The 71,603-nt window shown below is 40.7% G+C and overlaps 5 protein-coding genes across 6 annotated transcripts; 4 read left to right on the forward strand and 1 right to left on the reverse strand.

The window, feature by feature from the left end:
* Positions 1–3,347: 3,347 nt before the first annotated feature.
* Positions 3,348–6,624, reverse strand: slc5a3b (solute carrier family 5 member 3b). The gene has a single exon (XM_079230874.1). It carries the CDS (start codon positions 6,381–6,383, stop codon positions 4,272–4,274), a length of 2,112 nt encoding a protein of 703 aa, XP_079087000.1. The 5' UTR covers positions 6,384–6,624; the 3' UTR covers positions 3,348–4,271.
* Positions 6,625–12,514: 5,890 nt separating this feature from the next.
* Positions 12,515–33,817, forward strand: dop1b (DOP1 leucine zipper like protein B). Its single transcript, XM_079230692.1, has 38 exons — positions 12,515–12,637; positions 16,019–16,196; positions 16,748–16,929; positions 17,032–17,202; positions 17,905–18,094; positions 18,236–18,334; positions 18,602–18,725; positions 18,812–18,921; positions 19,602–19,713; positions 19,829–19,949; positions 20,089–20,208; positions 20,502–20,610; positions 20,979–21,215; positions 21,308–21,618; positions 21,699–22,105; positions 22,186–22,457; positions 22,553–22,705; positions 22,842–22,942; positions 23,440–23,630; positions 23,746–25,360; positions 25,774–25,873; positions 26,096–26,287; positions 26,477–26,599; positions 26,705–26,839; positions 26,949–27,004; positions 27,087–27,191; positions 27,504–27,570; positions 27,666–27,825; positions 28,388–28,470; positions 28,557–28,666; positions 28,760–28,909; positions 30,294–30,355; positions 30,977–31,105; positions 31,202–31,338; positions 31,444–31,499; positions 31,592–31,735; positions 31,873–32,005; positions 32,608–33,817. Exons 2-38 carry the CDS (start codon positions 16,059–16,061, stop codon positions 32,863–32,865), a joined length of 6,963 nt encoding a protein of 2,320 aa, XP_079086818.1. The 5' UTR covers positions 12,515–12,637; positions 16,019–16,058; the 3' UTR covers positions 32,866–33,817.
* A 2,626-nt stretch (positions 33,818–36,443) lies between these two features.
* morc3a (MORC family CW-type zinc finger 3a) lies at positions 36,444–47,480 on the forward strand. The gene is made up of 19 exons (XM_079231306.1): positions 36,444–36,516; positions 37,693–37,765; positions 38,507–38,639; positions 38,820–39,044; positions 39,413–39,562; positions 39,967–40,111; positions 40,637–40,765; positions 40,866–40,985; positions 42,322–42,419; positions 42,584–42,691; positions 42,771–42,899; positions 43,486–43,560; positions 43,739–43,781; positions 43,969–44,049; positions 44,391–44,490; positions 44,644–44,713; positions 44,800–45,916; positions 46,392–46,582; positions 46,717–47,480. Exons 1-19 carry the CDS (start codon positions 36,478–36,480, stop codon positions 46,889–46,891), a joined length of 3,201 nt encoding a protein of 1,066 aa, XP_079087432.1. The 5' UTR covers positions 36,444–36,477; the 3' UTR covers positions 46,892–47,480.
* A 1,607-nt stretch (positions 47,481–49,087) lies between these two features.
* Positions 49,088–58,725, forward strand: chaf1b (chromatin assembly factor 1, subunit B; the record flags this gene model as incomplete). Its single annotated transcript, XM_079231390.1, has 13 exons — positions 49,088–49,213; positions 50,080–50,212; positions 50,356–50,476; positions 51,422–51,525; positions 51,676–51,772; positions 51,881–51,965; positions 53,053–53,146; positions 53,274–53,343; positions 53,437–53,528; positions 53,630–53,789; positions 54,831–55,430; positions 56,732–56,820; positions 57,805–58,725. 13 exons carry the CDS (start codon positions 49,088–49,090, stop codon positions 57,903–57,905), a joined length of 1,872 nt encoding a protein of 623 aa, XP_079087516.1. The 3' UTR covers positions 57,906–58,725.
* Positions 58,726–63,555: 4,830 nt separating this feature from the next.
* LOC306748060 (uncharacterized protein) lies at positions 63,556–67,665 on the forward strand. 2 transcript variants are annotated; one of them, XM_079231181.1, is made up of 4 exons: positions 63,556–65,168; positions 65,418–65,633; positions 66,417–66,557; positions 66,730–67,665. In XM_079231181.1, the coding sequence occupies exons 1-3, from the start codon at positions 63,591–63,593 to the stop codon at positions 66,519–66,521; spliced, it is 1,899 nt and encodes a 632-aa protein (XP_079087307.1). In that variant the 5' UTR covers positions 63,556–63,590; the 3' UTR covers positions 66,522–66,557; positions 66,730–67,665. The 2 variants fall into 2 exon arrangements, with proteins under 2 accessions (XP_079087307.1, XP_079087308.1); XM_079231182.1 differs by having other exon boundaries at positions 65,421–65,633.
* The last annotated feature ends 3,938 nt before the right edge of the window (positions 67,666–71,603 follow it).

The raw sequence follows: 71,603 nt of genomic DNA on the forward strand, positions 1-71,603 counted from the left end.
CAATATATATATGAATGCAGCAAGGCATGTGGGCCAGCAGGGGCATGTTTACTGGGAGATTTGCTGGCTCAGGCAACCGTAACTAAATGATTTTCCTGAGTTGAACCTCTCGGGCAGACCTAAATCGTACCAGTATAGAAAGGCTTCAACCCAAAACTTTAACAACAAGACTATAACCAAATTTCCCTTTGGGGATGAATACAGTATATATTCTATCCTATCCATTCTATCAACCATCTACATCCAGAACCATTGGATTTGATGCCTCTGCAACTTGCTGGAAGCAGTTGACAGCGTGTTGGGAAGTGTGGCCTTTGACGATCAGTTCAGGGCATCAACACTTCCTGTTACATCCCCTGCCAAAGGATTACCACCGTAAAAATCCCAAACAGCAATAATAAGAAGACAGCGTTTAGGTACAAAGATGAGTCACTGACACAAAAACTGACACGGATTACCAATAGGTTGTAAGTAAAGATTTGTTTAAATTATAATGTTGTTTCAAAGGGGAAAGTCCTGCTTAGTATGCTTCCAGGCAAACAACTGACATCTTATCCATTGTGCTGAAGACAGTATATATTCTAAAATGTGTCACCTTTAATTCTGTGAACATAAAACATTTTTATCATCAATATGTAGATTACCATCAAATTTGCATGTCTGTATAAAAAAAACATACAATATATAATGCCATCAAAATGTCATTTGAAAATGTTTCTTATGTAGGTTACACATAGCCATATTGACACGTAAAACCATCATTATAATGCTGTGAAGTCATTTTGGAGAAATAGACGAAAACACAAATCTAGACAATGAACAAAGCATGGCCTGGATGCCAGTACTTTTCCACAAGGATATCATTAACTTCCTCTAGTAAAGAGGGAGTATGAGTCAGTAGAGTAGTAGGCACAGTGTGTAAAATAAATGTGAATGATAAAGGAAACTCAAATTTGTTTGAATTTGACAGGGATGTCAAACTCAAAGTGTGTGTTGTACCTTTAACAGTAATGTAAAATAACAACAACACAAGAGAGCTGAGCTCCAGACCTACACCAGTAGGCAGAGGTGTCAAGTAACGAAGTACAAATACTTCGTTACCTTACTTAAGTAGAAATTTTGGGTATCTATACTTTACTGGAGTATTTATTTTTCAGACGACTTTTTACTTCTACTCCTTACATTTTCACGCAAATATCTGTACTTTCTACTCCCTACATTTTAAAAATAGCCTCGTTACTATTTAATTTTGGTTTGTTTTCACTTTGGCTTGTCATCGTTCAAAAACACACACACAAAAAAACTCTCCGCCCCGTTGCCCACAGATACGTGCGCGCGCACACAGGTGAGCGCTGAGCACACACACCAGCGGACAGAGAGGGTCGAAAAATATGTCGCGTGAAAAGTAGACCGCTATATCTGCGTTTTAAACGCTCCCAGGGTGAAGATGCAACAGCAGCTCTCCTGTGAGGAGCAGCGGAGTTCTCCTCGCACCCGAGCACTTCACATATTACAAAAGTACAAAGTACACGGATATAAAACTAAGTCATTAATAAATACATGTACAAATGCCTGTACTTTCGGGTAAATGGTTACGGTACGCCGTTAACAGGTTACGCTTGCGCATGCGCGATTTGACGCGACGCCGTGAGCTCGTCTTTTCTTGCTGTTGCGTTTCTCAAAATAAAAAAACAGATCAAAGCTCAATATTTAACATGAATTGAGAGAGGCCGTATCAAATCTACAACCCCGTTTATAACATGTGTGTCGAGGAAAGCAGGTCACTGCAGCCACTAATATGGATACAACCTGATGGCTCACATACCTGCACTCATTCTGTTTTGTTTGGCAAAAAAAATTAAAAGCTTATTGTTTTCCACAATGAGCTATTTAGTAGTAACTAAATATGAGTAATTTTTTGCACAGATAGAACTTACACAAAACATTGTCTGATATGGCAATCTGATTTACTTGAAAGTGATTGCAATTGTCTTTATTCTGTTATTTATAAAAGCACAGATGAGTCACACAATTATGTTATTTACAGAAAAAGTTTGAGAACCACAGCTTTAAGTGTTTGTGTCGGAGTCGCCGCCGCCGCCTATTTTGCACTATTACAATACTTATAGGCAACTAGTTATCATGTCTTCCACTCCATGAAACGCATGTTAATGCTCAGTAGTACACATATGGTACTTTAATGTATTTGCACTGTAATAAAATGTGATCATTTTAAATGGGCATATATGCAGCTGAAACGGGTAGCCTAGTGCATCCCACATTTTTCAACATAACATTTTAAAACATTATAGTCATTTTGGCCTTTATAAAAATGATTGTTTTGGGGGAGGTGGGGTAGTGCACTATAGGACCCTGAGACGCGGCTTAAGAGTTTGTCATTCCCCTTACATTACTTTTACTTTTATACTTTTAAGTAGTTTTTAAACCAGTACTTTTACTTAAATAAAAAGCTTGAGTTGATACTTCAACTTTTACAGAAGTATTTTTAAACCCTAGTATCTATACTTCTACTTGAGTAATGAATGTGAATACTTTTGACACCTCTGGCAGTAGGTCAAAGTTTCTACTAATTCTGTGAAATGATTTTTTTTCTTTCTGGCAACCGTTGTACAAACATTTAGCAAATATCTGATTAACTGACTTATTCAACTGCCTTGGTCAAGGTTGCCAAAGCAGCTGCTGGCAGGAAAAGTATTTCTCAATTTGCTCGCAACTACACACTCCCCTTTAGATGTTCATGCTGCATTTCACTTTGTTGCAATGGGGAGTCATAAGTCAAAGGTCTTTTAATGCAATAACATTGGTTGTGTCACTCTCAAAAAACATTGTACTCGTGAACACATTATCAAACCATTTGAATAATTACGCTATTGCTTAGTTTTTAATTTTGGCCTCTGTGCTTTCTAACAAGTAGCGTGAACGTTTAATGGATTTCAATGTTTGCTTGGAAAGAGGAATGTATGGAGCAAACTGGTAAGAAGTAGAGATTTATAAAGCACTACACCTGGCTTTTTGGTTGGATTAATCTTGTGTTAAGAAATTCCTTCCTACCTCTTTTGAGTTTTGAAGACATCTCAATCATACATGAAGAAGTTGGAGAATATCAACAACAGATAATGCAGTTATAGAAGAGTTGTAATAAGATGTGTCAATACCAACATAACCATGAGACAAATTGTGAATATGGGTCCACTTTATTTAAAATGGATGTTCATGTTGAGCAAAACTGACTTTATGTTAGTGTTTAAATAATGTATATTCTCTAACTATACCTTTTTGTTCCATGACAACATAGACAATGAATACACATTTTTTTGTTGTCTCAACGAGAATTTTATTTTAAGTCATAAAAACAACAATGTATATTCTCTGTGAGAAAGAAAGCAACATAAATCACCTTCCCATAAAGCAATCATCACTTAATCCTCAAAAACATAATAATCAGGAAGTGAAACTGAATTTTCATTTTAGCATTGTATACTAAGACACATTTGGTAAAAGAGGTTTATAGAAAGGTGCACTAGAAACAAGATGAATTGCACAACACTAAAAGGTACATTGACACAGTACAGTCCGCTACATGAGCCCTGAATTACAGTATACACAATGTTAACATAATGCAACAGACTCAACCCCTTTGAACAATGGTAACCATACGATGAGATATTCATAAAGTATAAATGAATACAGAAACATGATCATTGGTAGTGGCTTATTGTTACTATACAAATTAGGATAACAACAAGCGTAACAATTTATAATATTGTGCTTCTTCTCTTCATTTCCTGTGCTACACCAGCAACTAAGCCTACAGTCGCCATCAACTAAAATAGAGGGGAAAAAAAAGCATAAATCACAGAATACATTTCATTTTCACAGAAAAAAACAAGTGCATATGTCAAATAAGGCAAATATTAAATTCATAGAGTACAAAAAACAAAAAACTCTGAGCCTACATATTCCAAATGTAGGATTAATACAAGCGCTATACAAAAAGGACACACACTAGTCAAATAAGCTTCAGTCATTAAGGAGTACAATTGTTTTCATGTGGCAATGATGTCATAATTTAAAACAACGGATTAGATCCTTGTTAGAGCTACAAAATACAATTGTATTACAGAGAGAGCTTCTCAATTCTTTGAAAATTAAATCGTTTGTTTTAAAAACAGCCACCAACCCCCCACACAACTCTCACCTAAATAAAAAAACAGTCACACCAGTCCACATTGGATCCGTGCAGAGTTCAACTAAAGTGAGAAGTAGACATACATGAAGATGGCCAAACAAGAGTTGATAAGCAGACCCACGTTGAGGAGAGTTTTAATTCTAGGTGGCTCGTACAGCCTCTCTGCAATGACTCTTGCATCCTCCCACACAACTTTTTCCTTCGAGCTCTGTGCCCCGTCCTTATAGCCACAAAACCATTTCAGTAAACACATACACCTTCCAGTCTCCCCATTAACATGGCCGCTTTCCTTTCTGATCATCTCTACCCTTGCACTACCAAACTGTTCTGGAGGGGTCGCGACAGGGGATGTTTCCGTACTAGGGGTTTCTGGGTCATAGTCAGCATGTGCCCCATCCAAACACTTCTCCTCTCTGACATCTGGGAGCATTTCTTCATGGAGACTGTTGTCTGCACTACAATGGCTCTTTTCAGTCAACCTGTAAGTGTCCTTTCTGTCCTTGGTGGGAACCGTTTCAACGTTGCGGAGCCCCCAGAATGTGGTGGTACGGACCTGCTCCTCATCTGGTGGAGTGGTGCAGAGGCTGACCACCACCGCCACAAACCCTGAAATCCAGAACAGCCCAGAAGCAAAATACATGTAGTGAATATTAGCAATGAAGACAGGCCTATCATCTGGCTGGTCACAGCGAGGCTGGCGGTAGACAAAAGCTAGGACCAATCGTACGATACCGAGTGCGAGACCTGTCATCCCTCCGCAGAATGCACCCATCTCATTGCACCGCTTCCAGAACACACCTAACAGGAAAAGGGCAGCAATCGGTGGAGTGAGGTAGCCAGCAACCTCCTGGATGTAGAGGTATGTCTGTCCACCTTGCATTTCAATAATAACAGGGACCCAGGCAACGCTGATTACCACCATGAGCACAACAAACAAGCGGCCCGTAATCAGCAGCTCGCGCTGAGAAGCCTTGCTTCGAGCGGTTTTGTATATGTCCAGTGTGAAAATGGTGCTTGCGCTGTTGAAAATCGAGTCTAGATCACTCATCAAGGCAGCGATCATGACTGCCATCATCAAACCCCTGAGTCCCACAGGCATCACCGCCATGACCAGGCGTGGGTAGGCAAGGTTGGAGCAGCCGGCCTGAGAACCACACACAGACATGCAGTGCTCTGGCCCGATGCAGACGAGCTCGTCAGCAAACAAGATGCGGGAGATCATTCCTGGAATGACAATTAGAAACATGGGAAGGACCTTGAGCAATCCAGCCATGAGCGTAGCTCCCTTAGCGTGCACAATGTTCTTTGCTGCAAGTACTCTCTGAACAATGACCTGGTCTGCACACCAGTACCAAATAGATGCAGGGGTCTGGCCAAGAAGGAAGCCTGGCCATGGGATGTCTTCATCCAGGGGACCCCGAAGGACACGTAGAGAATTTGGTTTAGGTTCAATATTGCAGGAAGGTGAATAGGTGAAGTTTCCGCTGGCCATTATTGCAGTAACATTGGGAACTGCCAGCATGTACTTAGTTCTGACGCCCTCTAGTCCACCAACTTTGACTATACTAAGGATGCTTAAGGTTAGGGCTCCACCAATCATCAACACTGCCTGAAGTGAATCTGTGTAGAGTACTGCCACCAATCCGCCAGTGACAGTGAGCAGTGCAGTCATACTAATGAGCAGGAAGATAGAGACATAAATGTTCCAACCCAATGACTCTTGAATGAAGAGAGCTCCAGCAAATAAGTCCACAGACAGCTTGGTAAAAATATATAATAATAAGGACAAGAAAGCAAAGTAAATCTTGAGCCTGTTGCCACCGAAGCGTTTCGACAGGTACTCAGGCATTGTGTAGATTTCCGAGTGTATATACACAGGGACAAACACCCAGCCAAGCAGCTGCAGAAGTAGAAGGGCATTAAATTCCCATGCTGCAACAGCATAGCCACTAGCGGCGCCTGACCCAGCCAGGCCTATGAAATGTTCACTGCCAATGTTGCTGACGAAGAGTGATGCACCTACCACTATCCACGTCATAGAGCGTCCAGCCAGGAAGTAGCCACTCACAGTGCTGCGATTGGATTTCCACATGGCAAAAAACCCAATGGCTAATACCAGGACAAAATACATGGCTACCACAGCGATGTCTACAGACTCCATTCCAGGTGCCATTTTTATAGATTATCTCAAAATAAACGCTTCGAAGTAGAGCTCACAACTATACAAAAGAATAATACAAAAAGTAGTAAATTACCGATTTAATTGTTTAAAACGGAACAATGGAAATGCTTTGTTTTGGTTTGCTGTTGGGAAGCTGTGGTATCCATCGTCAGGTCAAAATCACTAGGTGTGCTTCTGAGGGGTTTATCCAACGGCATTGTGGTCGTTCTAGTTTTGAAAGGACGACGTTGTAGGCCTCTCTCTCTGGTCTACAAAAGCCTAAATTTCAAATTTCTGAAAGACAGCAAAAAGAAAAAGCCATAATTTGAGAAGAGTAATACACCAAACACAAATGCTTGAAAGTTTACAGCCTCTCTGAAAACAGGATAGAAATACAAAGTGAGGTTTAAAAATGACTTTAATGTCTTTTAATTAAAAGTCTTCCAATAATAATAAAAAAAGAGTCACTATGCAGCCAAATGGTCACGTTCGGTGATACTTATAGTATTTATATCGATGTATTAACATGTAAGATGCATTATAATGTTATTGTGGTATTTCATTTACTCAATATAAATGAATGTGGTGAAGAAAGATGTACAACATTTCCCTCTGAAATGTAGTGCAATAGAAAGTAGCATCAAAATTGTACTAAAGTACAGTCTTTGAGTAAATGTACTTGGTTTCTTTCCATTACTTGTTATCACCATGCTGTATCAAAAAAAGATGGCAGTGCCAATGGAAAAGCCCCGCACCAAGTTACAGTTAGTTGAATGCTTTGTAATTCAAATTCAACAAATATGTATAGATCGATCAAATTAAATCCAGGAAAAAATGCCATTTGCATGGTGATAAGGACATCTGTTTTGTAAATCACATTTGTGTGTGCACGCGCGCACACACACACACACACACACACACACACACACACACACACACACACACACACACACACACACACACACACACACACCCCCTGTGGTTGCAGCCGTCCACGCATGGTAGAAAATAAGCGTGCGTTCCTCCTCACAGGCTTCGTGTACCCCTCCCTCTTAATACAAAAAAGTGTCCATCCTACCATGTCACCGTCAGAGGCTGCACGTGTTCACCACAAACTGTCCAGGAAACTCTAAAACACAGCAATGTCAGAATAAAGAATAAGTCGCGTTGCATACGACCGACTCCCTGAAGCGGTTGAGGTCAACATAAGGCTGACCTCAACCATGTGGGAGAGCTCCACAACTTGTGGGTTAACATCACCGTCTAGGCACGAAGGTAAACATAGGCCAGGTATCTCACCAGACATATTTGTATCGACGCTCGTTTGACACAGATAATTATCGTCATTACCGAAAACATAGCTACGCATATGACCACATATTATTTTTAATATATAGCGTTAGGTCAAGTTAGTCGTTATATTCAGACCCGCCGGCTCCATTGTTTTAACACGGACACATACTAAAGACGCACGCTACCTTGTTTGGCTAGCAGAGGCTAAATGTACTACTACGACTCTCCTCGCCCCAGAAGAAGGGAGGTGAAAATGAGGAAGCGACTCCTTCCGGAAGACCCGTCTCCCCGCACGATAGCTGCCTCCTCGTTTTGACGTTCACAGTCCGTTTTCTTAGGAGCGGCTAACAGACGCCAAACAAACGCCATCACTCTCCTTTTGCTACTCATGCGCGCTCGTTCAAGCCACGCCCCCCTGACCCCAAGTGACCCCATGGTGGAACCCACCTCTGTCTTACTGTTTAAAATGTTGTTTAAAATGCTGTTCTTTTGTCAAAAGTCTGGTCAAAATGACTAGACAGTGGAAGGTACTTTCTGATTTATTTTCCTCTTTAACTTTCTTCCTTTAGTCATCAAAAAAACGCCAGAGACACACTTGCGCCCGCTGCTCGAACATTTTTATCATGCTTACGGAAAACAGTGTACAATTCTCTGATTGGTTGTGACGAAATATCACATGTTAAATTTGAAGGAAAGTACCAAAAATACATCACCACATCAGCGAGTAATCTATTTGGCTCCATTAATAAGTTATGTGTTTTGTCTGCTTATCTACTGATTCACTCACACTATTTACACAACTTCATACTTTGTATTATGAAGGTCAACATGTTTTAAAACACCCTGCTCTGCCAGAATGTCATCTGTTCTTCCATCTTATGGCATGAAACAGAATTGAAGCTTTAATTATTCCCTCATATCGTTTATGTGTGTGTGTGTGTGTGTGTGTGTGTGTGTGTGTGTGTGTGTGTGTGTAAAAAACAACAGGCGTCAACATTAGAAAACTTTGCGGTGACAAACGCGATATCATTTTCTCTTACTTCGTAGATGTTTATGAACATTTAAATAATTGTTTTTGCCAAAAAATATATCAATAAATACAATTCTTCTTCTGTGAGTCTTATAATTGAAGAATGAGTCGACAAATTGTGCAATAATCCTTTATTTACCTCATCAAATCATGTTATATAGAAACATTGTGAGCATAAACTTCCCAGTAGGCATTGCATTAAAGTTACAGCTCTCCAGTAATTCGAAAGTTACAAAACTTTTTCTATGGAGTGACATTGTCTTATCTCTGGTCCAAATGAAAACAATGCAAACCATATTTGAGATTGGTGTGCACTTCAGCTACTGCATCTTGCGGTCCATTAATCTAATCTATTGACATGTCAGTTATGAAACATCAAATTTAGTGTGATCAGAAGTGACATGAGGTACAATTATAAGAGGACACATCATAAACAAGTTCAAGATGTTATTTAAGAGTAAATAAACACAAGTAAAACTTCTGAATTAATAAACTTAAAGCCAATTTTTTTATTCAAGTTTGTTGCCTTTTTTTCTGACAGTAATGGCCTTAGGGCCAACTCAAAAGCATATGATTAAATCTGCCTAATATTTAGAAGTAACAAACACAGCAGGCATAAATGTTACTCTATTAGTTTCTAAGCCAAGCAGTTAAGAATCATGGCAGTTTTGGCAAGGAGGAGGTCACTTTAACTAAAAGAAAAAAGGGGAGAAAAACAATCGACCTTTAATTTTGTCCAGAAACACCAGTGAACTGTTATACAGCACTCTCCATGTTCACAGTTCCCATGACGATAGCTTTACTTTTGGTTCACAAAGCACGTTGTTATCACAAGACTTTCTTTGAGTTACCTGAATTCACAAACACAAAACCTGCATTTCCAATTCATATATATAGATATATACATATATATGTATATATATATATATATATATATATATATATATATATATATATATATATATATACATATATATGTATATATATATACATATGTATATATATATATACATATATGTATATATGTATATATATATATATATATATACATATATACATATATGTATATATATATATATATATATATATATATATATATATATATATATATATATATATATATATATATATTTCTCATTTCTCATGGCAAAGCCTTCCAATATTTTACTGGAATCTATCAATCATTTTTTCATGACATTTTACTATGTTTCAGTCAGACAAGACTTAATACATAAACATGGAGGTAAAAATGAATCAATGGAAAGATTAAATAATAGTATTATAAATAATTTTGGAAAGTGATTTAGTAAACATTACACGCCTTTATTACAAGCAGAATCCCAGATTGCAATCTTTAAAATGAATCATTTCTATTGATACTTTGAACATGAAGCACTACGTGGCCACATTATCTTTTGTCAGTTTTTGTACAGGCGGGTTCAAATAATGCAGGAGCTCCACCTAGAGACGTGAACATGTATTTTACAGTGTGTGTGCATACTATGTATTATATAGCTAACAAAGTTATAAACAAACCTCGGGTGAAAAATTACACTTGACATACACATTAATATTGTCATGATGACATTGTTATAAAGAACTAACTGCCAAACAGATCCAGCAGTATTTGACAATGTGAGCATTAATTATAAGATGAAAGTGTCAGATATTGTGACAAATAATGCTTAGTTATTCACAAAAATTAAAAAATAAAATTGATGGCGGTTGTAACTTGACATTTAAAGTTTATTTCAAATTGGTAAGAAAATTACTTTAAAAATGGATAAAATCTGCATTTAATCAAAAGCAGACATGTTGACTTATTGCTTATTTTAGTCTTCTAGGGATAGTCTTCTTTTTCTAAACTGTCAGTGCAATTGTCACAACTGCTTCACTGCAGCTATATTGCATCTCTGCAAATGGCACTAACTCCCCCAAAATATTTCATCCATTCCTCAAAGGTGTCAGTAAATTGACCATTGGCAAAAATAACATTGTAAAAATGTTTAGATTTCCACCATCACAAGCACTGATGCTTACTATATATCGCAAGAGGTTTTACTAGCAGAATGCAATTGTGTATTGCATAGGGAAATGTGCATGTAATATACTATAAACTGAAAATGTATTTTTGATATTTCATGTAAAGTCATAGACATATGCTGCAAAAATGCAACAATAAAAAAAACACCTCCTGACAGTATACGTAACACCAAACAATGAAAGAATGTTGTGAAGTTGTGAAGAGTATACAATTTTACTGAGAATCAACTCATCAGTTTTGATCATTACGCCATGTGCAAGTGGTTATTGTGCAAAATGTGAACAAATACACTTTTGCATACCTAAACCCTTGCATTTTACAACAAACTAACTGCTCAGGAATTTGAAGTTATTTTTTGGAAGAAGATTATTCAAATTCAAAGATTGAGCCGAAGTGAATGAAAAAAAAAAAGTAAAATGTGTAGACTTTGGTGTCAACAGAAAATAAGAACTAACGAGAAAAGCCTTTATCTAGCCTTATAATACCCCAAATTATTCTTCTTGGTAACACTGAATTGGTTTTGAGGACTTTGTGTCTGTCTATCTGTCAGTGGACAGATTTTTGTCAACGTGACCGTGTCACAAACGTGCAGTCAACTTTACAGGTGTGTAGTTGAGATCAATATGAACGCTGAGTTCATATTGATCATAGTTCAAGAGTGGTGTGATCTGAACAATGACACAGGAAGCAGGGGGAGTGGCCACTAACACCCTGGGCCTGATTTTGTTTTGGTGTGGTCACATCTCAAAATCTCAAAATGTGAACTGCACCTAAATTTAAATAAACATTTTACACTCATTATATCTGTTTCAAAACCTACATTATTAGAGAACGAGGCTGGCTAGAACATTGACTTTCACGTTAATTTTTTCCACAAAGTGATGTTGAGAGGGGAGAAAATGTGGGAAACTCTGTGCAAAACAATAAGGCATTAGACAACTTAGAGCAAGCTTTGCTAAGTCCAAGACACATTTAAGCAGACAAAGTAAGAAAGTATCCACAACAGTCTTATCATAGATATATCAATATTTGTAAGCCAGTAAGTGTCAATAATTTGCAGTACATTGTTTGTTCAGAGTATTGAATATTCAAATATTGATAACAGTATCAGCCCCAACATATTGGTGTGTGCTTTACATGTAATGACATGTCAAACGCATGATGTGAAAAAGTCTCATTTAGTACTGACTAAGCCTAATTTCATTGTATATATATATATTTAAATTCAGTGTATATACACAATACAACGTCCAAAAATAGCCCCTTAATTACATATTTCACCACAAAACTGGTCATTAATAAGACTTTTCAAAATAAATCAAGTTAAGGTAAGGTTGTGTTTTGAGGTAGCAGTGTAGTAAATGGACCAGTATGGACACTGTCACGCAAGTATCTGACGGAGAGGTGAGAGGTTTGTAAACATTGCACATCCTGGATTATACCAACGCCTGAGGGGAAGTTCACGGTGACATCAATAGCTCAATTTTAAAGCTGCACGAAAAAAAAACTAGTTTATTTTTGCTACAGGCGAGAAGATAATTTACATTTAGACAGAATTAACTTTCTGGTGACGGTTTAAAGACAAACTTCACATGTATTTGAGATACCTCCCCCCCGCCACACCCCTTCTCTCCGTCAGGAAGTGAACCTTCCGTCCGCGTTCGGCTCTGAATCAGCTGAGTTGAACGATCCCTCCCCGCTGTGGTTGTCGCCCCATGGTACTCTGTGGATGTTTAGTGACACACTCATCCCGAGCACAAACAACGGGGTTAACCACCTCTTTTCTCTGAGCTGTGTGAGCGTGAAGGATGCACCATGATGGCCGGGCTGTCGCTTCTTTGAGTCGGGCTGCTCTGAAGCGAGGGCGCCTCGGCGCATCTTGGGCTTGTTTCGCAATTGGTGAGTCACTGATGCACCTGATAGCTAATGTTAGCTAATTCTGTTTACGGCGGTGCCCTAACGGTATGTGTTGTCTTGTTATAACAGGATACCTTATTATTTATTCTGACACTCTAAAAAGGAAAATATGATGTTTAAATATGTATTTAACGTGACGTTGTTTTATTATAGGTTGTATAGAGATATATCTGATATGTTTCCCCTAGTTTCACTTGAGTATTGACGAAAATGTGCATAAGCTAGCTGCACACTAACGTAACCTAACTGCAAATATATGTACATGTAGCTTCTCGTTTCCTAGTCTTGGAAGCGGTGATGTTAAGATGCAGTTACATAATATACTCAACTCTACTGATGCTACAGTTCCCTCACAGGCCAGAAGCTGCAGCAGCCAACTGTTATTTGGCCACAGTCTATGTGGTCTTCTCTTCATCTGCCATCTCGCAGCGAACAGCGTCATTAAAGTCTGTGGTGGCGCAGGTGTGAGTCAGGTGACGCAGTCTACTGCGGGGCTTGTTGGCGCGTGGGTCCAACCTCAACGCACACATTGCTGCCCAACAGCACAGCTTGTATAAATGCATGATTTTATTGCACTTGCTGTTTTGCTGAGACATACAATGAGGAAGTGAGAAGGTGCATTTAGTTCTGCTTGGCACACGTCAAAACCTACAGCTGTCACCTATGATGAGGCTGGATTGTGAGGATCCTCATTTGCTTGAAGGTTGCAAACAAATAAAATGTCTCTTTGCAGGAAGAGTTATGGTCCATCTAAGGAGAAACATCTGAACAGGGTCTGTGTAGATAAGCACAACCTAATCCGAGGGTAGTAAAACAGAATTTGTGCTTTATCCACTCCTAATTTTATATCATGGCTGTCAATGTGGAAGAAATTGTTGGAAAGGTAAATCCACTGGTGTCAGGGCCGGGCCAGGACTTTACTGATGTCATGAGCACTGCATTAGGGTTTTAGGGATAGAACGTTTTTGATGTCATTCGTCTGTTTTTGTCAGATGTACCTAACCGCTTGGCATGTATTAACGATTTGATTATAAACTTGTATATACTATATTATATTCTTCTTACTGTATTCTTCTTACTGTTTTACTACTGTTTATTTTTTTTTGTTATTTTTATTTATATTACTTTTTTACTATGTGTCTCTATTGTGTGCAAGACTGCTGTATTCCCGCAATTTCCCCACTGAGGGACTAATAAAGGATTATCTTATCTTATCTTATCTTAAAAAGAAAAATGACTACAAGATTATTTCTTGTCTGTAAAATGTGTAACAGCAGGTGGTAATCGGTGCATGTATACAATATACTGAAAAGAGCATGGTAAAAATAATTACCAGATCTAATTTTCACCTAAATGAAAAGTTTCAAATATAACAGTTTGCTTAATCTGCCATATCACCTGAAAGCCAAGGTCATAGGAGAATGCCTCCTTATTAAGGACAGCCTTATCTGTATTATAGACCAGGTTGAGTTAATCTTATTACAAATATAGCATCATCATTTTTAAGAATAATTTAGGAAAAATTATCACTTCCTCTAATATCGCAAATCATATCACAAATGCAATATCGGTGAAACTATTTGCGGTTAGACTTTTTGTTTTAATTGTTCAGCCCTAATTGGGACTAAAGGGATATTGGAGTCCACAAATCCCTAAAAAGGTTAATGAAGGATAAAGTGATACATATGTACATACCTTTTCATGTGATGTTTATTATAGTATTATTATAGGGTTTTTTAGTGTAATAGTAGTGTGTATAGTGTTTTCTGATCTCAACTGTATTTGTGTTGTTTGTAGTTACTAGATCAGTTTCAGCTCAGCTCAGTGGTGCGTTTTTGACAATCAGTCATCAGAACAATATCCTTTTCAAACTTTATTGGTTTGGCTAAAGTACGAGAGTGTTATTAGTACATGAAAGTATTTTGAGAATCACTGACGAGGTGGAGGCCTACTTGCTGACTGTTTGAACCTGATGAGAACTGAAACTATCTTGAGTCTCCACCTCTCTTCATCGCTTGGACATTTCATTTTCACTCTACAAGAAATGTGTCACTTTTTATTTTCATTGTTGACCAACCGTAACGTATTCATTGTGTTACATATATTTATTACCTATATTTTAGTTAGTAAAATGTAAAAAAAATGCCTACTTCCAAGTTAACAGAAACTTAAGTGATGTCTTCACGTTGTACATTATTTTTATTGAGCAACAAATAACACACTGTAATCATTTTTGGGGGAGGGGCACTTTAAACTTAAACCAACAAATGTTGAGTATTTGTATTTCATAAATGACTTAGAAGATTAATCAGTAATTTCATTTTCATTGATTAATATTAGTTTTCTGTCAAGAGGATGATAGTTTTACCCCTAATACAGAGTTGCCCTGCACGTGTTGTTGGTAAAGCTCCTCTCAGCTCAGGCACGGAGTCCAGATGTCTGTGCTCCTCTAATCCTGTCTCTACTCCCCGACCCATCTCTCTTTATAGCTTAATTCAAATCCAACACACACGCACGCACACACACACACACACACACACACACACACACACACACACACACACACACACACACACACACACACACACACACACACACACACACACACCACCGCCTTTGACATGCGCTTGAAAGTGAGAAAGCTACTCCTTCTATGCATTTATTATTGTTGGGCACTTTGTTGTTATTGGTTTTTTTTTGCCTATGTTGCCTAAATTAACATTAATTTTCCAACTTCCACCTGGAATTTTTTTTAAAGCATTAATTAATATTGATGAAAAAAAGATCATATAATAATAAATTTAAAGGGAAAATGGCTGCTCATTGCTACGAGCCCACAGAGCTTCTGAGGTCCCTAACTTTCTGGAAGTTTGCTTTGGTTTTATTGCTTCCAGCTTTACTGTTTGGTTCAGTCTCACCGCTCTAATGAACCAACCTGGCCATCAACCAAACAGCAGACAAAGTTACCATATGCTAGTGGACACAGTGGAGCAATCAGCTGCTAAAGTGCCAGACTGGAGTTGGTGGAGATCAATATAGACTGTGCCCAGTCCATAACTTGTTTTCCTCTGGAAGTGCATGCATGACCACACAGTTTGTGTTAGCAGGACTCCTCCCTCCTCAGCCTGAGAGACAGGTCAGTCAGATAAACACCGGCCAGTCATGAATGAGGACATTTGTCTCCATAGCCTACGAGCCTTTATTCATCAGAAATGAGCTAATTGGCTAATTATATTAGCCAGAAACAAGCCTCAAAGGGACATCCAAGAGGTGGCAGACAGACTGATAATATTGCAGAGAGCTGATTGTTCTTGTGATAAGTATTCTCTCTCTCTCTCTCTCTTTGTGTCCCTTCTCATCCAGAAATAGTGTGCTGAACATGCTGGGATCAGACTGATGCATCATGGATACTGAGGAGTTGGAACTGCAGAGTGACTACCGCTATCGGAGCTATGCAGCGGTCATCGAGAAGGCGCTGCGAAACTTTGAGTCTTCGAGTGAGTGGGCAGATCTGATCTCCTCCTTGGGCAAGCTCAATAAGGTACGTTATGTTGCACCGAGGGGACTTAGGTGCCTTAGAAATACTGTAACTGCTAATATCTTCATCTGGATCTCTCATTTCATGTTATACATGCTCCTAATATAAAACTAAGTTTGTCAAAATGTATCTGAATTTAGTTTACGCATTAGCAGGTTTTTTTTGTCATTATTTTGCGGGTGTCAACTTCACAGCTGCTTCTGGGAGTTTCAGTTCTCGGTACTTATGAGGAAGTTCTTGTTTCTTCTTTAAACTCACTATCTCTGTTATACATCCCTAATGCTCGAGTGTTCTAGCTATTTGTTTAGTGTTTTGTGTTTACTTTGGAGTTTGTGTGTGTTGATGTACTATTAATAATTGTTTCTTAAAGTACAAAGACAATGTGAAGGAAAAAGGTTATGTTATACATTACATTTTAATACAACTATATGTACATCTCTTCCAGTGTGTCTCTGTTGGTACATTTATTTAATTTAAATGTTATGCCAAATTTTAGCTTAATATGTTAACTTTTTGTTCGGTGGCCAACAGTTTTGTTTGTCTCTTTCTTGCAGGCCCTGCAGAGTAACCTTCGCTACTCCCTCCTGCCCAAGAGGCTGATCATAGGGAAGCGTCTCGCCCAGTGCCTGCACCCGGCTCTGCCGAGCGGAGTACATCTCAAGGCTTTGGAGACCTATGAGATCATTTTTAAGATCATTGGAACGAAATGGCTTGCCAAGGATCTCTTTATTTACAGGTGAAGAAACTGGCATGAATCTATTATTGCTTTAAAGGCAGAGTTCGCCTGATTATGTGTGCAGCTTTTTATGTTATAATGTCTGTGTGTTTTGGTTTTCAGCTCAGGATTGTTCCCACTGTTGGGCCATGCAGCCATGGCAGTGAAGCCTATCCTGCTGACACTGTACGAGCGTTACTATCTCCCACTGCAGAGGGCTCTGCTGCCCAGTCTTCAGGCCTTCATAACAGGACTGCTGCCAGGTCTGGAAGAGGGATTGGAGGTTTACGACAGGTACATAACACCTACTTATCTCAAACTGTTCCTTTATTCTCATTTATACATTTAAAGTATATGTCTAACAATAATCATATTTTTCTTATTGTCAACAAATCCCATGAAAAGACCAAAACCTATAATTAAGTAATCCTTCTTACAAACATATATACTCTGTAGCCAACGCCTTATTCATCGGGCTCCATTGTTGTCTAAAAATAATTTAAAACGCATCAAATACCCATGTCCCTTCATGATGGAGAACATGGGCACTGTAGTTTATTTTGATTCAAACCCACATAGACAATCCTGCTGTTGTAGATAATTAATTACAAAATGTTTATTCATCTGCAGCTGATAATAGTTCTCCTTTTTAATTAGAGAAGCCTCAGCTTGTGGGCTGAGAGCCACAGACAAGGTTGGGAAGTGGCAAAGTATTAATTTTCTCAAGTTTCCTCATGGGATTTGTTGACAGCCTTTTTTATGACAATATGGCAAACGAGCAGTCCTTAATCCTTCTAACGGGAGCTGCTTGGTGTGCCTTCTATATTGAAACAGCAGAGGAATTTGATCAGAATTGATTTGTATGACATCACCAAACAAAGTCAGCCTGCCACTCAGAAATATAGATGTATTAGTGGCATTATGGTATGGCTGGAACACATGTCAATGGGTTGTCTCTACTTTGTCATCTCTCTCTCTCTCTCTCTCTCTCTCCAGGACGGATGCCTTGCTGCTCAGGTTGTCGCTGCTGGTGGGTCAGCAGGTGTTCTACGGTACGCTGTGGGGCAGTATGGTGGTTACCCCCATGGTGCGACTGCCCGCCTCGGTCTTCATAGTCACACATTTTGACTGCAAAGCTTCTCTACGCCAGCAAACACACATGCTGGGCTACGACCACCGACTGGTGGTGAGTGCCTGTGTGTCTGCAATGTTTTTATAATTTGGACATATTTCAGTCTTGTTTCAATTTAGTTCTACAGTCTGCTCCATCACCATCTTTTGTCATCTGTATAAACGTATGAGCGCCTCGGCATCTGTGTGTCTCCAGATGAAATCGGTGTGTCTTTCTCTGCAAGACTCAAATGTCCTGGTGCAGAGGAACATGCTTGAAATCCTGCTCTACTTTTTCCCCTTTGCAACGTGCTTGGTAGGTACACACATAAACACACTTACTTCCTGTTTTTCTCGACAACATCTTCTTTGGTTCCATGTGATCAAAGTAAAATGCAAAAATCATTAGATTCTGGTTATTGAGGGGAAAAACAACTCACAAAAAAACATTTTGTGAGTTGTCTCCAAAACTCCCTCTTTAGTTTACCTTCTTTTCCATTAAACATACGGACTGTCCTGTCATCACGCTCCTGTTCTTTCTTGTTGTTATTTGGCAAAATGTTACTCTGTTTTGTTGGTTTAGGACCCAGCGGAGGCCAGTATTGCCATGAGTGGAAAAGACATGATAACAATGGTATCTGCAGCCGCACTTACACTCCTCCGCAGAGACATGTCCCTCAACAGACGCCTCTACGCCTGGCTCCTAGGTGCCGATCATTGAAGTACATTTCAGTAATGAATTACCCACTCAGTTTCCCAGTTAATTCAGGACTGTTTGTCTCTGTGTTTTCAGGAATCGACAAAAAAGGAGGAATGGTGGCACCACACCCCACCCTCTCAGCCACCACAGAGGAACATACGTCCTTTTACTTCAGCACATACTCAAGAGATTACCTTGTGCAGGTAACTCACTCTTTGGCACATACCAAAGCCTCAAAATACATAAATATGTGTATATTTTTTAGTACAACCTGATTTGTTAATGTTGTTAAAGAAAACATTTGACATTTTGGGAAATAAGCGTACTCATTTTCTTGCTGAGAGTTAGATGAGAAGATTGATGCCATTCTCATGTTTTCATGTCTCTGGTAACTATGAAGCTATAGCCAGTGGCAGGTTTGCTTAGCTTAGCATAATAACTGGAAACAGGGAGAAACAGCATTCCTGGCTCTGTCCAAAGGAAACACAATTCATCTATAAGTGCCTCCTAAGCTCATCAGTTTAGACTTTATATATTATTTGTTTAACCAACCCATAAACAAATGGTTGGGGTTTTATGGGAGTTTATGTTCGGCAATATTTCCTGGCCGGGAGCAGTGACTTGTCGTGTTGTCACAATGAAGTTCCAGGCAAACAGAGGAAGACTCCAGGAAGTGACTGCGTCATATTACTTTTTATCTAACTCTCTGCAAAGAAATTGAATAAAGATATATTTCCCAAAAAAGCTAAACTAACAAAATGCAAAAACTAGCAGAAGTAGAATTCATCAATTCTGGGTCCGGTGTGTCTGTTCGGTTAATGTACCAGTGTATCTTTTTCATCTGTTGCTCTTATTTTCATTTGTTTTTTTTCTGTGACTTCAGGCTCTTATTAGCATCCTAAAACAACAAGATGTGGAGAGCAACCCAGAGAGTGTGATTGGGTACCTCAAGCCCTTCCGCATCATCATCAGTCTACTGGATAAACCGGAGATAGGTCAGCAGCACACAAACACGTCAAAATGCTGAATTACTTGATCCCCACTCTTAGTTAATGTCTCGGCTTTACTCTAAGCTTGGTTCACTGTGATAATGACAACGTTGCTGTACAGGTCCAGTGGTCTTGAGCAGTGTGTTGTTGGAGGTGGTCCGAGCCTTCTACAGCTACTGTCGAGAGATGCTGGGGGAGGAAAACATCACCAGCTCAGCCCTCTCCGGCAACCAGCTGGCCAGGTAAAGAGTGATAGATGCTAGGCAAGATGCAAGGATGTTGATTGTTGAATACACATTTATTTAACTGAACGTGTGACAAAATTGCAACCGACATATTTGAGACAAACAAAATATGCTTTTCTTATGTTTTCTGAAACAGTACAATAAAAGAGAATAAAAATGCAGCGGAGATCATAAAGACGGTGAATATGCTCGTGACCTCCATGAACAAAGAATACCTGTGGGAGTACATGACCCGGCGCTTCTGCACTTCTCTCAGGTACCATTTATAATGGGGAGTTATGCATGTTAAAAATGTAAACTATCAGGTGTTGACTATCTTGTGCCAACTCAGAGACATGCAAGACTATAGGGAAAAGTCAGCATTAACACAGTAAACAATATAACCTCAGTAATGTGAAAGAACGCCAATGTCTGAATTGAATAAATTGTTTCCGTGCAAAATGAACATTGCCAAGAACATAAATAAAATGTGCGTGATTTTTCTTTTTTTAACCTCAAACATCCACCAACAATGATCACTGTTTTTAGTTCTCTTCCTTTACTCAATAGTGACAAAGATGACCCACCAACACCTCCTCGACAGGAGCGCAATCACCCTGCTCCGTCTGTCACCGAGATGTCCAATCTCCTAACTTTTCTGCTTGACGTTCTCCCTCTGGTAAACAACGTACACACACTTGCACACCTCTAGTTCCCTATTGTGAAACTAAATTGATGCAGTGAATCATTCTAATAATAAAAATAAGAATTGTTTTTCCAGATAAACTGAAGATTGGGGTGTAATATTTTGGCAAATTCCAACGAATACTACAAAAGTAAACAAATTTGAAAAGCAAATTGTTATTATTTTGACGAAATAGAGAAAAAGGAGAAGCATTTGCTTAGTTAATCCTTTTTGCTACTCAGTTACAGTGAAGTCTAAACAAATATTATCTTTCACTCAGCATTATTTGACCAAAGTCTCACTCATACAAACACATTTGTAGACACTAACTGTGTTTTACTGGTTTATTTGTTTTCCCACAGGAGCTTCATGCTGACATCCAGTCCCAGTTCCTTCCTGAGATGTTGGGCACCATGCTGGGGACCCTGCACAGCCACATGGCGTTTGCTAGCCTGGAAGATGTCACACAGGGTCTGCGTGCTTGCTTCAAGGTCCTGAGCAAGATCCAGATGCCTGTTGCTTACGTTGACATTGAGACTGGAGCACAAACAGATGACATCGAATTACAGTCACCGGAGGAGGAAAGCAAAAAGACTCAGGTTTGGCATTTTATTGTCTGTGCCAATGTGGTTTATTATTCATTCATGTTTTTGATGTTTGACTGTGTTCTTATCAATTATACTCTATCTAGGATATAGAGAAGGAGGGAGAGAAATATGTCATTGTTGGTGATAATGGCCATGGAGATGAAGAGCTGAACAGAGATGGAGGAGATGAGGCGGAGCTAGCAGATGGGATTTACCCAACACTCAGGTCTGAAGACAGCGGATTGGGCATCAGCGCCTCACCTTCAGAGCAGCATCTCCCACCAGGAATGGGAATGGGGATGGGGGAGGAGGAGAATGGAATTTCCAAAGAAGGCGAAGGAGTGTGGAGGAAGGGAGGCAGTGTAGACACCATGACCCAGTGTCTGCAGGACATCTTGGCCTTCATAACAACAAGGTAAACTAGTGAGCATAACCTACATGGACCTCTTTTATATAATGTGATTTCTAAATATTTTCACTTCTACCATGTTGTAGATACCTGCTGGTTAAGGTAGAGGATGTTGGAGGACCGGAGGAAAAACCTCAGCCTGACCTAACGGCTGCTCCTGTGGATGAGAAGACATTCTTGCCGGTTATAGGTGGACGTGAAATTAAAGACAAACTGACTGAACTGTTCACTCCACAGAGACTTAAATCCCGCCCTACATCTGAGGCCCAGCTCCCAGCAGCAGCCCCCACAGACAGGAAAAAGGAGCGTGGGCATTTAGGGTGTCTGGACTGGGCGGCTGGCTACATGCCTCGTAGCAGGGCAGAGATCTCTGAGGCCTGTCGACAGGCCTTCACAGCCACCTGCCATCTGCTGCTGGAGTGTACCACCTTCCCCGTCTACCTAAGTGAAGAGGAAACTCTGGTTCTTCACACAGACATGTTTGGCCACACAGGTCAGCATATAGACGTTAATTATCTAGCTGAGTTATTACTACTGTCCGCTACGTACTTTTTACGTTTTGGCTTTCCACAGATCGTGACGTCGACAGCTTGCCATTGTGGTTGAGCTCCTTGATGACACTGTGCTGCCTGTCCAGGGACTACAACATCCAGCACACCGCAGTGTCCGCCTTGTTGGAACTCATCAACCACTCCCAGTCCTTGGCACTGGTCATCCAAGACAAGCACAGACGCTACCAAGGCTCTGACTCTAACCCTCTGAGTGGGCAGCTGCAGATGGTCACTGTGCCACCCATCTCACCTGCTTTGCTTCGTGCCATAGAGGAAGGCACCGATTTCTATCAGGTTAGGTCATAAAAGGGAAAATGTTGGTGTAACTCAGAGCTGTAGTGCAAACGCAGTATATATGAGTGTTTTTTTTCTTCTTCGCTGTTACTCAGAGGGTGTCCCAGGTACTGTGGAACCAGCTGGACACAGAGCGGAGAGATCAGCACATTTCCTGTGTGGAACTATTTTACAGGCTTCATTGTTTGGCTCCATCAGCATCCATCTGTGAAGACATCATCTGTCAGGCGCTATTGCACAAAGACAAGGTGTGTAAAATGTCTGCACACACGCTGAAAACATTTAAATGTTCTCCCAGCATGTGTCAGTTTATCTGGGACACATAAACAGTGCTTCTAGGAAGTGTGACAAGCCAAATGTTTGCCTTGTGTTTGTCGGCCCCAGGCTGTTAGGCTGGAAGCACTACACCGCTTCACAGTTCTGTGGCATCTAACCAGGGAGATCCAGACCAACAGGACCATGTCTCTCAACCACTCCTTCGATCGGTTAGTACATAGTTGAAGAGTTGTGACAAATGGAGGGTAGTGTCACTGTGTCTCTGTAATTTTATGAATACTGTATATTCTGTCTCAGTACTCGTCTTTATATAGCTTACAACATCAACATATGTGTCAGTGCTCCTCTGATAGTGGATGAACCTGCTACACAAGGAGGCATTAGTGTCTTTGCAAAGATGCAAAGTGAGAACTAGTATGACAAAGATCAGCTTCCCGCAAGGTCCAACAGTGTATGGAGTGACGGTGCAATTGCACTTGTGTCATAACAAATATGTAGCAGTAATAAACTGCCCAAATGCCTGCTTTCAATATGTAAAATCTAAATGAAATATAACATAATGAATAACTTTAAATAAACTTGCAGATAGTCAAATCTGAGACATTGCATCTTTCTTTGTATTATTCTTATTAGACTGATGAAGGCATTAGTTTCTCTTTGTGTTGTGATCCTTAAATCGGACTGTTGGGATGTGTTTCTCTCTCAGGTCTCTGTGTGTGGTGGTGGACAGTCTGAGCTGTACAGATGGCTCAATAAGTGCAGCAGCTCAGTGCTGGCTGGTCAGGGCTCTTTCCCTCGATGACGTGATTCGGGTCCTGGAGCCGATTCTGTTATTGCTGCTTCACCCCTCCACTCAGCGCTGCTCCATTCAGAGCATCAAACAAAATCTCACTGCCGGTAAGTACTTTTTGTCAGCGTCTACTTTGCATATGCTGTGTAAGTAAAAATTCCAATAAGATGAACTTCTTTGGTTTGGCTGTATATGTGTTTTTGTTTTGTTTCTTAATTAAAGGTAACCTGAAGGTTCTAAGCAGCAGAAGCCGAAGCTCCACCAAAACATCTGGGACATCTGCGGATTCCATGTCAACAGAGGTCACCACCTTAAATCTCATGAACATCGTGGACCGGGAATCCCTGTGGGCAGAGTTAGACAGTGGCCCAGAGTTGGCCAAACTACCGGACATTTTAGTGGTGTCCAGAAGTGAGAGTGAAGAGACAGAGGAAGAACAGGAGGAAGAGGGGGGGGAGGACGAGGAAGACGAGGAGGAGGAGGCAGAGAGTGAACACACAGAGTCAGCTGACACAAGTGGTGCCCAGGTATCTACTGAGAACTCCAGCTCAGGCTCTGTCCCCTACCGCTGCATTGAGGAAGGAGGTGTGGTCAACGGCCTGCGGAGGGCAGAGTCCGAGCACACTCAGGCATCTGATTCACTGTCAAGTGAGGACGAGGAGGATTTAGAGCTGGAGGCCATGGCCAGGTCTCGCCTGTTAAAACAGGAACGTGAGAAGAGAGAGGCCATCGACTCTCTGTTCCGCCATGTGCTTCTGTATCCTGTCGCAGGCGGCTGGCGCCATCTGCTCCAAGGCTTGGCACTGCTCGACAGCCTGCTGCGAAGCAGTGCTGAGTGCCCTCTGGTGAATGCCCTCGCCTACACTTCTCTAGACACAAGCTCTGCTGCACATCTAAACCTGGTCTCGAACCTCCTGCAGCGCCACCAACAGGCTCAGGATGGTCAGGGCTTCTACGGCTGCCTGCTCTCCCCTTCTTCTTCCCCTTCTTCCTCCCCTTCAGTGGCCCCGTCTTTGCTCATTGAACTGCTGGTGTCCCTGTGCCTGCGATTCCTGCGCTCTCATTACCCTTCCTATCTGAGCCTGGGTCCTCTTGACCTGCAGGGGAACAGGGAGGTTCAGGTGAAGAGTGTGGCGGTGCTGACCCGGCTTGTGAACCAGCTTGGCTGCATGGCACGTGGACAAGAGGGCAATGGGCCCAGTGTGGAGTCCATCCGCAGACTCCTCTCAGGATGTAAAGTGCAGCAATATGCTCTGCTGACACTTTCTGCATCCATGTATGTGAGCCAGAGGGTATCGGACAAGGGCCCATCCAAGGGTGTGGAGCTGCTGGATGAGCAGGGAGGCCTGTCAGAGGAGAGTCTGGTGAATCTTGGAGCAGGAGGTGGACAGGAGCAGTACCCCTTCCAAATGGAATTATTGAGACTCCTCCAGGCTCTCATAGTCCTGGAGTCCCATTTGTGGCCTGGTGGTGCAGCTGTGTCGAGTGGAGCATCTGGCCAGCCCGGGGAGCCTCGTGAATCCCCAACTGCCACCACCCCGCTTGCTCGTGAATGGCACACTGCAGTTCTCTTTCAGCAGTCGATTAAGGCAGCCCAGTATGTCCAAAGCCACCCCATCACGGCCCAAGGAATGTTCGTTTCTGCCGCAGCCAGGGCTCTGCAGCCACAGTACGGATATGCCATGCACCCCCACTGGGTGTCACTGTTGTGCTCCTCTCTGCCATACTTGGGTCGCTCATTAGGCATCATTATGGCTCCACTCATCAGTCAGATCTGCAGGAACTTGGACGAGCTGGTCAAGCTGTACGAGCATGATGGAGGAAAGACAACTCAGAGGTAGACGAAGCACCGCCGAAACACAGACTCTCTCTGACATAGTTGTGTCCACTGTAATGATTTGACTATTCTTTATTAATGAGTGCCAGCCCGGTCTCTCTCCTGACATGTAACATTTTATGTCGATCAACCAATAGTCAAACCAACAAAGAGCACATGATAAAAAAAAAGTAAATAAATTCATGGAAAAGTAGTTCTCACTTCACAAGCACACATAAAATGGTACAAAGACACACTGCCTAGTGCGCCAATAGTTTTTGTTCAGCAGTGTTATTAGTTATATGTGCCAGTATGTATCATGGCTTGAATCTAATTTGATATATGATGATATATATATATATATATATATATATATATTTACAGTGAGGACACTATTGTGCTTTTAATTTTATATGTTTCTGTCCTCTGATCAGCCTGACTGGTAGGAGGGAAAACATTGCTCCTGACTACCCTCTGACTCTGCTTGAAGGCCTGACCACCATTACACACTATTGTCTACTGGACAACAAGAAGGTGGGGAATGAAGCACACATATATTTACCTCTTATTTTTATATATATATATATATATATATCTATATATATCTATATGTGTGTGTGTGTGTGTGTGTGTGTGTGTGTGTGTGTGTGTGTGTGTATATGTGTGTATATATATATATATGTGTATGAGAATGTAAGTATGAGTATGTGTATGAGAATGTAAAAACCCATTTTGCTCTCTCTTTATCTCCGTTAGTCCTTGGTTGCCTGTGATCCTGTGGATGTCCGTAATGCACGCAACGCCGTGATTGAGGCTCTGCCGCACATGCTCAGTAGCATGGCATTGTTATGGGGCGTGGTCATGAGGGAAGAGTTTCAGAGGCGGGCATCGGACACTGCCCAGAGCAGCAGAAACACTTCTACCTCTGTCTACTTTAAAAGCACCAAGGTGTGGAGTGCATACGTGCATATTTTCTTTTGTTTGTTTTATGCCAACACAAATGTATGGAATAACAGATCTGTGCCATTTATGGTGTTTGTGTTAGTTAGTTCCTGCACTTACACATCTTCTCCTTTTTAGCCATGTGCATGTGTTATAATTGAAAATGTCATCCGTTCACGTTGTGCACATGTTTAGGTCCTACGGCAGCGGATACTGGAGTTCCTGGTCCCTCTAACCGGGCCATATGGGATTCAGCTCATGGCTTCACTCGGAGCAGTGTGGAGCAGCAGACGGAGTAAAAGGAGACATAAAAACAAAGTAAGAACTGCAGTAAGTTTCTAGAAACTTAGAAAGGACAGACACATCTAACTCACTGAAAAGCTTTAGAGCAGCTTGTATTCATCACACTCCTGTCTTCTTTAGGTTTTACCAGTGGCCAGTGAGTCTCGTCTAAGCATCGTGGCTCTGGTGAAATCATTGCACACCTTGCAAACAGATGCAGTCCTACAATTGGTCAAAGAGGTGGTGAAAAAGCCACATCAGATCAAAGGAGAGCCGGTACACAAACTCACAGACTGTACATACATGCACAGCTGCTCAAAATGCATGTTCTGGAGGTTTCTGATGTTCATTTCCCCTAAAATGTACTTACTTTTTTCTCCATCAGAAGTCAACCCTAGTAGATATCCCCATGTTACAGTTCAGCTACGCCTATATCCAGAGGTAAGTAAGAAATAGAATGCATGTCTCCACCCATTTATTAATAATATTGTATTATATTTTGTAATACTGTTTCTCTGTGTAGCATTTCAGCTCAGACTCTGCAGGAAAACGTGGCTCCTCTCCTCAGTTTGTTGCGGGAGTCTGTTCAGCTCAACCTGGCCCCGCCTGGACACTTCTTGTTGCTGGGGTCAGTTATTAACGCAATTAGTTCTTATTCAAGATTCAAGGTTAATTGCTTCGTTGTCATTGTACAATACAGGGTTGCACAACTAAATGCAATTGCAGTCCCTTTATGCTCCACAAGTAAAACAAAGCAAAAACAGTAGTTCATTTTTCTATGATTTTACAGAATACTCTCAGACAGACGGTATCAGGGCATACAGCCTATGACACTGACAACAATCGGCCTGCTCGCTGTATTCAATCGAAAATGTTTGTTAACATTTGCCAGTTTTTCTTTTGGAGAATCTGATACTGATCAACGGTTTCTTTCTTGCAGAATACTCAATGACTTTGTCAATAGGCTCCCTAACCTGGACAATAAAAAGGACACTAAAGATCTGCAGGTATGATGCACGTTGTATTGTTCTGGCTGTGATTGAGATATTGAGACAGTGAGATACTGTGGTGATGATTGATTGGTGGTGACATTATCATGCAGGATGTGACTCAGCGGATCCTCGAGGCGGTGGGTGGGATCGCAGGGTCATCTCTGGAGCAGACCAGTTGGCTCAGTCGCAGCCTTGAGGTCAAAGTTCAGCCACAGGTGTGCCCTGAAGCAGACGAACTTGATGATGCAGAGTTGGATGGCGATCATTATGGTAACTTTTCATACCTTTGACAAATACGTGCAGGCGTGACCATTGACCTCATCTGCATTTCCCATCCACTGGTTGAGAACATGTGGTCAGCAGAAATGATGAGTTCAAAGAAAGGACGGTTAATGCATTTAAACAATGCTTTTGTACTGCGCTCTGAGTAAATATGTATTTACTGCCATCTGTCATCATATATGTCAGGCTGCCAAATGGAATGCTCCCCCAAATGGAATTGAATCAAGGTAGAGGTGTGTAAATATTGTAAATATAGGGCACTGATATAGGTTTTCGGTGGCTGATATACGTTTTGCTGCTGCCCCCATTCACAGCAGTATATTGCTTCTCTAGCCTCAGGACTTCCATCTCCTGTACATAATACATTGAGTATGAATAAGTGCGTCATGCTCGAATGACAGGAGGTTCTTTCAAAAAGGCTCACAGTTTTCTTATATGGTGAAACATTTCTATCCTAATTGTCACCTGATGTATATGCACATGTTGCTCACTCCCAGAAGTATTACAATCTTGGTAACAAGTGAACTCTGTGTTCTCTTTCTCTTGTCAGAGTCAGTGGCTCTAGCTAGCACCATGGTTTCCTCTTCTGCTCCCTCAGCTTACAGCGTCCAAGCTCTTGTACTCCTGGCTGAGGTAAGTTATTATTTAATTTGTAGGTTTATTTATGTAGGTGACTCTTTCTGTGTTTGTATTGTTTAACACATTCTCTTACTGTATAGGTCTTGGCACCACTTCTGGACATGGTGTACCGCAGTGATGAGAAAGAGAAAGCGGTTCCTCTCATTTCTCGGCTCATGTACTATGTTTTCCCTTACCTGAAGAATCACAGGTAACTAGTGTGAAGGGCTATCTCAAATGCCAACAGCTTTGGTCTGTTTGTTCTCAGCAGACTTTCTTTTACTGGTGTTTTTCTTTCCGCTAGTGCCTACAACATGCCCAGCTTCGAAGCGGGTTCTCAGCTGCTGAGCAGTCTGAGTGGGTATGCCTATACCAAAAGGGCCTGGAGGAAAGAGGTTTTTGAGCTCTTCATGGACCCCCTCTTCTTCACTATGGATGTCTCCTGTACTCCCAGGTTAGTATGTTTATTTGTTAGAAACACACACACACAGACACACAGACTCCGAATAACTCCTAATAACTCAAAGTAAATTTTTGTGACGAAAGTTCAGTTGAGCAATAGCAGCCAATAGAAAACAGATATAAGTGATAGTGAAATGACAGATACAAAGACAACATTAATTAAATTATAAGATAATTATAAAAAATGTAAGTGTGTGTATATATATATATATATATATATATATATATATATATATATATATATATATATATATATATATATATATATATATATATATATATATATATTCAAAGATTAGTTCACTAATTAGAAGATCAGCGGTTCGATCCCCGGCTCTTTCGCATATGGAAGCGTCCATCGGCCTGCCATCAGTGTGTGAATGTTGACATGGAGTGTAAAGCGCTTTGAGTGGTCGGAAGAATAGATAGATGCTCTATAAAAGCTAGTCCAATTATCATTGTAACAAATAATACAATTATGGTTAAAAGTTAATTGGGAGCATCAAAAAAGTGAAAATCTAAATCCTTTCAAAATGTGTGGGGTATTTTATGATCAAAAAGTAGATGAGAAATTGTTTCTATATTAGGTTTACAAAAGTTACAATACATATCAAAGTTTGTAAATTGAATGATTAGACAATTAGCAGCATCTATGTTATGTAACATTTTTAATTGTACATGCTTGGTCTTCTTTGAAAGTAGAGTACTTATAAGGTAGAAGCCCTTTTACCATTTATGTTCTCAATTTAAGAACTTCAGAAAAACGTGTCTTCAGGTACAGTTTTATTCTTTCTTTGAAAAATTAGGCAAATAGGTGTCAAAAAAAAAAGTCCAAACATTCAGGACATGGAGCTTACCAAGTGGACACTATAGTAGAAGAAAGGGAGAGTCTTGGTGCTTCATTTGCCAAACATCCAGTAGTTGTCATTGCTCAGATTCCAATGTAGTAATGTGAATATTCAGTACATGTCTTTTGATACATGTTATTACTCTACGGTTATCCTCTCTTTGTCGATGAGTCAACTATTAGTTTGTTTTGGTCTTTGTGATTTCTTTTGTCAATTAGTTGTTTTTTAAGGCTTTTTCTCAAAGGAATTTATAAGCTCATCTTTGGTAAACACAAGATACCATGTGCTATCAGTGTTTTTGAAATGTTTTGCTTTTTTACTACGATCCTTTTCATACTTCAATCTCATCTTTGTTGCTCTGTATAGGGACTGTTGTTAGAGCGAGGATGTTGTTACACACAGTAAACATACCATGTGTAAAATGATCTTGCTGCATATGTCTTTTCAGTGTATTTAATATTATGACACAAATGAATTGAAGATCATCAATGTCTAATGTCCTTTTCTTTACTGCTTTGTTCTCTATAGTTGGAAATCCATTATTGACCACCTTCTGACTCATGAGAAGACCATGTTTAAAGACCTGATGAGTGAGTATAGCTTCTAGGAATTGTTTGTAGTAATGTAAAGATACAATTAATCAAAAAATGAGACCTAATCCGTGACACAAAAGATATTGTTTTACTTTTAACATCTACTGTAGGTCATAAAATGTCAGGGAACAGATACATAGCAATCTGGGAACCCATCGGCTATTGTTCTGACAATGGATAAGCCTCTGGGGGCAAGTGGCTATTTCGGGTAGTCAGCAGAAATCTGGGCCAAGACGACCTTTTTTGTGCGATCCTCATTGTTTACAGTCTGAGTAGAGCTGGAGTTGAGAGATGAAATGTACGATCAGACTGTTACAACTTTCCAGTTTAAATACTAATGTTAAACCCCCCCCAAAAAATTAACTCATCAGACAATTGCTCACAGGTTTTGAGATTTCGGCCAGTTGTTCTGTCTCTTTTGCTCTCCACACACACCGTTTACCTGCATTCAACAAAAGCTTACTCAAACAGGATTGGTCAATACTACAGAGACTACAAAGAGAAACCACTTCCAATACAGCATCTGTTTAAAAATGTCCCTTCTGGAAGTAGTGTTTCAAATTAAAGATACATTGTTGATTTATTTTCTGCTGCAAACTCTATTTATTTGTCCTGTAGGCATGCAGAGTGGCTCACTGAAACTGTTTACAAACGTGGACCAGAAACCCATGCTGCTGAAGCGCCAGGCATTCGCCTTGTTCAGTGGAGAGGTCGACCAGTATCATCTGTATCTGCCTCTCATTCAAGGTGCAGTGCTGTTACTGGATAGTTATGTCCATTTGATGTAAATCTGTTCAATGTAGTGATAGAAACAGACATTCAAATTCCTTCCCCTCCTTTCAGAGCGTCTCACTGAGGCTTTGCGGATGAACCCTAGTCCTAGTGTTTCAGCCCAGATGTTCCTGATGTTTCGTGTTTTCCTGTTGCGGATTTCATCCCAGCACCTCACATCTCTTTGGCCAATCATGGTCACAGAGCTGGTACGATCCCATCTTCTAAGAGACTAGCTTTATACATTAATCCAATATCGACTATCTATTTTGTTTATTGTTAACGGAAACTTATTTTTCAACCTGTTTTTTCAGATTCGTGTATTTGCTCGTCTCGAAAAGGCTATGCAGTTAGATAAGGACGTCTCAAAGTGAGATGATGATGATTTTAGTCACAAATTCCTATTTTATTGACACTCTGTTGATGCTCTAAATAAAAATAATTTTCTTGTGTACCACCTAGGCTGGCTAAAGTGGTGCGGGGAGCCCAGGACAAGAATGGACCAGTGAACTTCTCTCAGGCAGAGTTGGACATGTACCTGTCGGCCTGCAAGTTTCTGGACACCTCCATGGCTTTTCCTCCAGAGAGGATGCCACTCTTTCAGATGTAAGAGCTCAGGATAAAAGGAATTAAATGCTTGCTAGCGTATGTCTTTGTATAAGTTGTGGTGTTGTGTTTGTTATTTTGTCATTATACTATTTTCTGTCTTACCCTTTCTGTGTACCTATCTGTTCCATGGACAGGTATCGTTGGGCATTTGTCCCTGAGGTGGATGTGAAACGCTACAGTGGCCCAGAGACTGCGCTGATAGAAGGCGAACAGGAATGCACTCCCCATGTTGTCAGAGTACTGGAAAGGATCCAGCAGCGATATGGGGTAAGATAATGCATTACATTTAAAACGTAGAGTTAGTCGTTCTCATTTAAGAGTCTAGGGTAAGATAATACCTGGGTTAAACATTCCATGCAAAACATAGAGTTAGTCATTCTCATTTAAGAGTCTACAGTCTAGATTTTTGAAGGTAACGTGATTTTGTCTTCGCAAAATGCTGTCCCGACCATTACAAACCCTTGCAACTAGTATTTACTAAATGACATCTTAGCAATGAGCCCACTGCATTCTGGGTGTTGTAGGTATTCTACCTTTTGAGCGAGAGGTAATACCACAGCCCGTTTTCTCTGGTCATGGAGCACAAATTTCTAAAATATTTTGCCTTTCTACTGCATCGACAGCCTTACTTTCTTTTCTTTTTTTTAAAGACCATCGTTCTTGCAGTGAAATACTTCAAGTCTTGGATTTCAGGGCTTCAACCCTGATGTGTTATCGTTGAAATGGTGTCATCTTAGTTCATATTCCAGTGTCTGTGATAAACTCTGTTAATATTTTCCTACAAAGTCCAAAGGTTGCATTCATTCAAGTTGTGTTCTGTGAATGACCTCATCTCAATCTGATTATGATGTCTTGTCTTGATATTCCAGACACTGAATGGGCTGAGTGAGGAATCTTCCACAGATCATTTGGAGTTTCCCCTCCTTGCCCAAAGCTCCCTGTCCTCCATCACCCAGCTGTGGCCTTTCCTCCGCACCCTTTGCTGTTCCTTCCAGGGAACTCCTCCCTACAGCCACTCCGTGACCCACCTCCCAGTAGCAGACTACCCAGCAGCCAGTGCAGTCACAGTCATGAAGAGACTGGAGTACATCACTGAAGAAGAGTTCCTGGACTCCATGGAGAGTTAGAACTCAAGCAGGAAGCTTTCACGAAATAAGTCCTCTTCTCAAGCTCTTTGACTCGCAGCCATACAATTGGAAGACTTCAAATAGGCCCAGCCGGTGTAATGTGAACTATAGGAAAAAAAGGAAATGTTTTGCAATTCATGTTTTTAATGTTTTAACTTGTCTGATCGCCACATAAATATGTGTACCTCTGAGGTGCTCTCACACTGAACCTGTATTGGAAAAGCCAAGGGACTTTTGTTGTAGTTATTTTAGTGGGGGTTTTGGTTATCTGAAAGAAAAAAACACATGGTAGAAGTATTAATTACAAATTACTGTGGAATGCTGGTTTCTCTCTCAAGGACGAGTATCATTTGGGTTGCAAAATATTGACACATTTAGATTATTATTATTTTATATGGTTGTAGTTATAATATTTCATAATTAGGCGCCATGCACCTTTATAATAATATACGTTCCAGTAAATATTTTAAAGTTTGACACCAAATAGCAGATTCACTGTGAAGAACCTCAATAAATATTGTTGATGTGATCTTTTGACTTTTTCATAACCTCTAGTGGAACACATCTTCTGGTGCGTGCATAATGTCTGTCTGACTGAGGATGTAAAATGGACTGTATATGGCTGCTGTTAGGTTCTTTCTCTTTAAGTGTTAGTGGATACATCATTACGGGACCTCGCAACCCTTTCGCTAAGATTTATGTTAAGAGTTGTATGAGTAAGTTACTGAATGTGATTTGTGTACACCTTGAAAACCCTTTGAAATATTATTTGGTGTGCCCTGCTAAAATACATGCTTGCCATTTCTGATGTTCAAGGGAAATCAGTTTTTACAACTGCCTCTTATCTTTTTTTCCACAATGCTGAATGCTTAAGTAATTTATTTGGGATGTTAAAAGGACCATGTCATGTTTTGAATTAACAGAATAAAGACTCATTAACTCATTAACTCATTTGCACTTTATTATCTGTATTCACTTTATTGTTGGACAAGAGAGAAACATGTTTTCAATTCCTCTGTATGTTTGGTACATGTTAAGAAATTGACATTAAAGCTGACTTTGATTAAATTAACTATTAAGCTTAAAACTGTGTTTTCACTTTCCAGCTTCGGTTGCTTGTTTCTTGCACTTGTGTTGGAGAAAATTTGCTGACTGAAAAACTGTGACAAAAATGTAATGTAATTGTTGTTTCTCTCCTTGATTCTTCCTGCCCACATGCTGAAGTGTCCGTGGGCAAGACACTGAACACGAAACCTGTAATGGGAAAATATAGTGTTGTAATAATACAGTCTAAATTGAACCTTAAATGACTCTCAGAGGTGAGGGACCAAATGGCCGAGGGAGGAGATGGGAAAGTACTGGGATCAGAGAGCTTAGTGACTTGTCTTCATTTGTGTATGGAGGGGTCGTAAACAGATAAGGTGTTGATTGTCAGGACAAAGGGAATGTAAGTTCTGTTTGGCGGGGACAGTGGGGGCCATGTTTTTCTAACAGACTCAGCTACTCTAGGTTCCTTCATTGGGGGGTTTGGAGGCGGAGACCTCATGGTGTTATAAAATGGGCTGATGACTGTTGCTTCTTTGAATTCTGTGTTACAGGCTGCGCCAGTAGCTGTGACAGACTTTTCCTTCCTGCAGGAATAAACAGACTTAAGACAACTTTGATTCAGAGACTTAATTCCTTTTTAACAGATATGATACAGGAAAATCTTCCATTACAAACCCCTCCTGCCATTTACCAACAAGTGAAGTGTTTTGTTTCTTGCACAGCATTCACACAATATTCAATGTCCCAAACCCTGCACATCATAACCTTTTGGCCATATGGCTCAATGAAGACCATCAGCGGAAACATGTGTTTTCCATAATACGGTTGTTCTCCACACAACAAATGTTGTGCTGTAAATCCTTCAGGAAGAGCTGGAGGACATGAAAAGCCAAAGAAAATAAACAAATAACTGCACAAATGAGATAGAAAGTTATGGGTACAATCCAGTTTTACAACACTGCATTCAAAAAATACGTTGTATATAACAGATTAGTAATGTTACAGCTGTAACAAACTCACACATAACTGATATGAATGAATAATACACACTAAACACATCTGGAAAAATTATTGCAGCATGTTTTTTTCCGCTAAAAAGCTGCAAGCAGAAACTCAATGCAGCATTTTTTATATAATACTGTAGACACTCTTCCAGTGCAAACATCATTCTCTTCTATAATTTGGCTTATTTTAACTGAAAATACTGTGTCGTGTAGTTGCCCAAAGTAATTAGTGTAGTTGTGAAAACAAAATATTAACTAAATGGCTAAATTGTTTTTGTAATTATTGTATTATTGTGATTTCTTTCATTTTTCATATACAAATATTCCAGATACCAACTCATAGATTTGATTGACCTGTGATGAGCTCATCAGGTGATTCTTTCAACCTGTGTGAGAATAGTTATCACCAAAAAACTGTATAGAAGGTATTGCTATGACTTCTTAGTCAGTACTGCAAGTGTAGTTTATGAAGGTAGCGTTATTCATGTGGACAATATTGAATCAGAAGTGATCCTATAAGCAAATGTGTTATTACAAAAATAATTACAATGCATATGAATTGAATTCAGAATAAAACTGAGCACACAATATGAAGCAAATTGACGCAACATACGCAGATGAGAACAGGAAGTTGTATTTTGACAAAGCTGTGTGAACCTTTTTTAGGTAAATTGTTTCTATTTTAATGTAAAATTTGACAATAAAGGAGAGCGAGTACAATCACTGGCTCTCCTTTTGACTTCCCACCCACACTCTCAGTCTGACATATCACCTCCCTGCTCATAGCTCACTCCTCTGTTTCAACAGAAACTTCTCCATTCTCTCCTTCTCCACCTCCCTCATCCCAGCTCCTACACCTGTACCCTAACACCACGAATAGACTAAGCACCCAGGAAGAACGCTGGGCTTTAAATTACATTTTACCAGTGGCGGGCCGTGCATTTTATACCTAGGCCTGATATCGTATACATAAATATGCGCATGCCGGGATGCTGTTCAAGCCCGTCAAGTGATGCCATGGGGCCCACTTGGATAGTCCTTATTTAAATAATTTTGTCCTAAAAGTTGTCAAATGCACAAATCCAAGGTTATATATAATGGTTTTGTGGTTTGGACCGAGGGCTGGGAGGCGGACTTAGGAGTCAGTCACTCTATTGGCCCCATGGTTCAAGAAAAGTTTTTTAAAAAGTAGATGTCACGCGCACGCGTCATAGTATTGGCGCGTGACATATGCCCAGTAAAATCTGGTCTGCCGAAACAAGACTGTAATCCTCCAACCACACAGCTCCAGCTACACTGCGCATGCGTGATACTCCACAGCTGTCCGAGCCTTCATTTAACTGTCCCTGCCATGGATGCGGAAGATCGCCGGAACATCCGGTTCATATCACACTCTGAAGTCAAACTTGTTTGTGTTGACGCACCGCGGAGCAACTTTTTAGGAGCGAACGAGGCTCCACCGGAGGAAAAGACGAGCGTCGACATCTGAGCGGCTCACAGTTTGTAGTTCTCCATCAGTGTGGCGTCAACGCCTCATAACGACTTCCGTAGTTACGGAAAAATGGCGGCACAGACGGTCCGAGGTGTCCCGCTCAGCACGGTCAGTGGTATAAACTCTTTATACATATTGTGACATTCAATGTGATACTATGTGGCCAACTGTACTACTGCGGCTTTAGCTAGCTATGTGAGCGACGGGGCTAAATATGTCGTACTCGTACTGTTTTAACAGCCCTGTTGAGTGAAAACAGACCACGTATTTACGTTAATGCTCATTTATAACCACGTTAGACTCTCTACCACACAGTCTGTGCTCTATGCAGCGACCTATGCGCATCTTTACGGGAACCTAACGTAAAGTAAGTGAACTCTAGGTCTAATGGGTTATTCTTCGGAGTCTGCCTGTAGCTCACTTGTCTTATCGAAGACACTATTGTAAATTGGTTAACAAAAAAAGTTAATATATATAATAATATTCATATTTACCACTTATTCAGTTTCACTTTCAGTTGTATCAGCCCAGACAGCATGAGACATTTGCCTCTATGTAGTAAAAACATTCATAGTAAAACATACTCGCCCCCAGTCCTCTGACTTGGGGCCCTTGCTGCTTGACATCCCACTCTCATTCATTTTCTTCCAACATTTCCCTCCTCTCTACCTTTGTGACGAGCTCATACGCTCGTCACACACTCAGAGACATGTTTTTCGAAAACAAAGTGTCCCGACAAGGTCATGTCTTTTGGCCTCGTGTGGACGGTGCGCCCACGCCTCTGTGCTGCGCTCAATGTCCCCTTTGTGTGTCCGAGTGTCGGCTCTCTCCCTTAAAGGCCTGTGTAATGCAGCAAGGAATATCTGATTCACAAACCGAATTCCTACCCAACGAACAGATAGTTGTATATTTGGGTGTTTAAATCTTTTTTTGTTGTAATAAAAATAACAACTATTGTCCTGTGATCTTTGCCCATATTTCTGGCGTACATTCGGCCAGAATTGGCCCCTTTCAATTAAAGTGAGCCTCATTGCAAAAACTGTCCAATTTACAGAGATCAGCAGCTGCAATCCATTCTTAATGAATTCACTGCGAGTTTACAATGAGGAAAAGGGACTCTAGTGCTCAGGAACACTCCCACTTTGTGCCACAAATGAAAGTGCCTTGTTTTAGCTTCAGGGATTAAGGACACTTTGATTGAATTTGAATAGGTTCATGTATGAAAATAAGGTCAAATTGATATAAGCTAACTATTCTGTACCTCTTCATTTGCTCCCCTTGCAGCTTTGTCCCAAGTTTCTTCATACAAATTCCACCAGCCACACCTGGCCCTTCAGCGCCATCGCTGAGCTCATAGGTGAGTCATCATCACATGGTTGTGTTATAAGTGAAATGTTGTACTTAAGTTTCTATATTACTACATAGTGATGTCTCCAGTTGATCTGCATGGTGTCTTTGATGACATAACCAATGATGATCCTATTTAGCAGATTAAACTAGTAGCAATGTTTAAGTGCATTAAAATACAATTGAAATTTATTTTTCCCGTCACCAGGAAGATTTACATGTAAAATTTAAAGCATTAAATATCTCTTTCTCAGTAATCCACAAGATGCTTCTCAGCAAACAAACAACCTAACAATACTCGTCCAATGACTTTATTTCTTTGGGTTTTTAAAATGACAAAGCACTTTGTTATGTCAACCCATGTTGTTTTAGGTTCTAGCTGTAACATTAATAGAGAACATCAAAAGAGCTGGATTAAAATACCAACATATGACCTTTGATTAAATAGTGTTATAACGTCAATCCAGTCACCACTAAATAATGATTTGTTAAAGTCCAGGTAAAGCATAAATGAATATGTGATCTGAGTTACACACCAGAAAAACATGAGTTTTTAACCACCCAAGTTTGAATGATTAAACATGATTAACACGACTTTACCATCTATTGTTTTATTTTAAGATTACTATTGGAGCTCTGTAGGAAAACATAAATATGTGGTGCATATACTAGATTTCTGTAGCACTAAAAGCTGCCAGGTAGTAGTCCACCTAGTGGAGTATTGAATTAACTAAATTGTTTCTTTTAACAGACAATGCCTATGATCCAGATGTCAGTGCCAAACAGTTCTGGATTGATAAGACTGTGGTCCATGGACATATTTGCCTCAGCTTTATGGATAATGGAAATGGACTGACTAATGAAACAATGCATAGGATGCTCAGGTACTTATGGAAAATGTGGTAATGGTTCCACTGGACAGTGACATTGCACTGCCAACATTGGCATCCATAATGTCCATTGCTTCACATTTTCACATTTTAAGCAAATGTTGCTGCATTGATGTGTAAACCATGACATGACTCATATACTCACAAAATAATGTGTCAATTTTCCCACTCTAGCTTTGGGTACAGTGACAAGACTACTATAAAGGGTGTAAGGCCAATTGGAATGTACGGCAACGGTTTCAAGTCTGGATCCATGCGTCTTGGCAAGGACGCCATCGTGTTTTCCAAGTCGGAGAAGGCTTCATGCGTTGGGATGCTCTCTCAAACCTACCTGGAAAAGATTGGTGCTAACCAAATAAGTGTACCTATTGTCAGCTTTGAACAGAGAGAGAAAAACAAGTATATCCTTCATCTACTACATTAAGGCACATTGCATCATGTTCAATGTTGATGAAGTCTCATGAATTGTCAACTGAATTGATTACATGAAGACTCCAGTGAAGTTGTAGAGAAATCTGAAGAACAAAAAAAGGAGTTTAACCTATTGATGTCAGTCTGGAAGATAATTCCATAACTACCTTTTGTAGTTATTCATTTTTTTTATGTATTATATTTGGGCTGGATAGAGGTATACATAGATTTTTCATAAATTTAACATGTTTTAAAGAAGCACATTTTCTCTCAACCCTTCACATTGTCTCTCAATCCTACACCAGTCATATTTCCATTTTTCATTGCAAGTTGTCCTTAACTTTGGCTTTACTCAGTGTAAGAGAGGAGCACAAAGCCAGCCTGCAGGACATCCTGAGCTATTCTCCTTTCAAGACACAGGAAGAATTGCTTATTGAGATTGACACCGTCAGTTCCAACTCCACAAAGAAAACTGGCACACGGATCATCATTTGGAATCTCCGCGGGTCGGTCTAGTTCCCACATAGAAACGCATGTTTTACGTTTTATTTCAGAAACCAGGTGCTAATGCCTGTGTGCCTCAGATTTGTACAATCAGATAAAGAAGATATGTCGACCTCCCTCCTAACTACTAACCCTTCAACTCTCAGGACATTCCTACAGCAAACTAACCTGAACTAAATTCAAGCTGGAGGTATAAATAGTGTTCAGCTAAATGTGTGTGTGTGTGTGTGTGTGTATCAAACCGTTTTTCCACTGTGCTTCTAACCAACAGCAGGAAGGTTGTTAGACTTGTGTTGCATGTGGTTGTTTGTTACAGATTAGTTATTTCCCCGTAATTCAAGAATAATCCATGTTGGCTTTAGGAAGACCAGATAATCCAAAAACTTTATGTTTATGTTTTCAACAGGACAACTACTGGAACAACTGACTTTGATTATAACACCAATCGTTATGATATCCGAATTCCAGCTGATGTCTACGAGGAAATTAATACCACTCAAAATCCAGACAGGGTCACTTCGAACATCCCTGTGAGTTTTTACTCACTGCGGGTAAGGAGCAGTAATGTTTACGTCTTCAAATAATTCTTAATGATTGAGTTATACCTCAAGCATCATTGTATATGCCTTATCCCCACACCGTGACACACTATATAATGTTAAGCATACAAGCACCAACATTGAGGCCAATTGTGGTCCAATATGCAATTTACACAAGTGTCATGTGACGTCTTTAAGCCTCCAGGCCACAAAAACTGAGAAACCTTTCAGTGAAGCAGGAGACATCTTGGGTCTAGCAGTTGAATTTTTGGAGTTGACCACATTTGCACATTCACAGATGTAGTTTTAAGCTTTTTGAACAAAGTAATTTCACTTTCTGTTTAAAAACCTTATCAGGCACATCTTAAAACATGTGTTATTGTTAAAGCTCAGCCAGCTGTTTTACTGGAGTCTATTTAAATGTAGGTAATCTGTGTTCTCTCCAACAGAAAAATGCCCTGTGATATTTAAACTTCTCATTATCACTTCTCATTTGCATGAGTAAATAATTGATAATTGGGTTTTGAATGGCTGTAGGCCTATTGCAGTATTCTGTACCTGAAGCCGAGGATGCAGATCATCATTCGTGGTCAAAACGTGAAATCTCAGCTCATTGCTAAGAGTCTTGCCTCCATCAGAAAGGACCACTACAATCCCACTTTCGTGGTATCCTTTCATCGCAGAGTATTGATAAAAGTGTTTAGTTTGAGACATTTCATATGTGCACAGGAAGTGTTTCTTGAGTTTTCCTTAAATATTTTTTCAGCATAAACGTATTCCGATTATTTTTGGCTATAACACCAAAAGTAAAGACCAGTATGGCATTATGATGTATTACAAGAACCGGCTCATCAAAGCCTACGAGCGCGTGGGCTGCCAGCTCAAGGTGAGTTGTGTTGTTTTTATGAGCTGCTTGTTTGGTACACATTAGATAAAGGGGGAGTAGTAGGAGCAGTATTTCTTGGCCTCAGGAAGGCTTTCGACACTGTTAACTACAATATCTTGATTAAGAAAATGTCACATTTCAACTTCTCAGCTGAATCGCTAGTACTGATGAAGTCCTACCTTGAGGGAAGAACCCAGTGTGTTAGAGTGGGTGAGGCTGTATCGCCTACGCTAGGATATGAAGTGGGTGTCCCTCAGGGTTCGATTTTGGGACCATTATTATTCAGCTTGTATATAAATGACCTCCCCAGTGTTTGTAAGGGATTTGATATTCAAATGTACGCTGATGACACAGTGATTTATGTCAATGCAAAAAGCAAAGAACAGGCTGCACTTAAACTCACCGATACAATGGTCAATGTGTCTAAATGGCTCTCAGATTCCTGTTTACACCTAAACGTGAAAAAGTCGGTCTGTATGTTTTTCACAAAGACGGCATGTAACTCACCTGAGCCGGATGTCTATGTCTCTGGTGAGAGGCTCCAGATAGTGCCTGAATATAAATACCTAGGTATCTACCTCGATTCAAACCTTTCTTTTAAGAAGCAGGTAAAAAACGTGGCAAAAGTTGTCAGATTTCATTTGTTTAATTTCAAGTACATAAGAAACAATCTCACCATAGATACTGCAAAGCTGTACCTTAATGCAATGATCATTCCATATTTGACCTATTGCCTAACCAGCTGGGCTCAAGCCACCAGCATAACTCTAAAATCAATTCAAATCCTTCATAAGCAGGCTCTTAAAATACTTGATAAAAAGTCCAGGGGTTATCACCACTGTGCAATTCTAAGTAAACACAGTCTCCTGAGCTGGGATAACATCACTAAATTCTCCTATATGTGTCTTGTTTTTAAAGTTCTTCATGATATGGCTCCTCCTCCACTTGGTGAATTTATCAAACAAAACACGCAGAGTGGTAGACAAACTAGATCTGTGGAGAGAGGTGACTGTATCATCCCCTGAAGGAAAAGTTCCTTTAGCCAGTCTATGATTTTATGATGAGGCCTATTTATATATTTGATCGTAACCTGTATGTTTATTGCTTTTTATGATGTTTTGTTATAACCATTTCTTTCCTTTAGTGATGGCTTGTTATATCTGGCCACAGGGACTACGGTTGAAATTTAGCCTTAGCTAAGACTGACACATTTACCCCTGGGTTGATTGATGTGTACGGTCCCTGTTCAAATAAATAAAAATGAAAAATGAAATGAAAACATGTCGTCAAGGGTTTTTATGAATGTTATTAACCTGTTTCTGAAACGTTACTGCAGGCCAACAATAAAGGTGTTGGGGTCATTGGGATCATAGAGTGTCACTTTCTGGAACCTACCCACAACAAACAGAGCTTTGATGAAACGGATAAGTACAGGTAATGTCACCAAAGCCAACTTCTATTTTGATCACATGATTATGGTTGAAGTGAATTTCAGCATGAACCTTGCACACAAACAATATTTGTAAAGTATCAACCATGTTACTGGATTATTTTTCAGCACAGGGTCAGTAATGCAGAAGTCTGATTTCTTGATACAGGAAAACTATGCTCAATTTGGGGACTAAACTGGAGGAGTACTGGAATGAAATGTGCTACAAGAGAAAAAGAGAGCATCCAAACACCACCACACCAGTGGAAGATACCATGTTAGTACATATATGCATATATGTTTAACCATGTTGACTTCCAACATGCTCTGATACTCGTCTCTATCTATGTCCTCAGGGAGCGCCCAGATCAAAACTGGGTACAGTGTGATGACTGTTTGCGCTGGCGCAAACTCCCGGATGGGATCGACTGCAGCAAGCTGACAGAGCAATGGTACTGCCGCTTGAACCCTGATCCTCAATTCAGGTAACCAGAGCATTATGGAAAAACCTGTTGCAATAATTGTAATCTCATGTGATGAAATAAACTGACCTAAATGGAAATGCAAATCTGTTTTTGTAAAAATGACAAACTACACAGTGTAAAAAAGTATTTCTAGGTCAACAATATATTTGTTACTGTTGTACTACATCTAAAAATATTTGTAGCATAATTTACTAGAACCATATTTACACTACAACAACTTTTTTTGTTTGTTCCATCACCAGTCCAAACATGTTACTAACACACCAGTAACATAAACACATATATATATATATATATATATATATATATATATATATATATATATATATATATATATATACATACATTCTTGAATCATGCATATGACTCCAACTTGATCTACAGGTGATAACCCCAAATTTAACAAATGTCTGTTTTGGGTCTGATATAACAAGTTTTGACACATTTCTCTATGTATTGATAAATGGAAGCGCCCAAAACACATATATGCATTATTGAGATCAAGGTATTTTGTCCGAAACAGTTTAACCTAAATGCAGCTCAGACTCTATGGATATTCTCAATCTCTATCTGTTTGCCTTCCTAGGAGCTGCCAGGTGGAGGAGGAGCCTGAGGACTCAGATGATGATCAGCCTACATACTGCAAGACCTATAAACAACAGTGAGTCCCATTTCACTTAAAAACACTGCCACAACATTTGCCCCCAAATGTAATTTAATTTGTAGACTCAATAAGAAATGCATGTTTCTGTATTAAGCTGCCAAAAGCAGCCCTAATACTTTAACTGAGCATAGTAAAGGAAGGGCCTTCCCTTACTCCTGTGGTTATATTTATACAGAGAGAGGGAAAACAAAAGGATTCAAGAGAAGGAAAGACAAAAGGTAAAAACACATTCCATACTTTAAATCACCTGCCGTTTCTCTGCATGCTTGTGTTGGTTCCTCCACATGGTGCCTCTAACACCTCAGCACCATTTAGAGTAAACTGTTTGTTAGGTTTTGTGATTCCAAAAACGTTAACTCATGATTAATAGTGTGTTTGGGCTTTTTTTTTTTTTTTTTTTTCTAGGCAGAGGATGCTATAAAGCGTCAACAGGAACAACATCTGGCTGATCTCAACAGGGCAAAATCGGCCCCGAGACCTCTGCAGGTTGGGAGTGACGACTAAAGTTGATGCTTGTGTAGATGCTTACTAAAGACAATGATTGTGTACAAATTATAGAGTTTATAGTTTTACTAAATAAATAGCAGGAAGTAGATATGGTGTAGGTTTATTAGTATTTTCCAAAAAAAACATATCCCTATGTCTGAATACATTTCAATGTAGTTTTTAGATGCAACATCTTTGAGCTGTTAATCATGTCTCAAATCAATTATTATGCTGAATGTATTGTCTATATTGTTTGTCTGAGTTGATTTAGTGGCAAGGGAGTTTCCTCATTGGGAATTAATAATGCTTTCTAGTCTAATTTTTGTTGTGCTTGTTGACAGACTGCCCATTACCCCTCCACCCCAACTACTCCGAGGGGGCGTAGTTGGGCCGCGAGGGCTGGATCCGCTCCCGTTAGGGCCCTTACCCTGTCACAAGCTGGTAAGGTGTGTGTGTGTGTGTGTGTGTGTGTGTGTGTGTGTGTGTGTGTGTGTGTGTGTGTGTGTGTGTGTGTGTGTGTGTGTGTGTGTGTGTGTGTGTGTGTGTGTGTGTGTGTGTGTGTGTGTTTAAAATGTCTGTTGTATTTTTCTCTAGCTTGCAGCTCCTCCAGTAACGATGGTCTTCCAGTCATTTCTAGTGTATGCTCATTGTCAACAGGCCTCAGGTATGATGTTGTTTTTTTGTGAGCTTAAATATATCCATTTGACTTTGTTTAAGAAGCATATTTATTGTGCTTTGTCTGCATTGCAGGGGGAAAAGAGCAGCGCCTGCTGCTATACAAACTTCACCCAAAAGACCAAAAAACAATGGCAACTCGGATACATCCACATTCCTGGATGTGAGCCCACAGAGCTCCCCGTCATTGCTTGTCGATAATAAAAATAATAATGATGATGATGATGATACTGATGATGACATTTTCATCATGGAAATCTCCAGTACCCCTAAGCCAAAAAATCCAGTCTGTGATTTGACTCGAGTGAAAATGGAGCACAGTGATGCTGACGTCGGCATGCTTTTGGAGTGCAACGATGCTGTGGATGACGCCCCGGAGACGAATGTTGCAGGAACGGGCCCTGCAGGGTCTGCAGCTGTGGGAACCAGTTCCTCCTCAGCACCCCCTCCAGGGGTGGCCAGCAGCACCACCCAGACAGAAGGACCCAAAGTGAAGATGGAAACAAAGGACCAGATGATTAAAGCTGAAGGGGAGGAGAGAGCAGAGCAGAGTACATCCACCATGAGTGGTAGAGAACAGAGTTCAAATATGGACATCGGTGTCGGCCCTGTTGAGCAAAGAATACTGAAAGCTGAGAACAGTGGAGACACTCACAGTGCATGTCAAGGCAACCAGACCTTGCAGAACGGAGTGACGCATCATGTGGGTAGTGACGAAGAGACGGGACTTCCCTGTGCGAATGCTTTTGATGAGACAGACTCTTCACGTCACTACCCCAGTGTCACTGAGGTACAGGACCAGCAGGACCAGCTCCTAGAGCTGATGCAGGCTACCGCTGTGGAGAGAGACTCCTTTCAAGAGCAGGTTCATAAACTGACCGGCCAACAGCAAGACATGCAGAGCAGACTGCAGGATCTGTCTCAGATCAATGTAAAGAAGGAGTGTTCTCACCAGGCCAGCCAGACGGAGGAACCCGAGGCGGGGAAGGACTACAAAGCTCTGTTTGAGAAGGCCAAACAGAAAGTTGATGAACTGATTAAGGACAAAGAGCTTTTACTGACATCTACTGAGACCAAGCCTAGTGCTGCCCAATGTGAAGAAAAGGACATTGATGAAATTGCACTGCAAGTGGACTGTCTGATGCGAGAACTGGATGACAAAAAAAAAGAGACGTGTGAACTGCACACACGGGTCAGTGTTCTCACTGTGTTAGGAACTTAAAGTTCAAGACCAGTGATAATCTTTATTTTTCTTATTGTCAACAAATCCCATAAAGAGACCACAGCCAACAGCTCCCAAGTCAGTTTCCTCTGAACAACCTCACACATATATACGTGTGTGTGTGTATGTATGTGTGTGTATGTATATATATATATGTATGTGTGTGTGTGTGTGTATATATATATATATATATATATATATATATATATATATATATATATATATATATATATATATATATATATATATATATATACAAACATGAATCCAACTGCACTTTATTTATACATAGTGATCATAAATAATGAGTTGTGTTGAGGTTGTATGTTTATATATTATCATTGTCTTTTGCACAATTTACTCTCAAAATACTTTTGATTTTGACCTGCATACCCTCCCTCCTTTACTTTTTTTCTTTTCTCCTGGCGATCTCCTACGACAACAGTTGGACAGTCTGGAGGAGGAAAGGGCAAACCTGGCATCCGAGTGTGAAGCGCTCCGGTTGAGCCGGCAGCAGGAGAGGGAAGAGGGAAGCACAACACACATAAACACTGATTCTACGGATGCAGAGGAAGCGGGAGCGACAGCAAATTCTTCCCAAGCAAATTCAAATTCAAACTCTGATGCACTAAGAAGGTTGGATTGTTGTAAAATCACTCTCCTTTCACATTGCATGAATTGTCACTGAATTATTGCTATTTCACAAAGCCATTGAAGAACTTTGCAACCCAGAAGTAAATCAGATTTTTGCTTTTCTCTCCTACCTTCAGTTTGATTGAGCTGAGGCACAACATCGGGCGCCTTCTCTTGTCCTACGTGCCGGCTCTGGACCTGGGCCAGGTGAATTATCAGTGCAATGTAATTGATGAGATCCTTGAGCAGGTTCTTTCTGATGTGGAGTCCGTCAACCGGGTAGGGCAGATGTACAGAGAAAGAAATGAATAAACAACTCATAAGATCATGGAATGAAGAATTGTACTCAACCTATAAATAATGACTACAGAATTGTATGATCATTTGAGATGAAAGTGTATTTATGTTATTCTGTTTTTGTACTGTTATGCAGTAAATGCAACATATGAGCCGCTTTGCACTCTTTCTTTATCTAACAGATAACTGATGAAAACTGCTATAAAATACAGATACATCAATACAACTACAATGTACATTAATAAATGTTACAGGCCATTCACTTTGCTGGTCAAATTTTGGGTGGAGTCATAGAAGCCCAATGCTTGGTTTAGGTTTTCCACAAAAATAGACTCTGTATCTGATTTTGTTTCTGTTTTACACTGAAAGTTGCCTGTTTTCTCTTTGATATAAATTAAAGCATATTGTATGTTTTCTATTAAATATATTTTTATATTTCCTGTCTTTGCTCTGCGAGGTAAAGCTCTATGGAGCATTATCATTGGTGTCCTGGTGAACCGTCTAGACTTCCAGTACATTTCTGAGTGACACAAACTGAAACTTACCTGAAAAGGCTGTGCTGCTTGTTTGAGCGATGTTTAATAAGCAACCATAATCATAGGTGTACGAATGTATCTTTTATTTAAATAAAAATATTAACACCACTGTGTAAAAATACTCTCTTCCAAGTAAAAGTCCTACATCCAAAATATTGCTGAAGTTAAACTACAAAGGTTTTTGCATAATCCCTTAAATCACCAAACAGAAATGTTGTATTGATGCATTATTGTTTAAGCATCATGAATACTGCAGCTGGTAAAGGTGGAGCTCATCTGGACTACTTAACACACTTCATGTCATAATCTATAATAATAATACATCACAATGTATCAGTTGATTTATAATAAATATTGATAATACTTGGAAAGTAAATAGCAAAAAAGTTGAAAAACATGTAGTTGGACAAAGCTCAATATTAGCTTCCAAGAGGTAGTCTAGTGGAGTAGAAGTATACAATGGAAATAATATTTGAAGTACCGTACTTGAGTAAATGTACTTGGTTTCATTACACCACTGACCGTGATAAGAGGACTCAATCAGCATGTTGTACCTGCAGGCTAATACCCCCCCCCCCCCCCCCTATCATTTTTTTTTATGATTTTGAGGTTTATAAATCACACTGTGTGGGGTGTGACATGGAAATGTTGAGCTTTATTTATTTAGGAAGGCCCGTCTCTTTACTTGGCCAGAGAGAACAAATGGGATGTATTCGGGATTGCAAGACACACAAAGCAACCATCTCACTAAACCGTTTATGCTAATTTTAGATATCATTAAAAACCATTGTATGTTTTTGTGTAACACACTGGTGAGTGTCACCTTTGTCTTAACGCTCTGGTTATGTGTTCAATGGTAGTGGCATCAGCATGAGCATACATGAGCTCTCAGTATCCTGTGTAATAAAATACCAGCTTCCTAATTCAATACGACTTTGCTCAGAATGAAATACAGTGGGGTTGACATGCGGAAGACCAAATTTACATCACATTTGACAAAACTGAAAATAGTTTATTAATTATTTATTTTAAAACGTCTCTAATGACACACATGGAACTGCCAGCTCAATTAGAATCGCATAAACTATATTACAGGTGAATACGTGAAAAATATATCTACATTAGTAATACACCCCACGGTAAAGACAGACAGACAGACTCCTCCCTCTCCGCGGTCTCGTCCAATCACTGCAGCCTATACGACCGGAAGTTTGGAACGAATTGTACGCGGGAAATTACTCTTCAGCTGGTCAACAGGGGAGGTAAGACACTATAATTTACCTCGAAGGAGCTTCAGTTCCAACAATAAACAGATATGAGTCTGTTGTATGTGTAACCAAGATGTTTGTCAGCAAACAACAGCTCTTGTCGAGTTACAAGTTTACCCGGTTTTGTCATTTTAGCCACACTTCCTCCCAGCAGACCCGCGAAATGAATTGCTAACGGTGTTAGCTAGTTGTAGCATTAACTTCCAGTGACTTATGTGCCCAAAGTACGTCGTTTTATCAAATTATGTTCTATTGGAACTTTCCACACGGGCTCTCTGTTGTCCAGCATGAGGAGATAACAGTCTGTGTTGCGTTAGCTGCTCGCTAATATCGGTCCATTGGAAACTGTCGGGAGTAACGTTGTCACATTTTATGCTTTTTCCCTCATGAGGTGTCGTATATAAACAATGAAGGTGGTAACGTGTGAGATCGCGTGGCACAACAAGGAGCCGGTCTACAGTCTGGACTTCCAGCACAGACCCGATGGACGCATTCATCGGCTGGCCACAGCTGGAGTGGACACTACAGTCAGGGTGAGTGGAGGTGGATGGACATGGCCAATGCAGTCATGAACCAACAGTTCTGTATGAACACATAGGTGTCAGACCAAGAATCACTTTAATGACCATATGATGTAACCTCAATATGGGCACATGAATTTGTCAAAGAAAGGCACAGTGTCATACTACACAAGGGAAAGCAAACGTTATCTGACTGTAAAAACTAACTCTATTATATTAAAAGCTCTATGGACAATTGTGCAGGCCCAAAGAAGTGAGATTCACACTTTCTGTTGAAGAAAATGTTGAATAGTTTATTTTTTATTTTTTATACAGATTATGATAATCTTACAATTTCTTACTGACATCCTCAATAGGACATTATTTGAGGGATGTTTCCAAGTCCTCAAATAGGTGAATTTGTCACACGGAATTCGCTCAAATACATATTTCAGTAATCAGATTTATATAAACCTGTTGGTGCTACAAAATGTGTCCTAACAAACATACATCAATGGTTATAATATAGAGAAATGAAAACGTTTATTTTTTATTAATACAAATACACCATGTTTAAATAACATTTTAATGAAATCTCGGTTTACCTTAAAACAGATCAGAATCAGAAACTGTTTATTTGCCAGGAATGATTACACAAACAAGGATTTTTCTAGGCGGACGGTGCATACATTAGACATTAGACGAGACAAACAACAAGATCTCCTTCAAACTGCCTTTAAACTTGAATAACTTCCAAATCACAGATGTCTTACAGATGTTTACAAAATATTATGTTGAGTAAAAGTAGGTAGGACCATAGTGTAACCTACAGCTCTAGAAGGTCACAGCTGATTTACAGAGACTGTGTTTAATGACTTTTTCCCCTGGTGTTGATGCAGTTGTGGCGGGTGGACAGCGGCCCAGACGGGAAGGCGGTGGTGGAGTTTCTTTCTAATCTGGCTAGACATACCAAGGCCGTCAACGTAGTGCGCTTTAGCCCCAATGGAGAGATGCTTGCCTCAGGAGGAGACGGTATGTCACACATTGTAGTAGTACATGTATGTTAGATGAAATATGTCAGTATCTGAAATGCACTGATGGTGTTAATCTCAAAATTGAACAAATGTTTTAAATACAATGGCCTTTTATAATCGTGTGGTTTTTATTTGGTAAAGATGCGGCAATTCTGCTGTGGAAGCTCAATGACTCAAAGGAGCCTGAGCCGGCCCCCATGTTCCAGGAGGAGGAAGATGCTCAGCTGAACAAGGAGAGCTGGTCTGTGGTCAAGACTTTAAGGTACACAGCTGTCAAAAAAGCACTGGGTTGGCACTGTGCAGGGTCCAAAGCGGTTATTATTTTGTATTCTCTATTATATACAGTCAAACAATGACGTATGCAGAAGCAGTGTCCGATCTACTGTAGATTTGTATTTAGGTAATGCTAATTTTCCAACACCAGGTTTGATTGACATTGATAAATATAAAGTATTAAAACCTGACTTACTTTTGCCGTAATGCAGTTCAGTGTTCCCAGGTAGCACATTGCGTTGTGGGGAATTAACACGAGGTTAATTACATACACGGTTTGTTCAGAAAGATAATCTTCACAAATGAACTAGCAGACGTAAACTGCTCTCGTTAGGCTATAAAAGAACTACACGCGAGTACAAACATAAAGAGGCTGTGAAGGCGAGATGACTTTTAGTCATTTGGCTACTTAGCAACCACCTTTTTTTTTAAGACACGTAAAAGCTTAAAAATATACAAGAGGGGTATTTACTGACGTATTTTATATTGTTGAACAAAATGTTAAAATCTCTTCTGCTGGCTTGCTTCTAACCACAGACCGTATTTCATGCAACTAACCAAAAACAAACACCCTTTTACTTCGAGCCGAGGAATCTGGAAGTGCAAAAATGCAAACTCATTTCTAGGTTTAAGGACTCCTGCAGCGCCCTTTTTTCACGACCAGAACAAATGTTCCCCATATTGATAATAGTTCTTCCCTCTATTATAAATCACCAGCTAGGTTTTTTTTTTTTATGTGTATCAATGTCTTGCTCATCACTAAGATTAGACAACATTTCCTTATAATAAGAGAACCATTACATTATTATAAATACAGTTGAATTAGTTTGAGAGCTACTTGTTTATTCCAATTTGCAATTTTCTATCTGATTGATGTAAATGTGTAGCAATAGTGTTGTTTTACAAAGACATTTCTTCTTTGACTTTTCTTCAGGGGACACATAGAGGACGTGTATGACATCTGCTGGACACGGGATGGAAACTTCATGGTGTCTGGGTCTGTTGATAACACGGCTATTATGTGGGACATCAACAAAGGTTTGCTTAGACTCGGATATGTGTATTCCATTCAATTTCATTTGTTATATTTGTATTTTAGTAATATGAATCCATGGCATACTGTAACATACGTAAGAGAATATCTTATTTTGAATTGATCATGTTGGTTTCAACTGTTTTTGTGTTTAGGACAGAAGCTGTGCATCTTGAATGACCATAAGAGCTACGTGCAGGGGGTGACCTGGGATCCTCTGGGACAATATGTAGCCACTCTCAGCTGTGACAGGTAGAAAAACAGAGATTCAGACAATGTGGTCATCCCCCATGGTGGATCTCATCTTGATCAAATTAATGAATTTGCTTCATACTTAAAATGAGTTTCCCCCTCTTTTAGAGTGATGCGTGTGTACAGCACTCACACCAAAAAGAAAGCCTTCTGTATCAGTAAAATGAGCTCTGGTCCACTTGCAGAAGGAGAGGTCAGTAGGAATGTTGCTTTTAACTACTCTGGTCAATTTAATCACTCTGTATTTCTAAATTTTGACTACAGTTCTGAATTTGTATTTATATATTTGGCCTTATTTTTTACTTTCCTACATATACCCACCCCAGACTCTCACAAACATAACTATATACAGTGTATTTGAAACAAGGGAGCTGACAATTCTACTATTTCAATCAGGAAGAGGAAAAGCATGAAATGTTAGTCAAATAAAATCAGCTCACACTGGGGAGATATATATATTTATTTATTTATTTGATCCATTTATTCCAAATTTGATCAAATGTGTTTTGGATCCTCAGAGAATAACGCAACCTTTCCATTTTACATGTTTCCAAATATGATTCCATACTTATCTTCCATTTTAGGTGATACTGATTTAGTTTCACAAAATGTTCTTTATTATACAAGGTGTTTCTTTATTAGCTTGCACAAGTGCATTTTACAATCTAAAGCTGGACCCTTTTGCCTTTGAACTGAAGTCTGACTTCAGGATTTTGTAAAACTCCCATTCTGCACTTGATAAGTCAGTTGGTCTGTACTTCTGATTGAGATAATATTTCTTTTGAGGTGTCTGAAAAAAATTATTCTGCTCTAAGCCACATGTGTTCTGCACTTTTGTGTGTAAAGGAAAGATGGGTTGTAAATCCTTGCTTCATCCAGGATTAAAATATTGTATTTCTGTTGGGAATAAATTCTGTATCGTAGGCACACCACCTGAAAAGATTTAACATGTTCTTGATTCCACATCCTTTTTAATGGGATTTGTATCACTTCCTGTTGGGCTGCAATAATTATTATCAGCAAGTAGAAGAACATTTTTAGTTATTCCAAATTCTTATTCATGTATTTTTTCCTGAATTAGCCAATTTTACATTTTGCATGTAGCATTTTAGGATTATTTTAAAATGAAATCAGCTCTCTGTTCTCACTCGTGCTCCTGTTCTGTTGACTGAAACATATTTGTCTTCCCTACGTAGTCTTAAATTATGAATCTGCCCTGATGCTAAGTGAGGTAGACGTGTAACACACTCTCTGTGCTGCATTTCTCTTTGTGGTTGCAGGTCAAGCAGTACCGAATGTTCCACGATGACAGCATGAGGTCGTTTTTCCGACGGCTTTCATTCACACCTGATGGGTCTTTCTTGCTCGCCCCAGGTACCCAAGCATCCTGCTCAAAATGTGGCTTTTACCTGCTGTTTATCTGACAACATTTTATTGTTTTAGTTGAGATAATTTATATAATCTAATGTCTATCTTTGGTTGTCACCCTTTGTAACCTCAGCTGGGTGTGTGGAGCTTGGAGAGAATGTCATAAATACCACCTACATCTTTTCCAGGAAGAGCCTCAAGAGGTAACCTGTATGACATGCTGTGCCATATCTGTTTTTTCAGAGTCATTTCTGGCTTTAGTAATTCCGGTAACTGATATACAACTGTGTTTTTAGGCCTATTGCCCACTTGCCGTGTCCAAGTAAAGCTACTCTGGCTGTGCGCTGCTGCCCCATCTACTTTGAACTGAGGACCAAGACGGAAGAAGGCAAGAACATGCGCACCATTAGTTAACAGACAACAATGATAATGAAGCCCTCCCTTTTTTAAATTGTCTACACTGTTTGTTTTACCATTTCTCCTCTGCAGACGGTTCAGTTCAGGTTCTCCCCAATGTATTGCAGTTGCCGTACCGCATGGTGTTTGCAGTGGCATCTGAGGACTCTGTCTTTTTGTATGACACGCAGCAGACGATTCCTTTCGGCCTGGTGTCTAACATCCATTACCACACACTCAGCGATCTTACATGGTAAACTACGGCTAACTTATGTTCTCTGCTTCTGTAGTGTTTTGTCTTGTAGCAAAGCACGCTTTCGAGTAGTCATCTGTAGGAATGAATTGTGGTGGATGTCGTGGACCTCAGGGATAATAGTTTTTATTTATAATTTATATAAATTTATATACATATACGCATTACAAACTGAACAATTGGTGAGAATAATACTATTGCATTTGGAAAATAAAATGCAGCCTAAATTGTGTGAAATATAATGTCCTCCCACACGACGTAACTGCAGCGTGCTGTCTGCCTCTCCCACCACAGAAGAAGAAAAACGTTCTACTCCGCTGAGTCCTGTTGGCATTGGGAGGCACGCTGCGCTAAACTAGCTCACGAGGAAAACCAAGAGCAGCACGTGCTACAAACTACCCCCACAGCAGTTAGGCAGTTACACCCTACTGATTCAAATGGGCTAAAGCAATCACCGCTGTGATTGGTACATTTATACCCACGGATATGAAACTACTCTGTAATGTAAAACGCATGCTTTAGGAACATGCTTAATCTAATTAAGCCCCGTTGCTCTACTCTTTCACAAGCCCGTTTAGCGAGCTAATTTAACTATTCCTGTGACTACTGACATGCCAGGAATATAGGTAATGCTGCTGGACCCTAGCCACAGATGGGATGCTTTGCCCATGTCAATAATCCAGCATCACAGAAAGGCAGTGCAGCAGAGCTCTCGTCTCCCAGCAAAGATCAGAGCGATTGTGACCTTCTTTCACAGAAGCACAACAACAGCCCATGTGTTGAAGACAAAACAGGAAGATTCACAAATGAGTCAATCATTGTTCAAAGTAAAAAAATAACGTACTTTATGATATTTTTAATACGTATTTGAAAATCAAGGATATTTCTCTGGCATTTTTTTTGTATATATTTTTTATAAAACCTGACCTTTTTTGAATTGCGGAACAAGTCTTGAGTTGTGCGTGAAGGCGATTTAAGATGTGTTGACTCATGTTTTAGCCGTCCACCTGCTGACACGTGTTTGTATTGTATCATCTTCAGGTCCCGTGACGGTTCCTTCCTGGCCGTGTCCTCCACAGACGGCTACTGCTCCTTCCTCTCCTTCTCTCCTGGAGAGTTGGGCACTCCCCTGAAGGAGCCCCCCACCTTAGAGGTTTTTGTCCCGAACAGTGGTGTTGAGAAAAAGGGCAAGAAGTCCTCAGCGGCTCGGACCTCGTCTCCTTTGACCCAGGCACCAAGCTCGGCCCCGACTCCCACATCCCAAACCAGCCTTGGCAAAGATGTCCCCTCTGTCACTCCCCCAGAGGAGAAGAAGAGCACCCCGAGTGCCAAGTCAAAACCTCAGCCCCGTAGGATCACCCTCAACACCCTGGAGGGCTGGGGGAAGCCCTCCCCCGCTAAGACCACAGCTCCTTCAGCACCTCAGACTCCAACATCTGCAGGCACCAGCGCACCCTCTCCTCCACAACCCTGTGTCACCCCTCTCACCCCTACCAACTCCTCCACAACACAGCCACGCATTGCCCCCCTCACTCCCTCCACCCCTAAAGCCCAAAACAGTGCTAATAATGCTGGCTCCACCACTCCTAAGGGTGCAACCACACCTAAGGGTGCAACCACCCCAAAGGGGCCCACCCCAAGGTAATACAAAAGTAGTTATGTTTGATTCTGTCAGAGTGATCGAAAGGGAATTAATGTATTATATATGAAGTTTGAACCTTTGTACATGCACAGAAATGCTTTGATTGTTGGCAGGTAGACTTTTACCAATGGCGTTTGTGTGTAGTAGGACTACAGCTAATTAATATTACATCATTGACTATCATCTAATTATATTTTTAATGATATGTTTCAGCAAATAATAACTGCCAATTAATTCATTGTTTAAGCATTAGTGCATATCATACTTTCTTTGGATGTACCGCTTGTGGATGTGTTTTCATTAATTGTGTCAGAATTCACCCAGGTGATGGGCATGCTTTTGTCCATTGCAGTCACTCACACGTCAATAAGCCTGCACAAAGTCAAAACCACTCAAGTATTTTGTGTGTTTTTTTATTTGGAACATCATAGCTATACTATTTACATAATTATTAGTAAGTAAAACTATTCATGAAGCACTTTTAAAACCCAGGGTTACAAAATTCTTCAAAGACCAGTAACATTTGTAAAAGAATAAGAGCGAATCATGTTAATAGAATTTCTTTGGAGGATAAACGTGTTTTGAGATGAAATTTAAAACGGTTAAACTCTGAGTGACGCTTTGGTGGAGCCAATTAAGGTATTTCTTATTAAATCCTAAAGTTTAAAAGAGGCCGGTGTAGTGAACACCTCACATGGGCACGCTGTGACGTTTTAGAATGGCCTTGAATATTTTGAAATGGCATCAGACTGAGGAAGTAATACACAGAGCCATACTGTGTCCTCCTCCCTCCTGCTAATGATTAAAGTAACTAAGCTGATTATCTCTAAATATGCTGTTTAAAAGAGTGCTTGATGCAAAAAAAAAAAAGCACAGTGATATTTAAAATGTGTTCACTATACTTTTAAAAATGCAGGAAAATAGGAGAATAGCTGTAGTGGGCCTGTGATGTTTTTGTCTGTTTACATGTGTCTGTACTGGTAGTGAGAACAAAGCCTGTCTGGTGTGAGGCATCCGTTGGACCCCCCACTGACTATAAAAAAAATAATCACTGACGGATGGTGTGAGACAATGGCAGGTCTGCACATGCTTTTGTGTTTGCCTTATATCTGTAAGTTGGAGTGTTTGCCGTGGCTAGTTTTGCTCATTGTCAATTCGACTGAATCAGAAGAACAAAAGAGAAATTTAACAAAGAGGACGTGATTCACGGTGGACAAGAGTAGAATTTACTGTCGTATCTTGTGCTGGTTTGATTTCTCATGCTTGAAGCTTCTTTACCATTCATCCTTTTTGTTTACAGGAGAGTGTCTCTGACTCCCGTTGCATCCCGATCTCCAGCTATCAGTTCACTCTTTCGCACTCCATCCGCCACTGAGAAGGCCAAACATGGTGAGTGAGTACAACTACTTTGTCTGTTGTCCTTCATGTTGCAAATATCACACAAAGAAAACAATATGAGACTGCTGAATAATCCACTCACCTCAGTGTGATTTCTGTTATGATGTATCGGTCCAACATTACCTCAACAAAGGATATCTGACAGTACTAAGAAAAGCTAGTACTCTCTTTTTCACAATTTCAAAACCAATATTCCTATAATGAAGTCCTTACAATCACTTCATGAGAAGTAGCATGAGGCTGAGGCCGCTCCATTTCATCAGGGAAGAATCTAACCAATACAGATCCAGCTCAATAGATTTGTGCATCACTAGTTGTAATCAGTATATTTTTCGCAGAAATTGTGCCTCGATATACAATATAATTTTTCCAGCAAATCCAACACTTAAATGATGTCTGCTCTTTTGTGTACAGCTTGGCAGAAAAGCAGGATCTTAAAAACTCAATATAAATAATATTACCGTTTACATTTGTTTTTGACCATCGATTTCGGTTTAGAGGAAAAACTGAAAGTTAACACAAACTAAAATTGGGTTTTAATATGGCAAGCACAGTCGGCCAAAATTAAACCAGGGATATAGGGAAGTGTAATCAGTGTTTACAGCGAACATAAAACCTACCATTCGCTTTTGTGTTTTCTTTGCAATATATTCGGCTAACCTGGGGTTTCGTTTAAAGTCTGTATACTAATAATAATAATAATAATAATCTCACTACTCATGTTCCTCTCCCAGTCAGACTCCTTTTTATTTTATCCTGCAGACCAGATCGGTTCATCAAACCCAAACTATTAGACCCAATACTTATAGTGGTGCCCTGACTTTAACATGTTCATGGTCAGTGTGTTAACTAGTCAGTCGATCTGCTACATGAATTACTTATTACATACGGTTTCTTACATCATAGCAGAAGGCAGACAGAACCAGGCGGTCATGTGCGCTTGTGTCGCTGATCCATTCACTTGTAATTCTGCAGAACGTCCGTCTCCTCCCACTGATCCAGTGTGCCAGCCTCCAGAGTCCAAGCGGCCGAAGACCAGTGAGCCCCCAGTAAAGACCAGTGCCACCCAGACTTAGTGTCTAATGGGACCAGTGTGGTGCTGTGATATCAGAAAAGAGCACATACAGCAGAGGGTGACGGTTACAGAAGTGTCGGTACAGAACCACCGGATGCTCCTCCATGTGGGTCGACATGGGCTGTACTTGATTTAACGAGATGAAGCTTTAACCCCACATAATGTAGTCGTTATAAAACCAACCGCATTGCAGTAAGTGCCCTTTAACTAATGCTTATTTTAGTCGTGTTTTTGTATCATACAGTAAACAGGTAATTCTATTATATTTGATTTGTTTTACATTTAGATGCTCAAGTGCGGTTGTACCAAAGGGAAGGTTTGTCTCATTTCTTTAAAAAAAAAAAAACGTGATTGTGAAACTAAAACAGTTTAAAACCTGAAGAAGAACAAACAAGCACTTCTAGGTTTAGTGTCTTGTGAGAGCTTTGAATACACAACCAATCTTAATGTGACGTAGCTCTAGTGTAAAGTTAACAACTGTCTTTTTCTCATTGTCTAATAAAATATGTTTTGTATATAGTGAATGGTTTGCAGAACATATTCATGCTTTCTTTACACAACAGTCAACTGCTTGTAGTTAAGATTTATTTTTTTAATTAGCAGAACCATCATTAAGGAGATTTTTTTTTTTGTACAACGCCTCAACTGATTTAAGGCGTAGATCTCTCGAGCCATCTTTTCGATCCTTGTGAGAACCAAGCTGATGTACAGAAGAACTAATACTGCCTGTTGGCAAACAATGCTGCAACGTTTGCTAAGTAGATGTACATCCATGATATGTTTGGCTATTTGTCTTGATACATTAAAGATTGTGGCCAAGATTTGTTTTCTTTATTCTGAGGTTGGAAGATTTTGACTGTAAAACAAGATCTATACCTTTTCCTTCCTTCTCGTGTAATTTAATTTAGTTAACAGTTAATGTTTTATATATAGCATTTAATCTACATGAATATCTAAATATTGCTTGGGAAAACTGCTTGATAAATATTGAATCTATTTCTTTATTGTCCAAAAATAAGTCATTTTTAAACATTGAGTCTCAAAGAAATACATCCAAAATACAGAGGATATTACCTCCATGCATACGAAGTACAAAACACTGACACTGATTCAATGCTTGTAATCAAATCTACAGATTATTGACTCGATGCAGCACATTTACAAGCGTTTCTCCTTATTTTAACGTTACTGTGGTAATTGTCAATGACGTGGCTGTGGTGTTTGAATGTTATACACTTTCCACAGTAACGTGTTGTGTATTTTAGATGATAACTGTATTTGTACATGTGAGAATATACTATAAGTATTGAACATTTACAAGTAATTAAAATACACTAAGGTTCGATGTCTTTAATAAAAACAAACTTAGTGGCAAATACAAGCAGTGAACTGAGGCAGTGAAGTACCATTGCAGTCATGTTGGCCTTGTATGAATGTAGAATTTACTGTGGTGTAAAGTGAGACTAGAGTTCATCCCCTAGATTAACCGAAGTACACCATATTCAATTTATTAAATTAAAGTCAATGTTACTAGATCATTTCAAATGCTGCATAAATTACGCATTTTTATCATGACCATTGTTTACTCTTAAAGAGATTACCACTGCTTTGATGTTATGAATACTGTTTGACAGCAGTATTCAATAACTTTTTAAATGCTAAAATGACAAATTCATTATTGAACATACATTGTTTTGGTGTTGACATAGGTGAATGGGTGATGTATTAATTAGATACAGATGTTTTCTGTTTCTGTTTCATGTGACATGTTGGGGACAATAGTTACATTTTGTGTTGAAAGTTGTGTGAAAACTGAGCTAAAGCAATTGTAATACTGTATTTCAATATTTGTAACTGATTTAAGATTATATATATATATATATATATATAGTGACAACAATTTAAAATCTGAGATCATTTGATGCCGTTTGTTCTCGCTAAATAACGTCAATTCGATTTGGATAAACTAAATGTCAGTATATCTGTGTGTCAGAGGGGAGGAAAATACTCTGATCATATCATTATTTAGCTTGAATACTAGTTTACTGGCGTGCGCTAACAACCTACCTTGCTGCAACGGGAAGACAAACTAACTTGAGTGTCAGCTCTGTCAGCCAATCACATGTCGCCTGGTAGAATCTCTTTAAAGCTTCTGCTAATGGCCTTTGTGTGAAGGCGGGGAGGACTCGTCTCGGTTAGGCTGCTGATTAGCAACAAACAGAAGGTTACGAGTTTAAGAAATTGGAAAATTTGACTGCCAAGACTGTCTTTGCGGTAACGGGAGCGGCACCAACTGTACCGGACGTCTAACCGGATCTTGTTGTGTCGCTTTTGAGGGGACCCGCCGGCCAACATTGCAACATTTCTGGCTCGTCGACGAGACAACCTCGCTGTTCGGGTCGTTCAAGTGGCGATGCTGAGCCGATATCTGCGTCATCATGTTGCTTCCGACTCGAGTTGTCGAAAAGAAATCTCAAGTTAACGCCAGAGGTGAGGCTGCCCGCCGTCATCCCGCCCCGGAGGCCACTCCCGACCCCTGAGGTGGATGGGAGGCGAGCTGCTGGTTCTGGTGCTGGTTCGGTTGACGGTGAACCCGTTTCCGTGGTCGCTGGGAAACTGGTGACTTTACATCACTTGTCTCGGCGTCTTGTTGGCGCGATACTCGCATTCATTACCTCACGTCACGCTCGTATTGACGGGCGAACATTTATTATATCGACGTCGCGTTAGAAACCAAATATGACTAAAAGCTAGATTTGTATTTTAGGGGGACGTTCGCCACAACTGTTATGCGAGTGAGACGTGATGCCCTCACTGACAGTTAGGGTGCGTTACACAGCGGGACCCTCTCGTGAAGTGCTGCTGACTCCCATCTGCTGGGGACTTTCTTCTTGAGAAAACGAGCTTTTTAAAAGATGAGACTCTACGGTTAATTTGAGCTAGCTGGCTAAGGATATGTCGGACTGCTAGCGGGGTGTTTTAGTGGGCTCGTATCGTTGGGTCAGAGGTCTGCTGTCACCGCATCCACGTGGACTTTGTTTCAGGTCGGTGGGTAAAGTTTTGGCAAACCCAGCCCGAGCACGGCAGTAACGTCGCCTGGGTGTGCTTTTTTTGACTTTCACACAGTGAAGGCGGATGCGGTCCTCTTAAGCCTGGATGAAGTTAAACACGCATCAGAGTATAAAACCTGTTAAAATGGCCGGCAATTGCACCCGCACCGATGCCCGTTACGCGAAGGCAGAGACGTTTTGTCCGTCCAAACCTCGGTCTGAAGGGGACAGGGACCGAGAGAGAGTCGGAGGGATGGAGTCAGCCGGGAACTCGACAGGGCGTGGACTTCCCGCACGGTGGTCGCCAAACTTCGAGATGATAGACGGGCTGCTGTACCGCAAGAAGCTGGAGAAGGGATTCGTCAACTACCGGGAGGTTCTGGACGAGGGTCGGAGACACGATGCCCTCTCCACCTTTCACCGGCGGCGGATCGGCCAGCGCCACCTCTCCCTGGAGGAGACGTACAAATGCGTGGCTGAAAACTACTGGTGGGAAGGTATGAACTTCCCTTCCTGCCTTACATCTGACACAATGGGAGAACAGACGGTATGCAGTTCCTGACTGTCAACCAACTTCTGATCTGTTATCGAAATCTAACTAGAGTTTGTGCATTTTTTTTTATTATTATTGTTTGGAAGCGATTGAATCACTCAAAGATGAAGACATGTACTCGCACATAATAGACAGCTGTTGTTTATTGCTCAGGCCTTTTCTACTCTTCCACTTGAAGCTTTCAGTAGTTTGGACCCATTACTATTGTTGTCTGTATTCTCTTCACAGGAATGTACTTCCAGATCAGAGATTTCGTCCTGGGCTGTCTAGAATGCCAGCGCACCAAGAAAACAGAGGCATGTAATATGATCCGGTATTCATTTAAATGATAAAATGTTCAACTCCTCGATGTTTTTAATCAGTCTGTTCTAATTGTTCTGCATCTCACCCATTATGAGTTTACATTTTCTTGCTCTCATTCTTTCATAGTCGCTCTCTCACACTTGGATGTCTCACACATTGTATTCCTATAATGATGCCTCTCTATCTGCGTCTGTCTTGCTGTCTTTGCCTCTCAGGAGCCGGGTGGCAGAGGATGTGTCACAAAGACGATGGTGTCACACAGCGCCGACATGCTGAGCAAGCTGAGGAGTCAGCGGGAGGCGGGGCAGTTCTGTGACATTACACTGCGGACCAACGGACGATCCTACGCTGCCCACAGAGCGGTCCTGGCGGCCGTCAGCGACCACTTCCAAGAAATCTTCACAGAAATGGACTCGAGCATGAAAGCAGACATAGATCTCACTGGTAAGATGAGAGGCCATAATGACATTAGAAAACCTTGCTGCTTGGGTTCTGTTTAAGCAGAGCCTGAACCGTGTCCCCAAAAAGGTGCATTTGGGCATTTGAGTGTTTTTTTTATTTCTCAGGCAAATTCATCACTAGGGAATGTTCATCCCTGTTCCCCAAAAGAGACTTATCAATATTTAATCTTCCTTTTTCTATGTAAAATGCCAAGAAGTAATGAGAACACCCTTTAGAATTACCCAGAGCGCAATGTGACGTGCAAATATATTTAGTGACCATCAATTATGACCAAGAAAAACATCCTTACATTTGTGAATTGGTTCCAGGAAATTTTTGGGATTTTTGCTTGGAAATTGATTGACACAATTATTTGATTATCAAAATAGTTACAGGTTTACCTTCAACCTAGTAATTAATATGATCATTTATCAGTTACAACTTTTCTTGCCTGAATGCAAACATTTTGTATATATGCAGTCACATGACAATTCTTGAGTTGACGAAGTTCATCTCTCATTATCATTTAAACAATGGTCTGTAGGAAATGGAGAGCTACAGATGCTCCATATGCTGGTCATTCAGGCAACAGGAGGTTGTGTTTCTTCAATGTCCTTTTGAAACGGTTCTGGCTTGTCAGTTCAGTACGAACTATTAATTTGATCTAGAAATTTGGAGTTGGCAGATCCAGACCCTGAATTGGGGACACAGCCATACTCTGTCTTCTGATTCACGCATATCTTTGATGTGTGCCATCAGATAGGAGCAGAAGTGGCCCTGATTAAAGCAGTTGTTATATTGTCTCCACCATTATGTTTACACTTTGCTCCCACTCTGCCTGCTGTCTCTCTGATCCTCTGTTTATACAGTTACTTTCATCTTACTCACTGATCAGAGTTCAGCATATATATAATAAAGGCTCCCTTTTCTTCCTCCAGGTTTTAGTGAGGACAACCTTCTGTCTCTGCTGGATTTCTCCTACTCCTCCACTCTGTGTGTTCGCCAGGAGGACCTACCTGAAGTCATCGCCATGGCCCGTCACCTGGGCATGTGGCCCGCAGTGGAAGCCTGCTCTGCTCTCATGAAGGAGCAGGAGCAGAAACTCCATCCTGGCAAGGACTTTACCTCAGCCTGTGCTGACACATGTCATAAGCGCTGCTGCCAGCGGAGGGAAGGCAAAAGAAAAAGGGGTTTTGGATTAGAGGACCATGTGAACAACAGGTTCAGTCTAATGCTAGATGAACCAGATGAGTCTTTAGAAGTAAGTCCTAGGCGAAACTTGCGTAGAACACCGAAAGCCCAAGGCCACAATGGGCTCCCTCTTAGCCCCTCGCACCGAATGAAGCTCATGGACTTCAAGTCTCCCTCTTCCAAGAAAGCTACCGCACCTCGACACACCATAACCAACCCACAGTCACTGAATTACTCTCGCATATCGCCATCGAACACCCGTCTTCTCCGCTCCACTCCTGGGGCTGCCAAAGAGGTTCAGAGGTTGCTGCCCATGCCAGAGAGCCCTCGACGAAACAGAAAACCTCACTCCATCACCCAGCTCCCTCGCAACTCTATATCAAGGGTTGCGAAGATCGCTGTGCGCAGCCCTGTGAGGGTAAAGCAGGAAGTAGTGGAGGTTGGCGAGGATGAACGGGATCATGCGAGAGCACAGGAGAAGTACAAGCTGATGAATGTTCTTGGGTTACAACGGACCGCCCTCCTCCCCAGACCAGAGGATCTGATTGGCTGGAGACAGAAGAAACGACTAAGAAAGCTGAAGGCTAACAACTATTCCCTGACAAAGCGGCGGAAACCACGCTCCACCTCCCCAGGACTACCATATGAGGCTTTGACCCTCTCACTTCCCCTCTGTAACCCCATTAACACTCACCTCCTCAACAAGTCGGTAAAGACCAAGCCTGTGGGTCCAGTCAGCAAAGGGCAGATGACGGCAAAGAGGCCAAAGGCCACCCCGCGACATGTCCCTCCAAGTGACAGGAGCATGCGAAGTCAAGGTGTGTTGCCAGACCTGTTCCAGCCTGCGTCCAGGCCTCCCTTTGGTGGGAGGGAACTCAGACTGTCAGTGCGGAAGGGTGACGGTGCCCACCGTCCTGCCCAGCAGCCTCGGCGACGCAACACCAACAAAACTCTTGTGAGGAACGCAGTCAGGATCAAATCGGAACCAACTGAATATTCCGTCTCAGGCTTTCCTCTTTCATCAAACAATTGCTGTGGCCACACGTCTCACGAATCACTGCCTTCACACAGGACACAAGCCAAAAATACGGTCACCGTAGAGACAGTCAAAACGCTGCGTTACAACAGCAGACGACCAGCACCAAAGGCCAAGCTTAGGCGGGGCTCCACTAGGGAGGTGGAGAAGACGAAGTGTAAGCCCAGAGAGGAGGCTCGAAAGATTGGGGTCATGGATACTAGTCCGACAATGAAGGTTAATGAACCTGGTGGGCTCCAGTTTTCGGAGCATGCGTCTCCGCCGTCCATCTACAACCACCCTCTGTACAAAGTTATCAAAGAGGAGCCCGCCGATCCCGTGCCAGTTGGAGTACCGTACTCTGAACCTCCCTCATCGGACCTCGGCAAGCGCCAGAGCAAGCCCCCCATCAAATTACTGGACTCTGGCTTTCTTTTCAGCTTCTGTCGGCCTGCAGGGGGGCCAATGGCAGGGCTGAAGAAAGAGGAGGAGAGCGTAGATATCTGCTTGACGCGCTCTGTGTCACAAGTTAGGGAGAAATTTGGAGCGGAGGAGTCTGCCCACAGGGCACTGAGAGCCAGAGGGCCGACCACCCTGCCCGTGGTGAAGAAGGAGAAGAGCGTGAGCCAAAGCAAGGCTCAGAGGCTCAGGCCAAACTCCCGACACCTGGTCAAATCTGTCGGGTCAAAGGCCATAAGGACCATGCCAAAGGTAGATCAAATGGAGGGCAATGATTTATGATAGTGACTGCAATTTATTTAGGGATCATAAAGCATCCAGGGAAAAAAAGCTGAAAATGTCATCTTCTACCTATTGCAAAATGATGTCGTATAATATTTTGAGTAATTTATTCAATACAGCTTAACTTGTCTTAACTACTCATCATTTGATTTTGCATGCATATGATGTATCTTGGATTTACAAAAAAAAATAAAAATATTCTCCATTATTTGTCTCCAGCAGCAAGGTAATCTCCCTGCGAGCAGCAAGAGCTGTGTCGTGCAGGATTCTGTACGTCGGGCAAGACTAAAGCAGCTTCGAGGGCCTCGTAGTCAAGTCCCCAAAGTCCCGAAAGCGGCCCATGACTGTGTGCAGTGCTCAACCTCCTACGAGAACTGTGATGCTCTAATCATGCATCGCCTCAGGCACATCGAGGGCAAGCACTGGCCATGTCTGGTAAGCACTGGCTTTCCTAAACCTTAACCTGCAGTTACACGACTCTAAGGGATGGGAAATCATGACCCGAAGTGCCAAAAACATGCATATTTTAACCTCACCCAGCTTTATACCATGTGATCTAGAGTGAAATCCAGTTAAGTAGTGAGATTCAAAACGGGTACATCTCATCTGGGAAAACTGGGTTGATTGGTTGTAATAAAAGTGCAGACTTTTGCAACTCTGTGCAGATTAATTTACTCAAGTGATGTACTTGAATACATTCATGAAGTACTTGACTTTAGTATTTTCACTTATGCCAATTTATACTTGTAGTTCTCAATACATTTTAGAGGAATACATTGTATGTTTACTCTGCTACTACTTGACGGCTGTAGTTAGTTACTAGTTACTTCAAGAATCATTTTCTAAGCTTGTAAAACGGGGGTCGGGAACCTCTGGCACACGGGCCTCCATTGGCCAATTGCATGTTGGCAATAGTGTGCAAGAGATTTTTGGGGAAATGTTTAAGTGGCCTCTTAACGTGGCACTGATGATTATAAGAGAACAATTTATTTATAGTAAATTAATTGGTAATAACAGTTCAACTATTTTCTTTGAGATGAAACCGGAGCCGGGAGACTGAGCTAACCGGCCACTCGCAGACTAGCTTCATATTTGTCGTTGAAAGCGAACTTCTCAAAATGTCAAACCATTGCCGTGGCGCCACGTTCGTCTCCTCAATATCACGTCTCTGATGTATATATGCCGCTGACCCTTCGTCCGACTCTCTCCGCCCTGTAGCTCTGCAGTAAGATGTTCTTTCGACTGAGGAATGTACGGAACCACATCCGCACCCATGACCCCAAGTTGTACAAATGTCGGAGCTGCCTTGCTGCTGGTTCCTGAGGCAGCTGGAGGGTCGGCTCAAGCAGCGAGACAGAGGTGAGTGAACGTGACACCTTTTTCGAGGCAGAGCCACACTTCACTAATCGTTTGCTCGTCTGTTGTCTTTTGTGACTGTCTAAAAAAAAAAAAAAAAAAAAAAAAATTGTGATTACATGTGTTGAACATTTATTTTTTTTCCCCTCGTCTGTTTCGTATCGCCATCTTCCAGGATGAAGGCTTTCAGCGTGCGTCGCGGCGAGCAGGCTGACGCCGGAGGCACATGATCGATCAGCAGCTTGTACATAACGCATCTGTCACACACGAGCACAACGGGCTGTGGAAAGGCATAATTACTCTGATTCTAATCAATTGCCGACCGTCAATGATCGCTAATGTTAATTAAATAACCAAACCTAGGTTGCTGGTCCTGTTTCCGTAGCAACAGAAGGTTAAACTTGAACATTACACTCAGGGGGTGGGGACTGCGATGCCACGGTATATATAAAATGATTTAACGTCACGGTTGTGTATAAAATGAAATGTAAAGTGATTGTTATAACTATTACTGCTACTTATTGTTGTTATTTTTCTATGTATAGATGAATTTTGAGTGCACTTATATCAATGCTTATGTTGTAAACCTAAGAAGTGGTGATGAAGTTTGAAGGTTTGGAATCCGCGGCGGGAAAACTTGAAGCGACGAAAGTGATGGAGGGAATACTTGAAGTTGGCGGGGGTCCTCGGAGTGAGACGGTCCTTTGGGTGCTTCAGTGGGTCTTTGTCCTTTTTGGTGTGCTAACGTTTAAACGACTTGACCGGTCAGTCCCTCCTTACGTATTTATCTCATGGCCCGCGAGTCGGGGGTTTGACTCCGGGCCGGTATGGTGACACCACTGCATGTGTATTTGCAGGCCGTTTGTGGTCAACTGTCTTTTCCAAGGCTGCCAATTCTAAAAAGGGAAATGTGTCTCGTTTTTAATGTGAATTTCTGACTCGTAATTAACGCAGCTGTGTCATTACAGATGTTTTATTGATCTCTTCCACTTTGATCTGAGAAGACACGCGTCGTCTTGTTCTGCTAAAAATTCCCCTCCTACTGAATAAATGCAATGTATTCACATTAAGAGATATTTAAGTTTAACAAATTGATTTTAGAAATAAATGAGCTGTCTCTTGCTATCTGTTAAAAGATTGAATAAATTGTTGCCTTTTATATCCTGTTATTGTGGCTTTATTTACATGTTTTATCACTGTACTGTAACTGAGAGGAACAAAGGACGGTGTCGCCAGTGTGACACAATTCTTGACTTTTCAGTTTTTATGATTTTAACCATAAAGACAAATTATGTAGAGATATAATTATTTTATTGCCAAAAATGACTTATTTTTGCTCACTGATTATTTTGTAACAACGTGTCACCTTTTTTAAATCGACTTGTATCATGTCTTGAGTTCTTCATATACAGAAGTAGAGCTGAAACAGCTGATTACTTGCTATTAATCTATTATGGTGATTTATTGGCTTCAAGCTAAAATGCAAAACATGTGGTTCCAGCCTCTCAAATGGGTGTATTTGCTGCTTTTCATTGTCTTGTGTAATATTATAGTCAATTTGTTTGAGTTTTGGACTTTTTGTTTGGACAAAATGAGCCATGAGAACGTGTCCATTGGTCCGTCATAGTGATGATGAGGAACTGGATTTTTGTAATCTGCACTGCGTTCATCCAGGCAGGAAGACGATGAGTTGTGTCTGTGGATCCAGGAGGAATGAGGAAGAGCTTTAGGCCTGAATCACTTCTTTGCATCCTTTCTGACGGATTCTTCTGCAGCAAAAAAATGAAGGTTGTGTTATCGCGTGTGCAGCAAGACGAGCTGAGCTCCAGACTCATACCGTGATGATCCCTCTGAAGGCATTCAGACATTACACCAATTTACACAGGAAATGTACAATAACAGGAAGTAGCAACTCATATTTGGATACATGGGAGAGAAAAAACGATACCGGTTACAAAATGAGGATCGTCAAAATTATTCAAAGTAAAATTAGGCAATTTGAGTTTAGATCAGTAAGGCCATCCATACATACATCTGGAACTAAAACATAAAATGTAAGGCTATTTAAATAATTAAATTAAACATACTGGGAGTCCAAATATATTAATTTGAGGGAAAGTATTAAAATAACAGAAAGTAAATCACATGGACAGAACAGAAAGTGACATCTGCCTTTTGTCCTGTTCTCTTTCATATTACCGTGAGACAACATCGAAGGATGGAGCGGCCTGTGCAGCAAAGTTGCACTGCTAAACAGAAAAGATTCAGAGAAGAACAAATAGGAAATAGAGCAGAAAATTAATATTTCAGATGAATCTGAACTAAAGCTGACAGTGTGTCTGGTTGAAGAGGATTTGATGTACTGCAAGAGCGAGTATGGGTGAGGGAGCTGCTCTGACTGCTCTCAGCTCTCAGCTCTCTTGTTTATCCCACCTGCCCCTCCATGCAGTGAAGTAAAAAATACGGGTGACAGATCTGTGATCGATGAATGTACACATGGATTTTATTTCCAATGTGAAGTTAATTAATCTAACAGCATTTCCTTTTGGTGTGCTTCTTGTCCATATAGAAAACTGAATCTGCAGACTGCTCGTTGTTTCTGTCATAATTTGTATGCCCTGTTGATGTGCAAAGTTTTGATCAATCTGTTCCTCACTATAAAATAAATATGATTTGCACAGCAACATATTGTGGCAGCAAAGAATATGCAAATTCAACTTTTGCAGTAACATCTGCCAGTTGAAGAGTTTTTTCCTCTCATGGAAAAACCTTTTTAGATACTTCCAACTTTTTGTATTGCTTTTATTTACAGATCTGCATTATCACATGGCAGATTACTAAGGTGTATCACTTAGAAAGTTTTCACATCCTGCAATCCACAAATGCATGTTCCCTTCAAGTGCTGGTGGCTTTGTGTGTGTGTGTGTGTGTGTGTGTGTGTGTGTGTGTGTGTGTGTGTGTGTGTGTGTGTGTGTGTGTGTGGACAAACTAAAAACACATCTTTTTTAACTGTACCTTGAATAAAGAAAGTAGCACTTTAGTGGCACTTAAATGGCACTTACTGAAAGCACTTTGTAGTTTGGCTTTCTTGAAGAAATTGTACTTTCTTGTTCTGAGTTCTGAGTTTGTACTCATAGTTGAATGCACTTATTGTAAGTTGCTTTGGATAAAAGTGTCAGCTAAATGAAATGTAATGTAAAGCTTTTTGGACATTTATATGGGGAAGAATTTGAAAATCACACATGTTGTTCAATATACGTACGTGGCCTACCTGCCAATGATTTAAGTTGGGTTGTATTTGTGGATGTGAGAATGTATTTATACATTTCCATACACATTTCTACTCATTTCTCTCCATCCTTCCTTTCCGCCCCACTTTGAGCTCAGTTTTATTATTATTATTTCTGAAATTATTTCTGCATCTTATTTCAATCTCTGACTAAAGTAAATGAACCGCCCTTGTGCTGTTATAATGCACATGGTTTGAACCGCTTTTTTAACTGAACGCCTGCTTTGGTGACTCTTTGGTGTTGTTTCTTTGAACCACCAGTACCTAAACCTGCCACTAGATGACAGCCTGCACTAGTAGATAACAATGTCTGCTTGGCAACAATAAGACTAAAATGCATTCCATATGAACCCCATACCTCTAGTGTGGTGTATCTGAGAGCCGAGGGCCACAATAAAAAACAAGTTGACCAAAGGGCACAAAGGATGTGATCATTTTGTGAGCGGAAACCCGTCGAAAAATATGAATTACCTTCATGTTCTTACATTTTATTATCCATAAAAGCGGGCATCACACTGATAATTATAAAAACTGAGAAAAAAAGTTCATGGTTGTGGTTTACGCACTTTTGACTCTCAAAGGGTCGACATGAGAGACCCTATTTGCAAATTGTGGCTGAACTCGTGTGAAAATACTCTTGTGTCATGAAGATTCCGACTAATAATATTGCGTAGGTGTTTTCAATAAATTAATTAAAAAGGTCAAAGACTAGGCATGTCAATGTTAACCCCAAAATACCATTAGCCGGAGTATCTGTTGCAGCTTATTATAGAGTAAAACTCTCAGTGCCTTCACACGGCAGCATTATTGAGGGGCCTCAGTGTACTTTTTCAGACTCATAACCGAGAGGGCTTACTTAGGTTACCCTTGTCCCACCAGCGACTGCATATGTAGGCTTATGTGAGTTTAGGGAGCCATGGAGAGTACGCCCAGGAACAGCTGACAATTTATGCTAGTGGGGCCCCCACATTCTCAGAGAGAGAGAGAGAGAGAGAGAGAGAGAGAGAGAGAGAGGGAGAGAGAAGAGGGGGAGGGAGGAATGGGGGAGAAGGAGAGATGAGGAAAAATAAGGGGGGGTGGAGAAGGTAGAAAGAGTAAGAATTAGGGAGCACAGCAGACCTGGGTTGAAGGGGTAAGAGAACGAGAGAGGAGGTAAAAAAAAAGGGGGGGGGAGAGAGAGAGAGAGAGGCTGTCTTGTTTGTAGCTTGTCAGCAATTGCTTGAGACAAGCTTCCCCTCCATGTGTGAAAGCTACTTGGCAGGAATGCTCGGGCTGTACCAAGTGTAGCCAGGCAAGAGGGGTGTTCCACAAGAGGAACAGACCCGGATTGAGGAGCCAATGTGTGGCTGAAGTAATCCTTCGGCGGTGGCGGCTCTTTGATGTTGTATCTTTGTGGATGTGTGTGTGTGTGTGTGTGTGTGTGGGGGGGGGGGGGGGGTGGAGGGGGGAGGGAGGGAGGGAGCGGTGTGTGGGTGTGAATGGGGCTGGAGAGAGTGTTCTCTATGGATATGTGCTCTCTCTCTCCCCAGCAGCAACAAAAGAGAGGGAATGAGACACCCCCCCCCCCAGCTCTCAAGAGAAAGAAAGCAAAAAAAAGGAAAAGAAGATGATGAAACCTGAAGTGGTCCTGCAGTGTGAATTGTGTGCGTGTGAGCATACACACACGGATGCTCATGTTTGCATCTACATATTCTTCTATGCTTCTCCAATTTAATCTGTTTACTAACACTCTGTGTGTATCCTGTCTGTGCTATTTATGT

The sequence above is a fragment of the Taurulus bubalis genome, assembly GCF_910589615.1.
Source record: "Taurulus bubalis genome assembly, chromosome: 15".
NCBI classification, from domain to species: Eukaryota; Metazoa; Chordata; class Actinopteri; order Perciformes; family Cottidae; genus Taurulus; species Taurulus bubalis.

Coding starts and splice junctions, on each gene's coding strand:
- dop1b (XM_079230692.1), top strand. CDS start 16,059: ATGGATACTGAGGAGTTGGAACTGCAGAGTGACTACCGCTATCGGAGC. Junction 22,706..22,841: donor CGCTATTGCACAAAGACAAG/GTGTGTAAAATG, acceptor TGTCGGCCCCAG/GCTGTTAGGCTGGAAGCACT. Junction 25,361..25,773: donor GGAGGAAAGACAACTCAGAG/GTAGACGAAGCA, acceptor TCCTCTGATCAG/CCTGACTGGTAGGAGGGAAA.
- LOC306748060 (XM_079231181.1), top strand. CDS start 63,591: ATGAAGCTCATGGACTTCAAGTCTCCCTCTTCCAAGAAAGCTACCGCA. Junction 65,169..65,417: donor CCATAAGGACCATGCCAAAG/GTAGATCAAATG, acceptor ATTTGTCTCCAG/CAGCAAGGTAATCTCCCTGC. Junction 65,634..66,416: donor GCAAGCACTGGCCATGTCTG/GTAAGCACTGGC, acceptor TCCGCCCTGTAG/CTCTGCAGTAAGATGTTCTT.
- slc5a3b (XM_079230874.1), bottom strand. CDS start 6,383: ATGGCACCTGGAATGGAGTCTGTAGACATCGCTGTGGTAGCCATGTAT.
- morc3a (XM_079231306.1), top strand. CDS start 36,478: ATGGCGGCACAGACGGTCCGAGGTGTCCCGCTCAGCACG. Junction 43,782..43,968: donor AAGAGAAGGAAAGACAAAAG/GTAAAAACACAT, acceptor TTTTTTTTCTAG/GCAGAGGATGCTATAAAGCG. Junction 44,050..44,390: donor CGGCCCCGAGACCTCTGCAG/GTTGGGAGTGAC, acceptor GCTTGTTGACAG/ACTGCCCATTACCCCTCCAC.